Here is a 72,089-nt window from a genome sequence, read left to right on the forward strand (position 1 = left end):
AATGTGAGGCCATGCAACCTGACAGTGCAATTCATTGCAGTAAGTCTCAGGACTCACTGCAACAAAATATGCATATACACATCTTCCTCAAAAGGGACATACCACCACAGTTCAAGGCAGTGAAACTGCACTGAGCAGTATTGATCACTATGGTTTAGTCTTTCTTTAACATATCATTTAATTGAGTGTTAAGATATCACAGAACATTGTGTCGTGGCAATTATAGAAAGCCTTGGGTGGTGTTAAAAGACATGAAGCCGAAGGCCAGGTGACTACCAGCTCTTGAAAATTATAATCAAAAAAATAATCTACCTTCAGAAACACACTGTTCTAACCTTTTATTGCTTTTAGGAAATAGAATACATAAACAAAACCAAACATGTGCCGAATAAGTTATTTACTGAGAATTGGTCAAGAGTATAAATATCAGGTATTAATATCAAGTTCCCAAAGAACTCTTTAACTGTGTTTTCTGAGCTGTGGGGTAAGAGCCTTCACACAGGCAGTTCTCAGCTCACGGTGACAGTACCACCCACGTGTGTGGTCAATGGTAACTTGCTGCCTTGGGCTACAGGTATTCCTTTTTTCCCTCTTGGTTTTGCTCTCAACACCAGCTTCAGTAATCCAGGAGGGATGTTGACCTCAGGCTAAGACAGCAGAGCTGCACCAAGGAAGGCTGAGGTTGGTGGCACAGTTAATAACTTACAGTTATAAGGGGAATGAAACAAGGTAGAGTCTTTGAGGCAAGTGGAAAGAAATTTTGAGAGAAAATGAGGGCCAGTGGTTTGGTATACACATTGGGGTAGGGGTAGAACATTCAGCTCCTACACGTGTGTGGCTTTGGCAAACTGAATACTCTAGGGTGTTCACACTACTTTAAATGAAGATGAAATGACTCTGTGTTACCTCTCTGTGACAATGGAAAATCTAGAAGGACATGCAAGTTTGACTGCTGTTTTTTTTTTTTTTTTCCTTCTTTCCCAACTAATAAAGGAGAATTTTTTAGATGTATAGAAGAACAAAATGAACTGAGATCATCAGAAGCAAAGAAAGAATGGTGGATGATAATTCAGGTTAGAAGAGATCTAAGGAGATCTTTTGTCCAACCTCCTGCTCACAGCAGGGTAAGCTCCAAGAATGGACCATATTGCTGAGGGCTGTGTCTAGCCAGGTCTTGAAAACTTCCACAGATGAACACTGCACACCCTCTCCCGGCAACACAGAATCATAGAATGTCTTGGGTTGGAAGGGACCTCAAAGATCATTTAGTTCCAACCCCCCTGCCATGGGAAGGGATGCCACCTACTAGATCAGGTTGCCCAGGGCCTCATCTAACCTGGTCTTGAACACCTCCTGGGATGGGTCATCCGCAACCTCTCTGGGCAACCTGTTTCAGTGCCTCATCCCCCTCTGAGTGAAAAATTTGCTCCTAACCTCCAACCTAAATCTCCCATATTTTAGTTTAAAACCATTCCCCCTTGTTCTGTCAATATCTGACTGAGCAAAGAGTTGCTCTCCAGCATTTTAATGTCCCCTTCAAGTACGAAGTCTGTCATCGCAGTCTGTCTTTAAGTAGTTCAATTGTTTGATATTGTATCACCAAAATAAACTATGGTAGTGCCATACTTTGAAACCCACTGATTTCATACTCTATAAGCTTAAACTACATTCAGATATTCTAAAATACGTGGAAGGATGTATATGCATATGTGTGGACATGTGTGTGGTGGTTGGATTTTTTTACCAAAGGAGAATTCAAACAGATAATTTTCCGAACTACTCAAATGTAACATTGTGCTGGAAGACTATGTCTTTGAAATTTTGTATTAAATGACATAGTCTTCAAGTCACTGAATTAAGGTGGACACATAAACAGAGTCTAAAAGAATCACAGAATCGTTGAGGTTCTGTATCACTATATACTGTTAGTCAGCAAATGCTGCATAACTTATTCTGTGTCTTCCATTAGAAAAGTTAATCAGTAGTGCCTTAGCATGTAGAACGGTCAGGTCACCACTTGTAAATGCAGAAGACTGATGTGAATAAGGGGCTCCTTGGTGGCCTTCAAGTAAAAACAGTTATGGCACTAAATGACAACTATACAACAACTACATGTTCTTAAGGGTTGGTCAGGTTTATTTTACTAGCAGTGAGTGAACTTGTGTCATTTGCATATAGAGAACTGCAAGAGGAAAACTTAAAAGAGACTGAATTCAGCTGTGTGCATCTGCCGAAAAGGAAAGTAGACCTTAAAATGGTTAGGGACTAGATAAGTAATTTTTAATATTCACTGTAAAAAGCTAATGAAAGTTACTAACTCATTGCAAGAACTTATGATTCTTCCCTAAAACTCCACTTTGAAAAACCAGCAAATTTCTACTTCAAAGCAATTAAAAGACTGATTTTTTTTCTTTTCTTTTCCAGAGGCAATACAGAAGTCCACTAAGATACCAATTTTCATTAGGGGGCATAAATCCAACTTCCGCCCTTCTCTGCCTTGAACCTTTGTTCAGATGCTTGTCTGCTTGTCTGTTTTGTTTCCAACTCAAGTTCTAAACTGAGGTTTCTATCAGCTTTCTGAATGAAATCTGGGATTTTAATTTTTGTTCTGTGTCTGGGAAAGATCAGACTGTTTACCTTCTATTCTCTAAACACTTTGAACAACATAACATTTTTGTTTGTTTGTTTGTTTTAGGTCAAGTTTTACTGGTTTAAAAAGATTAGACAACTTTTCTTTCTGCAATCATCTATGAAAAGGTAATTTTAATATACCATATCGTAGCTAAGTGCGTGTGTTGATCTGCTCAAGGGCAGGAAGGCTCTGCAGGAGGATCTGGATAGGCTGGAGCGATGGGCTGAGGTCAACTGTATGAAGTTCAACAAGGCCAAGTGCCGGGTCCTGCACCTGGGGCACAACAACCCCAAGCAGAGCTACAGGCTGGGAGATGTGTGGCTGGAAAGCTGCCTGGCCAAGAAGGACCTGGGAGTATTGGTTGATAGTCGGCTGAATATGAGCCAGCAGTGTGCCCAGGTGGCCAAGAAGGCCAACAGCATCCTGGCCTGCATAAGAAGCAGTGTGGCCAGCAGGTCTAGGGAAGTGATTGTGCCCCTGTACTCGGCTCTGGTGAGGCCGCACCTCGAGTACTGTGTTCAGTTTTGGGCCCCTCGCTACAGGAAGGACATGGACGTGCTCGAGCGAGTCCAGAGAAGGGCGACCAAGCTGGTGAGGGGTCTGGAGAACAAGTCTTACAAGGAGCGGCTGAGGGAGCTGGGCTTGTTCAGCCTGGAGAAGAGGAGGCTCAGGGGCGACCTTATCGCTCTCTACAGTTACCTTAAAGGAGGCTGTAAAGAGGTGGGGGTTGGTCTGTTCTCCTACGTGCCTGGTGACAGGACGAGGGGGAATGGGCAAAAGTTGCGACAGGGGAGTTTTAGGTTGGATGTTAGGAAGTACTTCTTTACCGAAAGGGTTATTAAGCATTGGAATGGGCTGCCCAGGGAGGTGGTGGAGTCACCATCCCTGGAGGTCTTTAAAAGACGTTTAGATGTAGAGCTTAGCGATATGGTTTAGTGGAGTACTTAGTGTTAGGTCGGAGGTTGGACTCGATGATCTTGAGGTCTCTTCCAACCTAGAAATCTGTGATACTGTGATCTCAGGATACTTTAAAGGCTGAAAGGAATGACAAGTGAGACCCAAAGGAGTAATTATGGGCATGCTAAAAAGAAAATGTTGACATGAAAGTATGTATTAGGGGAGCGACAGGAGATTCTGGAGAGAGAGAAGTACCAGACTTCCTGAAAAGAATTAGGGAGAAAAGGTAATCTGCTCATCATTGATAAACTGGCAAAGTACACAACATACAGAATTTCTCTAAAGGTGACATGAGATGTACTATCAAATTAGGACTTCTGGAGGAGAAACAAAAGGCTTGGATTGGTTTGGATGATGGGGAAAGAGATGTGTGTGTTAGCTGCATTTTCAAACAGAACCTAATGTCAAAACACACAAAAGTCTTACCAACCTTTTGCAAAAATGTTGTGTAAAGTCAGCAGCCTCTTTACATCTGTCAGAGGATGGAAAAAATCATTTGGAAAAGCAGTAGATTTTCACCCAAAATAAGTTAGATAGAACAGACAAATTTTCTTTCTTTTTTCTTTTTTCTTTTTTTTTTCACTCTTGCCAAATATAGTGTTACTTTCCAACAAACACTTTGTATACAGTATGCTGAGGCATTTTGTTGCTTCTTTATAGATTTAGAAATATATTCTAATTCCTTATGTATTCTTTGAAATACAAGAATTTTTTTGTTGTGTTCAGTGTTAATGTTTAATTCAAGATTTGCATTCACATTCTCAAGTATTAAGCTTCTCTATAAAGTCATGCAGGTTTTGTCTGCATTAATGTTTTGGTTTGAACAGTGATCTAGTTTTGAAATAAAACTTCTGAATATCTCCACTTCTAAAGGTTGCTTTGCTTCACAAAGTCCATTTGATGAAAGAACTGGGTTCATTTTGGAGAATTCAGGTGTGTGCTGTTAGTGATCCAGTCACTAACAGAAACACCAGAGACCTCTCCTCTGAAGAGCACTAGCCCATACGCATGGTTGGGATGATCAGTCCAGGGTACAAGATTAAACCTTGTATGAAGTAGAACTGCTGAAATGTGTACAAAAAATATAAGGACCTCATCATCACCTGCTGTGGCCCACTGATCTGTTCCTGTTGAGCTAAATTACTTGCTAAGGCAGACATAGGCACTGACCACTGTATGAGGATAGCAGCTGTATTCAGATTAGAAATTTAGAGAGGTTGGCAAGGGGTGCAACCCATGAGCAGATACAAAGTTTATATATATATATATAATTATATTTTATAATATCAAATGCAACTGTAGACCTTTATATAAGCAAAACATTTTTTTTTGGCTTATACTTGTTTTAATAAAAATGCACAAGGTGTTTGAACAAGGGATCTTATTTGGAGCTGTGATGACTTACAATTCCAACCAAGAAGAATATACCTAATAACCTCATGGCTGGGGAATTAGAATTTTTGTGTGTGATTCTCATGAAACAGAGACTAGAATCTGATTTACCATTTCCAAGCGTTAAACCAGAGCCATGGTAACTACAAGACTGTCTCAGTTCTTGTCTATACTACAACATTCAGAAGCACTTCCATCTTCCTACACCTGTACGTCTTTGTTGAACCTGTTAGTTAACTCCATGTTACTGTGAAATCTAGAGGAACACTAGGTTCCCATTTGTGAAAGTTAATGTGAAGCAGCTTTTGGGATCTCATATTATCAAATTTGTTTATAGTGTCAATTCTTTTGATTTATTCTTGGGGTAACAAGTTAATAGGAAAACAACTCTGTACAGTTTCTCACCTATCATTTCAGGAGGAGCCTTCAAAGGTAAATTTCCACAATCTTTTCTGTAAGGTTGAATGCCAAATGTTCCTTCTCGGTATATCAGTGTCTCTTTTCTAAGCAACTACACAAAAGTGAACACACTTTAGTAAAGCCGAACCTCTTTCAATTCCTGCCACTCCGCAAAACTATAAAGGCAAATTGGTCTTCTTCCCTCACAGTTTTATACAAGATGAAGTAACATCTGTTCTTAGGGAGATGTATTAAAGAACCCCTGCAGATGAGAATGCTATTTGGCCAAGCCATTGGTTTGACTGTTTGGGGATTATACTCTGAATGCTCCTATTGCTAAATATCAAAATGACCAACATTCTTGAGAAGCCTCAAGATCTTTAAGAGAGTGGAGACAGGCTACATATATTTAGAATTGTTCCATAAGATTTGGAGAAAGTGATCCTCTCTGTTCATGGAATTTGAGTGGGAAAATCACCAAAAAGCTAAACATCCAGAAGAACAAAGGGTACCTCAATGATATCAATGAGGGGAAAATGAGGAGTATGAAACAACAATGTCTCAAGTAGTCACAGGGTTAGTTAGAAGAACTTGGGGCCAAAGGCTGCATTTAATATATATATATATATATATATATATTTGGATGAAATTTCCTGTTATTATCTCAGAGTCACTATAAATGCCTATGAAGCCAAGGGCTGGATATTAGTAGTTTTGGTACCAATTAGTAATTTAGTATTTGCTACCTGTTTTCCTAGGTGTTTTGATTTTTTTTTTCAGGTTCTTTTCTTCCCAGAGTGCAGAGGTATTGCCATTTTGGAGGGGATAATGTATCAGAGCTATGCCCCTTACTTCAGTGAAACTTCACAATGTTCCTTCTACTACTACATTTTCAATTCCAAATATACCAGATGAGTACAGTTGCTGCAGTTATACCATTCTTGCTACAAATCTACATAGATTTATCTATGTACATTTAAATCCAGGAGCACTTGAAACATAAGGTCTTCCATGTAAGCAATTTTTCCTTCTCTTTGCAAACTTCAGTCCATTTTCTGAGTATAGTTTGCCTAGTATTTCTCAGCTTCTTCGTATTCCCAGTTAACTTTGAAACAAAAACAACCTTGTCATCCATCCAGAAATTCAAACACATTCTTAACCCTAACATCTCGTCATACACTTCAGTAGAATATATTGCTTTACTTTCAAGAACTCTGATTGATATGGTTATTAGGTTCATGTAACTGTGCAAGAAAAACATTATATACTCGGGAAGAGAGATTCAATTGTCATCAGCAGTTCCATTTTTCTGGGCAGGCAGAAATTTTGAGATCAAATGTTGCATCTCTTTTCTTTGTCTCACAGCAGAAAGTATGACTTAGTAGCCCTTTCATTCTTCAGAAGTGAGTCAGTGCCTGAAACAAGAAGCATCCATTGAATCTGAACTCCTACAAGAGGCTGCTGTGCACTGGAGCACTTGGCGTTCCACAGATTTCAAAAGCCATGGGGGGTGACAGTGATTACCTGGTTTGACGGCCTCCACAAAACAAGTCATGGGACTTGTTTTAATTTCTTCCCTGGAGTTCAGTAAGAGCTGAAACACTCTCTGACTTGGATCATTTTCTCTTTGTAAACTAACAAATGAACAAAAGCCAAATACTAAAGTATTCTGTAGAAAACACGATTTTTTAATGAAGAATTTATTTTTTCAATTTTAACAGAGAAGATTCAATTCCATGTTCAACCCATAGTGCATATCTAAATTTGAGAAAGTGAAACATAAGATAATCATTTTGTATCAATTTAGAAGATAACAGGTAGCTGCACTGGGCTTCTGGACACTGAGACATCCTTTAAGCTTCAGAAGGATATTGCTAGAATTTCAGGAGGCTTGATCAATATTGGGACAGTTGACAATGTTGCCAGTAGGGAGAAAAATAAACTAAAATAAAGGTGTGAGATGATGAAAAACAAACATAAACCAAACCAAACCAAAACAAGAAGGGAAAAAGGGAAGAAATTTGGGGTTTGTAGTATTACAAGATAAAAGAAGATTTCTGTTTCCTTTATATATTCAGATATTTTTAAAGAATTAAGTATCTGTCAAGGGATGTTCATTCAACATTTATCAAGGCACCCTGTGTTGTCATGTCCTATAGACATACATGGACCAAATCTTGAAAGCTATAAATAAGTCATTACTTGGAGATTGAGCTAATGCTTTCTCACAATTTCAGAAAGGTGAGACTTGGAGCTTATTTCTAATATGCCAGACCATATATTTATGAAAGAGTGGGTGTGACAGATTTAACTCAGAATGAAATAAATCTAATGCTTTGTTGGAAAATGATGATTTTTCCTACTAAAAGTTAATAAATAAATAAATAATCAGTACCTAAATGGCAAAACAGTGATTTTTATTAGTTTTGATATGTTTTCACCAACAGACAATATTAATGAGAAACTATAATTTAATAATTAAAGGTTGTACCTTTAATCTAGTAGCCAAATGGAACATTTCCTTTTCTTTGCATACTATAAAGAGGCATTCATTCAATGGCTTGCAGAATTAGCTATGAACTCTAACTGGAAGGCAGGACATCAATCAATAAACAAAATTTATTTTTTTTGGTGAATCTATTCATTAAAGTTTTGTTGTTTAAAACTGGTCCTACCTTAGAAGTGTTAACCTAGGATGAAATTATTAGCCTAACATAGATACTGGTAACTCTAGGCTATGTATTTATTGGATGCAAATAAAGATGCACGTAAGTAGCCAATTATCTGAGGAAATGAACCATTAATGGATTAATGTAGTTGGAATACATTCTTTTATCAAGAGAGACATTCACTTAAAGTGGTACTGTATTTGCTTTACACATGACTTGTTGCATATCTAATGCAACATATTATCACATATTCTAAAACAGTGACATCCCAGAAGGAGTCAAACTTGAGAAAAAAGCCAGACAGAAATAGAAACAATCTCCTCTTTTCTCCTCAACCCACAAATATTTTGATGCATCATTTTCTTAAGCTCTATTCCAGAAAAAAGCCAGAGGTAAAAAAACATTGCACCTGCAGCCAAGATCAGTGTATTGTTTGCTAATCTTCCTTTACAGAAACAGTTAGTTTGTATCATGGGTTTTAGCAGTGTCATGATACATTTACTGCATACAATGATTTGATAATGAGAAGCATTTCTCAGAGATTTTTTCCAACTATATGTCATTTCCTATAACAAAAAGTACAAAGAAATGTATCGTCATTGAAAGGGCAAGTATTCCCCATGAAAAAATCCAAACCATTTCTCATTTTTTCTCCCTTTTTATGCCAGGGTTATTCTGAGGTGGAGAAGGAGAATAAAAGTATTTCTGTGAACATGATGGTAACCTTTGTCTGTTTTTTTGGTACTAGAAAAATGCTCAAAATAGATTTGATTTAACACTGTGAGTGAAACATACTAAAATTTTAATAGAGAAACTATGAGGAAAACAAAGTCTTTGACAAGTATAATAGGAAAAAAATACATAAAGCTATCTTTACATGTATAAAATAGAAAAGGGAAGGGAAATGCAGATGACCATTGTTATTAGCCTGAAAGCATGGAAAACGGATGCAGCTCTACATACGTAGCTTTTCTGTCTTCCAGAAACATCTCGAAAATATCAAAACCAACATAAATAATATAGTTTTATGCAGAACTCTTTTGAGCAGGTATTGGTAACTATATAATACACTGTTATATTTATAACACACTTTATTCCTACTCTGTACATTGCATAGAATCTACATGAATTCTATTGGATAGAATTCATGGCGTAATAAGAATTGAAGGATATATGTCAAGATTAGGTAAGTTACATTTTTTAAAAATTATTATTTATTTATTTATATTTCTATTTCTGTGTATGTGAGCAGCAAATTTGGTTCAAGACTAAATCCATATATCCTTTTAGTACCTTTTTACATACCCACAGAATCTAAGGCACATATATGGAGTTGTCAAATATAAAGGCTTCCTGGAGTAACATCTGATGGCCAGGTAAATGTGTCAAAAGACATCAAATGCTCACATTTTAGCAACTGAGTTAAAAGCTACTATATTAAATGTAGGTGGCTTTATGTATCTCTGTCTACATGTGTCCTAGGCATCTGAACTTCTCTTACACTCAGTGGTGAGCTAAGGCTTAACTGACCTGTGCACACACAAGTAGCTGGATACCATCTAAGTTGTCTTATGGTGTCTGAGACATCCATTCAGGCCCCACAGCTGACCTATACTGAAGTACTACAGCTCCCTTGCAGCTGGGGACTGTTGGAGATCTCAAGCAACTCAAGATGTTTATATGTGGGCAAATGAACTGACCCTTAACCAGTTCTGTCAGTGGGAATCAGAGAACGCCTCAGACACTCTTGAGTTAACCAGCCTCTAGGATATGGACTTGACTGCCTAAGCATAAACATGTCATGTCATGCATAGCTGAATCTCCTGCCTAGCTCCTATTTGTCTTCTGTCCTTCCAAGTGAACATTTGAAAAACAAGACTTAAACTTTTGTCAGTACGCTACATTTCTGAAGAACCTGTATAATGCTTCTTTGCAAATAGATGTTTGAAAATTTGTTGCAAAACCAGCAGAATTCATCCTTATATCACTTTCTGAAAAGACAATTTCGTATGAAGCTTGTTCAAGCATTTCTCAAAATCAAACCCAGACCTGCTTAAGCAAACTTTTTGTAGCATGTGTGCTGAAAAGAAAAACAACAAAACAGACACAGCAGCTAATAATTAGTGACAAAAAGTCCATAAAATTCTATTAAAAAACTACAACAATCTGGACAGGTTTGGCTTGTGCCTGTTTTCAGAGTGGTTTCTTTCATTGGTCAGGAATGGTAAACTCTTAGTTGTAAACTTAAAAGGTTATGTTCAGTCATCCACACTGTAGCACAAATTTACTTCCAAAGTGAATTATTTAGCTTGTGTATGGAGTTTCATTTAGGTCTTCCATACCTTTCCATGATCTGAGTTTTTTCAAATTTTTAGATTTTAAAGATAGCAAGAGCAGAATAGAAGAAGGAACAATTGTTTATTTTTTGTTTATTTTTGCTTTAACACTGTTAAACAAACCACCACTAAAACCAAGATTTTCAGAGAAAATGCTATCTATAGCTATCTACATCAGGAAACCTCATTCAAACTTTGTTGCCTGAAACACTGGTTCCAGCTGACCTCAGAGACTCTTGTGTGACCCTGAAATACATGTACAGCTTTCTATATGACAAGTACCAAATTTTTGGAAGGTTTTTGGTGGAGACACATGGAACAAGAAATGATGATCATAAAAAAATAAAAATAAAAAAATCCACAGTATCCCTATACTGCAAGTAAAACCAAATCTGGTCATATATACTCAAGAAGAACTTTGCTAATTAATTTGTTACATTCACGGTATCACAGTATGTAGAACTGACTGAAAACTGACTGAAAAGAGAAGTTCTGTCCAACACAGCTCCGAACACCTATGGTGAATGTTCATACCTAGGTTTCTTAAAGAAGTTGGTGTGGAGTGGGTAGGAGCCCAAGGTAAAGGAGAAATATTGGTATCCATGCTGACAGTCATTTTAATTCCCAGTAAACCCATGCTGTCCAGGAAACAGGGCATCTTCCCTGCCATCTTCCATGCATGAAAACTGATGCTGAACGTGCCAGTGCTTCTGCAATGGGCATTTTACTGACATATTGAAATACAGACATAGATATTCAAATTTAGAAAACATTATCCAAGCTCAGAATGAATGTCATTTATATATATCATTTTGGGACACATATTCTTTGATCTAAGTTTTCTATCAATCACATTAATCACTGGCTTTCTATATCAAAAAATCTAAATCTATATCATTTATTGTAGATATATGCAATATTCAGAATTTTTATTTAGAGGAGTAAGTTTTGAGGAGGTATCACATTTTTATGACTGAGATAAAAAAGAAGTTGATATATTTTATAAATGACATGTGATTGCTTTCCAGGGAAAATTACTTTACAGTTTAATTTTTTTCCTGACATTTTCCCCAATAAATAATCAGCCATTTTCCAACAAGACAACACATAGTCTGAACCCTGAGCCTGGAGGTTAAGGCACCATCCATTTATCTTTGTCCACATAATGTGAATTATTGGTTACTTACTTTTCATTATAAATATGTTATTGGAAAATTATATTCCAAGATATGTTTAATGTATTTTACTTAATCTCTGCTCACATTTGATTTGCTTAATTCCATGCATGGTGTTTCACCTTATTCTATTGATAAAGTATAGGCTTCAGATTTTATTGAAAACGTACTGTAGCTCAACATGGCTGTTGCTCTTGACATTTAAACACATCTTAGCTTTATATTGCAGCAAAGTACCTAACTTGTGAAAAGAAGAATGCACATTCAGCAAGTTACAGAGTTCCAGCTACAGGACTGTTTTACTGTCTGTTGAATAATTAGTAACATGAATGCAGACAGAATATACAGTAACTTGCCTGACTTTGGGGTAGAAAAAAAAAGATTAGAATGACAAATAGTCAGACTCCAGGGTCAAATGCTTTGCCAGTAGTTGCATATGTTTATGCCAAAATACATAAAGAAATGTCACTTCAGCACATGAATGATGACAAACACTCCAAGTGGGACTGCAGTTCATCAATCATTTCAAACACGCAGATTGGGTTTACCTATATAAACAAAAGCAATAAAACTACTCAAAGCTTCACCTTAAACTATTCAGGCATGACATAAACAGTGTTACTGCACAGTCAATCCCTGTTTTACTTGAGAGGCAGTCAGAAAGCAAGCGACAAACTGATTTATTAAGATTAATAAAGCATATCCTTAATAAAAGTAAAGCCGGCTAATATTTTGCATAACCGTAGAAATCTTGTTTGGAGCTAGAACAGACCAGGAAGCACAAAGAGCAGGAAAAGTGATTAAAAAATCTTTTTGCACAGCTTTTTTAGCATTCCCAAGGTAATTTGAAGAAGTTTTCATCATTTGAAGAGGTTCAGGGCACAGAGGCTTTATACAGATCCAAAGTTCAAGTTTTAGAAAAGAAAAAACTTATGTTATTTTGAAAAACAAACAAACAAATAAAAAGAAAAAAAAAACACAACCCAAACCAAAAGAACAACAACAACAGCAAAAAACATGACCAACCAAATAACAACAACAACAAACAACAGAAGGTGACTTAGAGGAAGGACTCTAAGTCAGCAAACAGCAAACACTGTCTAGGCCCTCTCTGGCCTGGTCCCCTGGGTCTCATCAAAACCCCACTGAAGTCAGTGGGAATCTTTATGTTGACTTCAATGAGATTTGGAGCAAAACCCCTGTGAGGGAAATTTAATTGAATTCCTTAGTATTGATCTCTTCACTTCAGTTGCTCATTTAGCCTTTTTCTTAAATCTGCACCTGTTTTTTTTTTGAGGGGAAGGGAAGGGAAGGGAAGGGAAGGGAAGGGAAGGGAAGGGAAGGGAAGGGAAGGGAAGGGAAGGGAAGGGAAGGGAAGGGAAGGGAAGGGAAGGGAAGGGAAGGGAAGGGAAGGGAAGGGAAGGGAAGGGAAGGGAAGGGAAGGGAAGGGAAGGGAAGGGAAGGGAAGGGAAGGGAAGGGAAGGGAAGTTTTAAACTTTAAGTTTAAAATTATTCCAGCAGTGTTTTACAGCTACAATCATGATAGATTCCTAAAGTGTTATAAATATCTAATTAATACCTCTAGGGCAGAATAGGTTAAACAATTTATTCAAGTGCTCTTTTGTAATCCCTTACAGACACAAGAAAGTGAGCTCTATGTCACATTTTCTCATGCATTCACCATCTTTTACCTATCTGCATTTCACTATCTCTTTTATTTAATTAACATGTGGCAGAATGCTAGATTTAAACTAAGCTTTTCTTTCTCTCTAGCCAGTAACTGAAGTGTTACATGATCTTGCACACAAACTATTTCCTTAGTCTAATCTAGGCAGAATTAGGAAATAATCAAAGCAGGCTACATTATATGTAGAGGGGTCTCCTTGGTTCAGGAGATATTGACACAGGAGCTTTCTAGCTACCCACCCTAACACAAGCCAAGTATTCATCACTTACTAGAGACTAACCAACTATATCATAAACAGAGGAAGAGAAGTCAATCTAACTCAGATTTGAAAAATTTTAATTGATGCTCCAGACCTTCAAAGCTAAAGAAAAGGAGAGTGATTTCAAATCTTGTTCAGTCACTTTCTTTTTTTCCTACCTGTATCCCTTCTTGAAACTTCCTCATCCAGGATAGCTTGTTGTCTCCATCTCACATACAATAACTCTCTCTTTATCCCCATCTTAGTCCTCACTTCTGAACACTCAGACCTCTGTTGCTTCTCCATCACAAATCCATCAGAGTTCATCACCCTGGGTGTTGTGCCATGCACTTTCCTGGACTGTTTTATGGCAGTATGCCAATGCCTGGAAAATAATACACAAGGCAAGAGCTGATATACTGAGAGGTTCCCACCCTCAATTTGCCAGTCAAAGAGATTTTGCTTAAAGATCTTGTTCACTGTAGTCTCTAAAAATTTCTCATTAGTTCTGATACACTCAAGATTTCACTTCTAAATGTTAAGATTTTTTTAAACCAATGAAAGGTGCCATTTTTCATTTTTTGATATCTACCCATTACTACTCCTTAAACTGCTGGCAAGCCACAGAGTACAGCACGTTCTTTTCCACTCATCTTTAAGATTCTTCCTTGCAAATGACAGACAGTGGAATTTATTTTTAAAGTTATAAACAGAATAATAATCCTTTCTGAATCCTGGAGAACCTTGTTAATCATTGGTCAATATTTATAAACATTCCACAGTGAAGGTATTGTGTAACCTCACAAGATACTTTTCTCCACTATAATGACATGAAAAGAGTAGTACAATGCCCTGGCATTCAAACAAAAAATCTTAGCATTTTTCATTGATCAGTAAGATACAACAATGTCAAACCTCTGAGGAATGCAAGGTGTACTAATTATTTCACAAAAAAGATTTGGAGGATCTAGTGTTTAAGATCACAAAGTAGGTGTAAACTGTTGGATTGTTTGGAAAGGAAGACACTTCATAGACATTTCCTTCAGCCGCTGTACTCACCTTCCTCTCCCATCAGTTAGAAGCAGAATTCTGTCACAAGTATCCAAGTATGACTGTGTTCAATTTAAGTGGCCTGTATTCACTAACAGTGGTGAGAGTAATGAATGCAGAGAAAAAAAGAGGTTTAAGTCATTGACTGCCACCAGTACCTCTAAGAGAATTTTACCTTTCTATTCAAACTTCATTTATTCACTGCTTTTAAATTTGCCATATCTAACTAGATAGAAAACTATAGTCCATACTCTAGGGAATGATAGCCTGTTTGATGTATCAGGATAACAGTGTCTTTAACCCAAAGACCTCTACCTCTTTTTTTTTTTTTTCCCTGCCTCAGACTTGAAACCGGAAGTTTGTGTTTCTTTCAAAAAATTCCAGTATATCAAACAAAATTGGTATTTTTTTCTGCACTGCTGAGATTTGAAATACACTATATATACCAAAGAGCAGAGAATTAATACCAATGGAGCTTCTGCATGGAGCTTCTGCATAAAATGTAGCTATACTCTAGAAAGAATTCTTTATGCAGCCTTCTCAAAGAGCATAGCTTAATTGACAGTATATATAGATTAATACTGTATAAGGAACACTGTTTACTATGTAGAATTTATTGTGTTTTAATGCATAGAATTAATTTTGACTTTACTTTGTTGTTTACTGGAGTTTTGGTACTGTGAATTAATCCATAGAATTGTATGATAAAATAGCTAAATCAACATTCTGGTGGAATTAGATCTGAAGTTTAGATTCATCAAGCTGACAAAGTGACCATTCCAGTATTACCAAGGAATTTCCTGGACTTTTATCAGTTTAAGACAGTCTGTTGACTACGTGATTGTATTTGTTGTTTACAGCAAGCTTTTTGCAATAATGGGTATAAAATGAAAAACAGTTGTACCTTTGAGAGAACTAGCTACATCTTTGTAAATTTCTGTGACAGATGCAAGAGTATTTGTGCCTTGAAGATAAGAATGGAACAAATATATAATATTTTGCTTTAATGTAAGAGAAATCACATGTTTCTTGTTAAAGTAGTAATGAGAACAACTAAGCTTGCATTTATATATTAATTGACCTAACAGAGATGTGTTTGTGCTCAGATACTTCTGAACATAAGCATCTTCTTCAAAATGATTTCTGAATTAATCTTGGAAAGCAACATGATTCAGGCAATAACATGTAAGTTTAATATTAACCCAGGGACAGACCATGAGGAAAAACTTAGAGCGGTTAGAGTATATAAAGTATACAGGTAAAATACTGCTTTAATGGTAAGACGCTGTGCATTTAGAATGGAAAGAATCTGTTTCCAGTTCTGGAAAGAGATTTCTAACACCACTCTCTTATAATGTTTTCACCTGTCCATAGCAAGGTTATAATAATTGCTAAGTATTTAGGGTTATTAGAAAGCATGCTAAATTAAAAATAATAATTAGAAAAGTGCTAAATATATCTTAATCTACCTGTGAAAAACATGCAGCATTTCTTATTGTAGTTTTAATTAGTATCATGGGAATGGTTAGAATGATGAATGCATATAAAAAACAGGTGTGTAACTTCCAGCATATAATTGATCGATCGATCGATCGATCTATCTACCTACCTACCTACCTATCTATCTAAAGACTAGTTTTATCCTAGATAAATGGCAGCAGTAGTTAAGGAGACTTTTACAATTGTAAATTGGCAAATTTTAGAGTTTTTGGTTATTCTTAAGGCAGATAAATGAATGGGAGAGTCATCATTCCAGATTCAGACCTGTGTTTCCTATCAAAGCAATATTTCAAAATTGTTTTCTCTCATTTCAAAAAGGTACACAATAAGGCAGAAAAAAAAACGCTTTATGAAACTGGCAAAAAGCAGAAGTAAAGAAAAACACCACAATTAGTTTGAACAAATCAAACCAGATTTTCTTTAGGGAAATAAAAGACTAATTTGGGATTTGCCCAAAATTGTCATCTGGTCTAAAATTAAATATTTTGATTTGTTGTTCAGTTTTGATTTTTTTTTTTTTTAAGGTCAACTTTGAAATGACAAATGCTATTCCAAAAGGAGTAGCTAAAATGTTTTGTTATGAAAAAACAAAATGTTTCAGCAGCTCAGAAAAAAAAAAAAAAGAAAAAGAGATAGAAAGAAAACTTTTTTTTTTCTTTTGGCAAAATCAATTGTTAAATTCAATGTAAATATTTGAACAGTTTTGGTCACATCAAATGTTATTCAGTAAGTTTTCTCTTCTCTGAAGAAAATCAGACAAGCTTATTTGTCATTACTTTTCCTTCTGGTACACAGATCACAAACCTGAAGTTATCTTAACATAGCTCTGACTGTCCTCTGGTACAATTTCATGTTCACTCAGCTGTGATGTTCTGGATTTTGCAGTTTTTTATAAAGCCTGGCATTTTTACTGGCAATGTCAAAATATGCGCTAGCAATCATTTTCCTAATGCACTCTCCTCTAGTTTCCCACAGCTAGCAAGAGCAGTCACACTGTGAGAGAAGGGAGCACCCACATATGCATTTCTGCCTATCATATGCAGGTCTTGTCCTGAATCTCTGTGCAGCTCAACTGCAGTGCTGGATGTGGATAGAGACCCTGCATGATGTAAGTAATTACTGTAAAAAAGCAAACAAACACAGAAACAAACAAACAAAAATGTCTCTGGACATTCATGTTCATTTTTATAAAAAGGGACTAACTCTCAAATTATTGTACTTAAGAAAAAGTAACCTAAACCAGACTGTACAATAAGTAGCACATGAATCTGCAGGCAGCCAGATGGCATTTCCATCTCCATGAAGGAATCTAATGTAGATATCTAACATTAGCAATTTCATGGGTACAACATTGCCATTTGGCCAAGGGGAGCCAAGAGCAAGTGTCTGGAGTCTATTGCTAGATCCAGTAAAGGATTTGGATGCCTGAAGTTTAACAGTTATGTCAAGCCATGATTATAATCCAAAACCCTTGTTTGGGGCTGGAGGGGATTAAGCTGACCTGCAGGTACCGTTTTGAGATTTTTTTTTTTTCCCTTCTGAAAAGCTAATGGTAGCTTCTCTATGAGAAAAAAAAAAAAGAAAAAAAAGAAAAGCTGGAGTTTGACCACTTCTTTGCTTATGTCACACTTTAACATTCAGGAGCAGAGGAACACCCAACTCCTCATTTAATCTATTACTAGCTTATTTATTCTTACTCCACATTAACTGGAATCACAGTGAGAGGAGAGTTCAGTGCTGGAGACAAAGACCACCTGTATTCATATTTGGAAGGTCTTTACAATGAATTACAGACAGGCAGCATATCATGTAAATGTAATTCAATGTGTAGATAGAGTTTGGAAAAAAAAAAAAAAGAAGTCTGTGTCTGTCTTGTCTGTCTATCTCTGTATTACCCCTAAAAACTCTAAAATATTTAAAATTCCTAGTCCTCAGAAGATCAGGAGCAGGGAAGCAAGAGGGACTCAGACAACTGGGCTCAGCTTTTTGTGTTCTGTGTGGTCTCCTACACCAGAAATCTGGGATCCAGGAGTGGTTTGTGCTGCCTCTTGCCTGGCAGTGGAAAAGAGAGGGAGATGAAGTACCAAAGGGGCATGCTGGGACCTAAGAGAAAGCTGTGAACATATATGGAAAGCAAGGGCTTCTCAGGGAGCAAGGCAAGACAGAAAGGTTGTTACAGTCAGTATTACTGGGCCATCACAAATTATTGTTGTGTGAAGCCATCAGCTCAACAACTATACATAGTACTTCTTTGTTATCTCAGGCACCACAAAGACCAAGCCCAACTCCCTCAGCACTCAGAGGTCCTAAGCAGTGTGGAGTAATATTTATGTTTATAAACAGGGCACTTCCTGCTCCCTTCCCAAAATTTCCTGAGCCACCATATAGGCAATATTGGTGCAGCAAGACAGCAACAAACACTCAGAAATCCAGCAGCTCAGTGCTGAATTTTCTCGTACTTTTCTGCTTCTAGAAAATAGCATTCATGTTCCCAGTATAGCACCTGTTTCGTCTCTGCTTGAAAATCTTCTGCATATAACTTCCCACAAGCCATATTGGAAATTTCTAGAATAGCCAGGAATGTAACTCAGATGGCTTACCTCTCTCTATTTAATCACAAGGTTTCTCCATTATATTTGTTGAGAAGCAGTGTTTTGTATTTATGCATTGAACATTTTAACCACAAGACCATCCTTCTTTTGTATTATCTTTGATAAGGGAAAACATTTTTGTGTTTATGCAGTGAACATTTTAATTGACTATTTCCAGCTAACAGAATATTGAATCTTCTCTCACATAGAAGAGATGAGTATGTGTACAATTCCATATGTAATTTTTAATGAAGTCAAAATTAAATAAGACTTCTGATAATTAAAAATAGATACTATATCAAATATATACAAATTAAGAAAAGAATTAATACAGTAATTTAATGCTCTAGATACTGAAATAATAATGTTTTTGAATAAAGGGAAAAATGTGAAGAACAGCTGATACAGTGAAAGTGGCTATTGCACATAAAGTTCTCTGTGATTTAATATTTACCAATGTGCAATGGCAGCTCCAGACTCTGGAAACAATTCTTTGTTAATCTCTTAGTAAAAATGGAAGCTCTTGCTGTCAAAATCTCACACACCCCACCATTGGGAACTGCTGCCTCCTCAATTGTTTGATAATAATTACAAGACACAAACTGGATTTTTTTATTTTGCGCTTTTTTAAATCCCCAATATTATGCTGCCTGAGAGAGCAGATTTACTGTCATTACAGTACTTTCTCCAAACATACATACAGATGCACTTGCATAAATGCACATGCATATATATATATATTCACTAATATTAGAAAGACTTAACCTAAGTTGGCCATATGAAACAGTTATGATGAGTGAAGCTTATTTTAGACTCATAAGCATACCAAGGTTCTTTGCAGTTTCATGTCCCTATTGTGGAGTACTATTCTGTGCCTCTCATGCTGGGTTTACCATGATAGCACTCCACGCTTATATGGTGAAAGTTGATCGTAATTGAAAGAACTATCTGCAGACATATCACATCTGCAAATGGGAGTGTAAGCTGAGAAAGAGGTAGCTTACCAGTCCTTCATCTGTCCCTTTTCTACAATAAGCATATGCTTATCCCTCTGTCATTTTGAGTACAAAGCTGTGCAGGGGGATTCAGAGCTGGAAAACATGGAGATCCATGGTAACATTTCTATTTTGATAACTAACCATGTTAGTTCTGAATAACTTGAACATTACTGCTTGGCTCTGTTGAGAAGACAAGGGGATGAAGTGTGCAAATTAGACTTGCTGTGTGGCCTCACTGACTGTATCAATCCTGCACTTTGCTCCCCAGACAAGAAAGCAGAAAAAGTCCAGCATGTTCTTTGCCTTGCTTAGTAAATAGACAATTAAAACTGATTTTCCTTGAGAAACAGAAATGTTTGGAGTGGAGAAATGGGTGGAGGAATGGAGGGGTGGGAATTAAAAACTCGACATACTATATCATTTTTATTTTATGTCATGGAAATACAGGAATCTTCCACCTCTGTCTGCTCACCATTCTTTTCTTTAGAGAAGAGATGAAAATAGTTTAATTGCAGCATTTTATCCTCACTGATTAGTGAATCAGAAAAATGGGGGCACAGCAGAGGAAATCTTAGTGGTTACATTACAATGCTAAACTAGTGTTACCAAGACAAACTAGTCATTCTTCTAGGAAAGAAAAAGAAGAGTCAGAACAACAAGCCAAGAACAAACAATTTAAATTTCCTCCAGATCTTTCCTTGTGTATAGTCCATCTTTTGCTTTACAAAATACCTGCACAAAATGTAGTTGCATTTATTTAGTTAGATTAGTACAAAATATAAAGACTCTCTGTTGACTTCAGTGGTTCCTCCACGCTGGCTGAAAAATAAATAAGTAAACAAAAATCAAATAGCAATTTCAATGGCAACCCCACCAATGAGCAAAATTGGAGCATACTGCAGAATGCAGAGGTCTTTTCCTGTTCAGACCAAAGGCTTTAGAGAAGTTTGCCTTGCAACTTTCTATCTTATCTGATAATATTTCTAGAAGAAATTTCACTCCACACAAGTGGGTAAGGTGCACGCATAATTTTATTAATGTGTATGACTAATGTCACCTCAGAGGGCTAGAAACCTCCATATTTAATGTGTAATGTATTACCAGTATCCCACCCTTCCATTCAGTATGAATCATATATTTACTCATTAAACTAGATGCAATAATAAAAGCCCCACTCTGGCTCTCCTCGGTGTCTTGCTTTCAGGATAAGGTTGGGACAATTTGACATTATGCAATGTAATGCAATTTACTAAAGGTAATCTTTTCCTTCTTTCTAATGCTGCTGATCTGCTAGCAAACACTGCTGGGAATCTTTCCATTTACTTGAACCCATTTTTTTCTAAAGCTTTGGTTGTCCATTTAAACAAAATAACATTTTAAACTGATGTTCTTAGTGCTGCTTAAGAGTCATTTCATTTCAGCAATAACCAGTAACTAACCCCACTGTACTTTTGGAGCTAATTTTCCCTGCTGTCTCCAAATAGATATAAACTGTCATGATCTATCCCTCTAAAATTTTGAGCTTAACTTTTTAAACTATGCTGTATTAGCTTTTCACCCCCCCATTGTGTTAAACATTGAGTTTTTACATTTACAAGTTTAAGATTCTTATTTTTTTTTTATTTTTTTTTATGAAATACATTTCTAGGAGATATCCACTTGCAGTGCTCCAGAGCTTTGCTCTTTCCTATTTCATATGCTAATACCTGCTTTGAAAATCCTCTCTACTTTGTTAAAGACTTTATTTTGCAGTACAAGTTATTTAATTGCTCAGTAGGAACTATAGCAATTTCTCCTCACTGTATTCTTACTTTGTCAAGCACAGTCTATATTCAAACCACTTAAACACTACAAACACTTAGATGCACATAAGTCACCCATAGATGTACAAAGGGTAGGTCCTACTAGAAGAAGCATCCGAGAAGGCAGACAAGGTTATACAAGAAGAACTTATACATCACAGCCAAAGACTCTTGGGAAACCTTGCCTGTGGAGATGGTCTTATTTTTACACTGACAGGAGCTGCTCAATATCTCCTATTACTTTTAGCACCGTACAGAGATGTTTTAGACTGCAACAGGGGACCAAGCAATGAAACAAACTCTGTAATAAATACAGCATTGTCAATATCACTTGACATCCATGTACGTCTTACTGGACCCATTTACTTATAAGCTTAAGGAATTCAAGTCAAAATTTTGCTAAAGACAAATGAGGTATCTGTGTAAGAATGACAATAAATTGGCTGAGATGGGAAGGGACCTCTGTAGATCTGTAGTCCAACTCCTCTGCTTGAAGCAGGTTCACCTAAAGCAGGTTGCCCAGAGCTGTGTCCAGTCAGATTTTGAATATCTTCAGGGATGGAGACTCCACAAACTCTCTGGGCAACCTGCGCTAGTGCTCCATCACGCACACAGTATTTTTTTTTTTAATGCTTAAATGAAATTTCCTGTATTTTAGTCCGTGCTCATCGACTCTTGTTCTGTCACTGTATATCATTGAGAATAATCTGGCTTTGCATTCTTACCTCGTCCTCTCAGGTATTTATACACATTGATCAGGTCTCCCTGAGCCTTGTTTTCACCAGGCTGAACAAACTCATCTCTCTCAGCCTGTTCTTGTATGTTAGATGTTCCACTCCCTTCATCATCTTTATGGCCCTTCTCTGGATATGCTCCAATAAGTCCATGTCTCTCTTGTACTGGGGAGCCCAGAACTGGACACAGTACTCCAGGTGTGGCCTCACCAGGGCTGAAAGGAAAAGATCATCTCCCTTAACCTGCAGGCAATGCTCTGACTAATGCAGCTGCAAAAGCACATTCCAGGATCATGTTCAATTTGTTGTTCACCAGAACCCCCAGGTCTTTCTCTGTGAATCTGCTTTCTGGACAGTATGTCTCTTCCCAAGGGGCAGGAGTTTGCATTTTCCTCTGTTGAACTTCGTGGGATCTTCATCAGCCCACTTGTTCAGCCTGTCCAGGTTGTTCTGAATGGCAACACAGCCATATCATGTAAGCCCACTCCTCCCAGTTTTGCATAATCTGCAAAGTTTCTGAGAGTGCACTCTGTCCCATTATCCAGGCCATTAATGAAGATAGTAATCAGTATTGGTCCAGTACGAACTCCTGGAATATATGTCTTCTGCTGACCTCCAGATGGACTTTGTGGTGCTGATCACCAGCCTTGGGACCCATCCTTTCAGTCAGGTTTCACTCCAGCTCACTGTCCACTTATCTAGATCATATTTTATCAGTTTTTCTATGGGAGACAGTGTCAAAAGCCTTGCTGAAATCAAAGTTGACAATGCCATTTGCTCTTTCCTCATCCACCAAGTTAACCACCTAATTGTAGAAGGCTACCAGATCTATTGGACATAATTTTCTCTTTGTAAATCTATGCTGTCTACTCCCAATCACTTTCTTGTCCTTCATGTGACTGGGAATTGTTTCCAGCATTAGTTGCCATATCACCTTCCCCAGGATTGAGGTGATCTACAGAGATCTAGCGAACCACTGGAAGTACAGTGACCCAGGCAACTACAGCCTGTAGTTTCTCCTCCTGCACTTCCTGAAGCCAAGAGTGACATAAGCTGTGCAATAAGCTGCACACTGCCCTTTGGCACAATGCACAATCTTTCTGCATTTGACCAAACAGAATATATATAATGCCCACCCACAGATTCTGATTAGCTTTGTCCTTAGACAGTGCTCAAAACCACCCTCGAGTTTATCTAGGTACTTCTGAAAATATTATTCTCAATATTTTATATCTCTGAAGGCCCCTGATATCAGATAAGACAGAGGCCATTCCATTAACACTGCTTAAGCCAAAGCTGCCCTTCCACATACAGGTGTTTGGGGCTACTCCGCTTTTAATAGGGACCAGCCAATCTCTCAGCAGTGCACAGCACCTCGCCACATTGCAGTCAGAGCCCTGGCCGCTTGTGCTGCTCCTCTCTAGGGGCCTCACAAGACAAAAACAATTCACTTTAATAGATAGTAGAACGCTGTTAAAAACAAAAAACAGCTTAAAGAAATGAAGGGTTCACCAGTAATAGTTCCTATTTGTGTGGCATCGGAAGATAAACCTGGGATAAAAAAAGTATTAGATAATATCAAATAAACTCAAAGAAAGAGCTTATGGCTAGCTCAATACCTGGACTCTGATTCTACTATCAAGAAAGCCCAAAGGCTGGGTGTTAAAAAACAAACATACAAACTGCCAAACAACTTCTCAAAAAGCTTCTATTATTTAGCCTGAATTTTGAAAAAAGAATGGTCTTATTGATAAACTGTAATCACTGCCTTTGTGCTTGTTTCTTGAAATAACCAGAACAGAGAGCTAATAAGCAGGAACATCTTAAATGGTAAGGGCTGGTTCTGTTTTGCTCTAAAGATTTCTAAATGTTGTTGTTGTTGTTGTTGTTGTTATCATCCAGAAGAGAGATCTTTCCTTTGACAACTACTTTTCAGAGAGAGGTTGACCTCTGCTTGTTATCATAACTGGAAGGTAGTGTGGTTGCTTTGCCTGGCACCAGACTCCCAGGACTCACATGTTTGCTCTCAACTTCCCAGACTGACACAAGGATTTCTTCCAGGTCTTAACTCCCCTTAGTTTCTCTCTCATCACATCTAAACTCTAGCTCACAGTGTATATGGGAAGGAACATTTCAGTGCACAGTGACCCTTCCCTCTTCCAGCACACGCATTTGCAGTCCAGCAAGTTCTCTCCCAGGTCCCTTTGAATCTCCAGATATTAGGCACACAAAGTCTCTACAGCAATTAGTCTTCTAAGTAGATATATTAGCTTTTGACTGTACTGTGATTGAATTCTCTTAAAGTTCAAGTGTTAAGACTTGATTAATTTATCTTGGCTCCCAGTGCTTCACCTTAACTTTACTGTAACCCTCTGCAGGCAGCAAGCAACAGCAGATGTCTAAAACCATTCAGCTATTTGGACCTACGGTAAGAGATTTTCAGACAACTGTCACTTCTGTTTTTGAAGTTGGTGTGGGTCAGATACCAAAACCAAGAATATTAACCTTTTTAACAAAACACATCAGGTTATCAGAGTACATAAATTATGTTGCAGACATCCCATTCTCTTACGTTTTATTTTCTCTGGGAATTGCAATTACAGAAAAGACTGGAATGTGTCATGACCATCACATTTTTCTCTTAATAACTTCTGCAAGATACAGTGATACTGTCAGAAAGGGAGAACTGAGCAGACTGACAAAATGCTAAGAAATTTCTCAAGAAAATCTGCCCTAAATTATTTCCTCATTTTACTTACATCTTATAGAGGCAGTTCACAGAAATGCAGAGTTTTTTTTTTTTTTTTCATAATAAAAGCAGGAACATTTTTCTGTCTTCAAAGGAGATGAGAACTATATAACTGTCTAAAATGTGTGAGACAGTACACTGACCAAACAGGTGGTAGGAACGTTGTAACTACAAGCCCTCTGTCTCCATTGAGGTTGAACCTGGAGTTGTATGGATATGACAGAGTAGCTCTAAAATTGAGATAAATAAATCCCATCCTACTGAACTGTTCAGCAGCAATCTCCCACCTGGGTCCACTAATTTCATTACAGATGAACAAGGTCAGGTTGCCTGGGATACTGAAGGCATCCTGGACAGACTAGTAAATGGTCCAGATGTATTTTTTAAAACTTAATACATTCCATTTTCTATTTTCTCCTCCTCTTTGTCATCATCCAAACCAAAATGTGTCAATGGAAATATGTCCATCAGACAAGAATCTCTGGACAAGACCTTAGAGGGAACTTCTATAATTTAATGTTTTCAAAACCAGCAGTAAGTAGAAGCCACAGGGAGTCTGAAATATTCTTATGACAACTGATAATCTAGAACAAGGAAAAACTGTAAGGACAAATTCACCATTCAGCATAACATACTTTGCTCTGTGAAAAAGGAGTTATTTTTTTTCCTCTGCAAATGAGACAATATGATAGGGAAATTAAATTAAATGGTGATGTTATTCCCCTGGGGCAAAACAATTCTATTCAATAAATTAATTTTACATCAGTAGCTCTTTCCTTTCTTGAAACTGACAGTAATAACCTGACAGCTTAAAGCTTTAATAAACTTCAAGAACTAGAAGACTGCCCGTCCTTAAAAAAAAAAGAAAAAAAAAGCCAAGTGTATCAGGTATAGAGTCTTTTCTTGTTCTTTGAAACATAAAAAGTCCTCCAAATTCAATTCTACTCACTGTATTACTTGATGAACCAGACCACTTAAGATAGTTTTTGACAGCATACAGTTTTAGTATCTTAATGTTCCCATTCTTCAGAACATACTCAAAACCTCAATGACATTTTCCATTAGGTGGCTCTAAGTAAATATTATATGAAAAGGGCAAACACATGGAGGGAAAGTATTCTGTCTCTGAGACAGTCCTATTTGTTAAAAAAGAATAAGTCACTCCATACAGGCTTCTGTGTGAGTTAAGCTAGGAGGCATGAGCTAGTATACCCAGTGTCTTCAGGGGTTGGGAGATCTCTCAACACCAGTGTCTGAATTTAAAACAAAATAAATCATATCTTCAAAGGTTACTATTATTATTATTATTTTCACAAAAAGGAAATCATCAGCAGGAGAGTTTACCCACCAACAAACCCACCATACTCTGAATCCCTTGACAGTAACTCAGTATCTTGTATTTTGTATAGGAGAGCTTGTGCAGCTGCTGCAGTGTCTTCTGAGTAACTGCAAGGGGAAATAAAGGACTTTCTCCCTCAATTTCTTTTTATTTTTAATTCTCAAAGTCAGCCCACAAGTGCAAATATTAACCCCCAGCCCTAGAATAAGTCATCTCTTTTATCATTCTTCTCATAAAAACTTTATGTTTCTCCGAAAGTATTTTACAACTGTGACAGAAAGCGCTGTGACAGATTCCGGTAGAAGAGGACCAAGAGAAAGCCTGGGAAGTCAGCCAGAAATTAAGAATGATTCCCCTTTTGCACCAGCTCCAGGGTATGACATCATCCTCTGTACTTCGATGCCTCCATACAAAGCCTTTGGATAACAAGCCAAACATATTGTGCCAAATATCTTTGCTATTATTATCATTTTTCATTTGGGGACGATTCTGATAAATGATTTGTAAATGCAGAAAGGCCATTAAATGGAATAATAAGGAGTTGCTCAATTCTTCAGCTGCACTGAGTAGTTCCAATTAGAGTCTGAAGGAGGAATATTGCCTTTCTATCAGTCAAGCCTGTGACACAGCACATCTCCCTGAGGTCACGGGTCCTAGATACTCAAAGAAAGATGTCACTTGTATTCTCAAATAGATTATAGAGGTTTGCTAATCAGTAAAAATAAGAGTCTCCCTAAAGCATTCATTGGGTAGTTGGGCAGAAAGGGCACTTTAATGGCCTAAACTTTAATGGCCCTAAAGCACTATCATTATTTAAAGGACATTTTGGAATACTGAGTAATTAAGTTCAGTATTTGTTAGTTGTTTCTCAGTACTGAATAAGACAATTACTTTTAAATGCTGAACATCATTTTAATTAGCTGAACACTTATTTTTTTCATTCACAACAACTTATTTTATGATGCAGCAGCAAACCATTAAAGGGAAATGAAGACATAGAAGAATCCAACTTTAAGGACAGGAAACATTGTTATTAAAGACTGAACTATCTCTTTGCCATCCCCTAATCCTTCTCCCAACTGTCTTCTGGTCTAAATACATTTAGCAGGTATGGTGTCTAACAGAACTAAGATTTTGGTCTAGATCCTGAAAGGTACAATGCAATGCTGTAAGCAGAGTTAATTACAAAAACAGAACACTATTTTTTAAAATGTATTATTATTATTATTATTATTATTATTATTTCTCAGGAGTTGCCCAGTGCTTTGGTAAACTTCTAGTAAGCAGTTTGTGCAATGTAGAACCATTGCAGTCATCATTGTCTATGGCAAACCTTTACTGTAGTTGATTATGTGTGTAGTTTAACTCTCTAACCCTAGCTTAGATTTAATTAGCACCCTTTGCTGAAGTTATGAGGAGGTGGGTTTGCATATATGCAAGTGCATTTGGGGCCCAAGATATAAAAATGCAAGAACAAGAAGGCATTCTGGTAAATTCTCTATTCAATTCTATGGAAAATATTGATTTAAATTGATTCCCTGCCTGTAATGTTTTTCACTGAAAACAAACAAGAGGTCATTTTTGAGCCCTAGGGCCTATGAGCTTTGGTAATTATGGAACTTTTTTTTCTTTTTTAAAGACTCAAAAGAGTAAATTGACCATGGTCAGAGAACTGTATTAAAACCTTATATTAATAATACCTAAATTCATCCCTGTTACTCAGCAAGTCACAGGGTCTGGAACATGGTCTTAGCCATTCTTACAAGGTCACCCAGGTGATTTCATTTGACATACAGCAGCAATTCTATCTCCATTTCTTTTCCCACTGGGCTTATTTAACATACATATCAGAGATGTGATTCTTTTATAGTACTATTGGCATAATGATAATGTCTTTATAATAATAGTGATTTTACATTTTATTAAAAACATTAATAGGGAATTACTGCTCCTATGAAAACAGCAAAGAAAAAGAATGAACCATACACTTTCATTCTGTAAATTCAAATTATTTTTTTTGGCATCAGACTGAATGCCATTGTGATTTATTTTTTAAAACACCAAATTTGAAGCAGACAGACCACTACAAATTTAGTGCCAAATAACTAAATATGTTCAATGAACATATGAGTTGTGTATCTGTGATAATGTTAAGCTTATAGTGTATTCGCATTTTCAAGTCTATTTGAGATTTAGTAAAGTATTTTAAAATGGATAAAATAATTAAAAAATTAATTATGCATTATTAGTGACATTATCTGTTGGAGTCTTTTAAAATCACTATTTTGGAAACATATGCACATCTGGAAGAGACTATATGGAGAAGAACCCTCCAGTTTCCCTTGGCTTATCTACAGCTATGTCAGAGAAACCTCAGATGGCTGCCTCACATAGCCATTAAGACACAGCTTGTTCCTGATCTGCAGACACTTTCATGCCTCAGGCTTATAAGCTCCATCAAACAGCAAGTGTTTCTTCAGATTTTAGGACCAAAGAAGCTGTTTTTCTCTTTCTTTTTTTTTTTTTTTTTTTTTAATTTGGTCCAGCCCCTTTATGTCCCACTTTCACATCCTTTTTCACTTGCTTACTGATTGCCCTGTCTGTTGAGGAATTAATGATTTATGGGAATTGTAGGCTCACTAAAAAAGTACTGGGGTGCAGGTTGTGAAGAGATGATGCCTTGACAGTGTGAGAAAGAGAGAGAATCTATCCAGAGAATCTATGTCAAGAGCGTTCTTATTTCAAACACACTCACATCTCTAATTACTAAATTTTGTTCAAGAGAGACTTTACTGTTAAGTTCTTGATAAAGAGATGAAACATGAAGAAAAGGATGTGTACACTTACTGGGTGGGATTCATCTCACTTAACTTTAGACATCTAAAAATTATTCATCTGAGTTAGTCATCCTTGTCTACCCTTAAAGTCAGCAGAGAGAAATAGGCACACCTAAAAGGCAATCATCCTTCCTATCTTAGAAGAAAATGAATTGCTTTACAGTTACCTGCTTCTCTTCATTGATTATAAAGGGGAGCATAAAGTAAATAACTCAGAAAACTGATTTTTGGACAACTAGAAATTAGGCAGTACGAATCTTTACATTTCTTTACCTCTGAAAAGAGCCAAATCTCATCCTCAGAACCTTAAACTAAAATGATATCAAAGGTCTGTTTTTTTTTTCTTTTTTTCTTTGTGTGTATTTTTTTTACTGTCAATCATTGTTGTTAAATTGAAATATTGCAGCCAAAGCTGCACTTAAGGAACTTTAAACATGAAGGCGTGATTCTATCCAGGAATATATAAAAAATCTGCAGTCTATTTGTGGCCCATTCACCTGGAGAAATAGATATACACAAAAGCTTGGATAACCAGAGGTCCTATAGATGTAGTCAGAAGTATGTTGACCAAAGATGAGATTTCTTATCTATAAAATGTTAACAATAATATTTTAATTAAATATTCATAAAATATTCAGTGGAAATATCTCTAAAAGACCCAGTGACATGAAAAATCTTTTGAAGATTTATTTTAATATTCTAGATTAGCTAATTCAATAATAAAAGGAGTAGCATTTCACTTTCCTAAAATGATTTAAAATCATTTATTCCATAAGTCTTTCTAGGGAATTTGAAAGACTATATGTATATATTTTTTTTTTGATTGTGATAAAAATATTGTTCTGCTTATGTTCTCAGAATGTGTACATAGAATTTGGTTTTCCAGATTGGTTAATGTAGAACTTTTTTTTTTCTTTTTTCTTTTTTTTTTTTTTTCTTCTTCTGAGTTAGAGTCATAAATTTATAGAGGGAAAAAAAAAAACTCCCATAATTTTGATTACTATCTTCATGGTAACAGTATTTCATGAGGGTATAAAAGATCATCTCTCAGTTTCTTTTTTGAACTGAACAGATTTAAATAACAGCTTTCATGAAAGGTTTCGAATCCTAATGCCGTTAAGGTAAATGGGAAGGAGTTAACTTTTTGAGGATGGTTACTGTAACTGAATTAATTTGTGGGCTGAAATGCCAAAAGGAAAGTCATAGAATTCTTCCACTTTATTAAAATATCTTAGTCTACAAATGCTAAATCACAGACATGGCAGTGTTAATTCTGATTTACAAATTGTGGTGTCACTCTCCTTTTTGAAAACTACCTTAACCAAAAAAAATTAAAAAAAAAGAGAGAGAAAGAGAGAAATAAAGCATATAAATGAAATATAAATATATTTGTATATGAAAAAGTAGCCATTTATTAATTATTAAAAGTTTTTGAATCTTACTTAATCAGTTACATCATATTTAAAAGAAAAAATTCACCTCGCTAGAATCTGGAGGGTGGAGCACTTATGGTAAGACTCACATGTACAGGGGGAAGAATGTGAGTGGTTTTGGTTGCTACAGGTTTTTGTTTATTTACTGCTTTTACTAGATAAAGAGATTCTGATATTGGTTATTATGGAAACATTTTGTCAAACAGGAACATTTGGCAGCAAAAATTCACTCTAAATTTGTCAATATATATACATGGACAAATGTTTCCAGATGGTTTTCTGGGTCTTGGACTTTCAAAAAGCAACACAAAACAAACACTTGTGTTTATGAAATATTCTAGCTACGGAAGGTTATTTTTTCCAGTCATTGAAGTGATTTTTTAGTCAATCTTGATCTGGGAAAACAGAATAAATCCCTCCAGCAAGCTGAACTTACTGACACTACTTAGTATTTACACACAGCAGGGAAGCTAGTCTGTCCCAGGTATTTACACATTTTAAGGGCTCTGCAGTGTATCAGAACACATGTACATGTATCTGTAGACATGGTGCTAGCTCCTGACTGGTTCCTATTTGGATACAGGATATGTGGACACACGAACAGGAACACAGGAAACATGTGAATAATAGCAGAATGCAGTTGTTGTGCTTTTAAAGTCTAGAAATATGTAAAAACTCATAAACAAAATAAGAGTCTTTTCAAAGCTGTGTAGTCTAATGCTTTCAAAAGATAAGGTTCCCTAGAGCATTTCCTTAGGCTTTTGTAAATTGGTGCATAGTAGCTATTAAAATTCTTCTTTCTTACCCCTTCATACAGGCTCAGATGCAGGTAAACTATCAGATTAAGTTCAGCTTTCACAGGGTAAAAAAACAACAACACTAAACTAAAGGTGTGGAAAGCTTTTAAGTCTGTTCCTGGTGCTGTATTGAGAAAGAACAGAATTAAGTCCTTGCCTGATGCTTTGGGCTAGTGAGGGTTTATTCTAGTTTTATGATTCTGCCAGTTCTCTATTTTCTGAAGTCTTTTAGTCAAACAGCCTTTTAGTGATGGATAACCTATAGGTATTTGGGGTCAGTTCATATAACTGTTCTAAACCTCTATCCTTAGTATCTGAATGATATGATAAATAGATATGGTATAAAAACAAACAAACAAACAACAATCAACAACAACAAAAAAGAAACACAACAGAAACCAACCCCCAAACCCCAAACCTACAGACTTTTATGAAGAGTTATTTATTTATTTATTATTATTTATTTTTTTCAAGTAGATTTCTGTAAGAGACATGTGACCTGTATATGCTGACATGTTGCTATCAAAAACATTCTATAAGAAGCTTCAATCTGAAAATCAAACACAAGGTTTCAAAAGTCAAATTTTCACTGAATTTGTCCATTGATTTGCTCTCTACACCCATGGGAATCCCAATTAACATTAAAAAAACAAACAAACAAACAAAACAAAACAAAAACCTCATTATTCACTCTTCTTTCCAAAGAAGTTTGGAAACTTCTTCTATCCAAAAGAAGTAGAAGGAAGTCAAAAAAGTTGGCATCAGTCCCTGCAGCTGTATAAGGCTGTTGATATGATTTTGAAGCCCTTGTGACATGATCTTGGATGCTCTGACTCACCACAGAGATCAAAACACTTCATCACTAATCTTTTGGGAGGTATTAAGAGATGGCATAGTTGGACAATCTGAACAAGAGACAGTGTGGGTGTCTCTACAGGAATGAAGTTTACTGAAGTAAAAAGAAAAACTCATGCTTTACGAGTAAGGGGACATAAGGGGAAAAGGACTTTACTTGATCAAGTTAAGTTCATGTATCTCTCATGATCAATGGAAATGATATGAAGAGCACAACATGTAAAGCTCTTTCAGATCTCTACAACAGCCTGTCTTTGCACACTTTGTCACACTACTCAAGTGCTGGACTTTTGCAGGTTTCTGTTTTGTACTGTAAAAAGTTATGAGTGTTCTAGCACCGGATCACACAACATCCACCCTCTCTTTATTCTCTCTGTCATCTATAATATTTCCCAACTTCTGGACAGTGAAATGTGTAGCTTTTATTTAAACAGTATTCTCTATTAATATACATTATGTTTTTAAAATTATAATTATTTTTCATTTATTATGCTGATGTTAAAAGTTGAGCAGTGAGGACTGACAAGCTAAGATTCCTACTTCGTTCTGCCAAAATACCTTCAGTCTTGTTCTTTGCCCTGAGCTTTTCTTAACACAAATTATTGATTATGCCCAGTCATGCTAATTTGTGTTTCTGACATTGAACAGAATACGTCCACCTTCTATGGTCAAGCCATGAGAGAGACATTAACCTTGGGCTCCCTGAAATGAACTGTGATCTAGCATCATCTAACAGAAAGATTCTTATTGTTTACATAGAGAAGAGGTAATAATAGAACTAAATTGTTCTACATATTATTTCTTGAGACCAAACTATTAATTAATACCACAGACCAGCAGCAGAAAAGCTTTGACAAAATGTTTCTATAGTATTTTTAAGAAATTGAAATGTTTTTAATTTCAGACTTTAACCAGTGTTTATCATTAGTGACTTCTCTTTAGACAAAAAGACTTTTTTTTTTTTTACAAAAAGCAATGTAGATTTAAAAATGTTTGAGCAAAAATATAAATTTTGAACATAATCTTTGAAAACAAAAATATACCATTGCCTTCATGTCCAGAATAAATAAATAAATACTTATATGTATATAGTTCAATCCAACTGCAGACTTGACTGTGCTTCCAAGATTCTGGTTTAGCTTTCAGTACTTCACTTACATCACCTCCATTTTCAGTCAAGAAACTCAGAAAAAGAAAGCTTAGGGTTTTTCCAAAATCGTTCATAAATTCTAGGTAATAAAGTAGTAGGATTCAGAATGAATTCTCAAATCATAATAACTATATGTTTCTTGACTACTTTATAATATAGGTCTTAGTGATTCACTCGAGAATGTATGAAAGAGAAAGCAGTGGAATTCTATCTGCATGATTTCCTGGTCTGTGCTGCAACGACAAAGCTGTCATTACTATGAAAACAAGGCCTGTGCTAAAGAAAAGTATAATAATGACTGAAACAGCTCTGGATGGCATTTATATGAACCTCAGGTTCAGGAGGCAGAGTATTTTCTTATTACATTACATGGGTTTCCTTTACTACAAATCCCAGATATTTCCTGTGGCCTTGACACACTTGATTTCAATCACTTTTGATTTATATTTAACAACTATATCTGGTAGATGACTTCTGTATCAAAAGAAAGTAAAACCCAAGAAAATAAAAACAATAAAAATAAATGAGAATTAAATGAGAGAAGAAAGGTTGAAATAAAACAATAAAGATGTGAAAAGACTATCAGGGACAACTGAGGAGGAACAAAAATTAAAATGAAATTGAAAAAGTAAAAATGACATTAGATTTCATCTTCTGATTTAGGACTGAATCAAGGAACTTATTGGGACATATTAATAGTTTTCAATGAGCTTTTACCTCCAAGAATCATCTCACTCATTTGTTCCCCTGGGACTATCCATGCAAGTGGCTTCTCACAAGGGTGAGAAATGGGTTCAAACTTACTGGCCCATATGATTGGGTAAGGAGAAAAATAAACTAGACTATTATTTGAAAGCTAATCCATGGATCTTTTTGCCTTGATGTGAGCTGTCTGAGGACATGAGCTTAAGTAGCAGAATTATAAAATGTAACACCAATTACACTAATCCTCCTGAAATCCATACAGACTTGTCTAGCATCCCATATATAATGTTCCAAATAAAACACTTATCTGTGAAAACTTCCCTGATCAGTCTTTGCAAGCCTATAACATATTTAGGTGCATATCTCAATACCATTAATCTTTCAGAAGAAAAAAAAATCACCTTCTTGGCATATTATATTGGGGTCCCAATAACTTAGTCAGGGAAACAAGTGCCCAACTCAGTCCCTACCAGGGAACCCCAGAAGGATATCAGTCCTAGGATCTGCATGAGACTCATCACTGTGAGTCAGCAGGAGCAGGTCTGCAGGTCATCTTACAGACTGAGGGGGTCACTGCCTAGGGGTGTGGTATCTGTTGTGAAAGAGTATTTGGGGATTGTACAAGACAATATGGGGTATTTAGTGGACACCAAAGAGTGGGAAAGCTGGCTTGGGGAGAAAAAAAAATGGGGGAAAACAGAGGAATAAGTGAATTAACCGGTTTCATGTAAACAGTTGCTGGTCAGTACGGTTGTCTGGCCATGTCTTGTGCCTGCTCACTGCAATCTGTGTCCTCTTCTAATTAAACTCCAGTTCTAACCCTTATAGGTTAAGGACTCTCTATTCAGCATGTATGGGTTTGTGGGAGGACCTAAATGCCAACAACTGGAGTCAGACCATAGGTCCCACACAGGTATGTGGTGCCAGGAAATGGAGAAACCAGGGTGCATGCACATTGTGTTGGTGCATACCTAGAAGTGTGATAGCTAGCAAACTTTGAGTAGAACTTGCTGTCAGGTATCACAGAGCCTTGGGGACAGGTATTGGAACAACTGCGAGTCTGAGCCACACACTGGAGAGATCAGAGTGGTCTGACAGTTGACTACTAGAAGGAGCAGTCCAAGAAAGGTCTAGAAAAGCTTGGAAAGACTGGGAGCTGAGGTTTGGTTATTGATAAGGCCATAGCTCTGGACCAGCTATACTCTGGACTATGCTATACTATACTATACAGTATACTACTACACTGTTTGCACCTGTGTGTCTCTGTGGGGCAACTGGAGCACTTGGGAGTCTGCGGGTCAACTACAAGTTAAACTGGCTGTCTAAGACCAGTTGCTGGAAGGACCCATATCATGTATCTGCATCTGTCAGTGAGGGGTTTATACCAGAAAATGTAGTGGGGCTGTAGACCCAGGGGGTTTGTATCCCCCAGGTGCCAGCAGCTGGGGAGACTGGGATTCAGGGGCAGCTACCAGAAGGTCTATCTGATGGAGGGTACGGTATATAGTCCTCTATATTTTCCCCAAATGTGCTTTCATTCTGCTCAGCCAGAGAGGAGAACAGGATGAAGCCATTGGTGCTGTCTGCATTTGAATGAGAGCTGTATTGTCTCTGGGTTGATCTAAGAGGATGGCATTGGTAGTATGTGTGTTTGGTTACTGGGAACACGTGCTCAGAACCGCTTATGGCTGGACCTGGGGGCATGGAGCTCACCTCTCCTCAATCGGATTGCCTGATGCATCAACCTCATCTGCTGCAGTGGCTCTGCTACTCATACAGCCCTGCAGTGAGAGTGCCTGAGGTTAAGTGGAATAAATTATGAGCCTGAAGTTATAAAATACAGTGACTGACTGCAAAAACAGTCCTGAAATGCATACTTATTTTTCTGCTTATAACACTGCTTCAAATACAAGTTTTAAACTGTGAAAACTGGCCCATTTCTATTCAAGAGGTACGTTAAAAGCAGGTACAGTTTAGGTGCATTTCCTTATAACAACATTCATTTTTCATCAAAATTCATTGTTGACACCTGTAAAATAGGGATAACAGTACAGATTTCTTTAAGACATCTGCTCCTCAATATTTTTAATCCTGTGCTGGCCTAAACTTTCCACAGAAAAGGGGAAAAAAAATAAATCTAATGCCCATCATGTCTAATGTTGCTGCAATGATTTTCATTTACAATCAAATAAAAATAAGATTAAACTTGACATTTCCCTTTGTCACTTGTATTTTCCCCTCTGTTATGTTTTCTTGCTTGGGTATGCAAGAATGAGTGTATATAGCATTTGGCGTGTAATTCATTTATTTTCTGTGATCATACAGTAATGCAGAAGAGAAGGATTACAGTTTTTTTTTTTTTTGACTACTTTACAATGTTTCTTGGATCACAAATACTTTACAGATTACAGGTGGAGAAACACTGCTTGAAAACATTTTGAGATCTTGTGATGAAAGTAATACATAGGAGCAAAAAGTAGTACTACCACCAAAGAAGACTGCTGCAAACATCCTGTGTGCTTTGGCTATGAAATCACACCCTGTAGGCAACAACTACCTTTCTTCTTTGGCATAAAAACAATGCACTAGTCTTGAAAAAATAATTTTTGTTGTTGTTGCAGGACAAAGCACATTTTAAAAAATTATTTTTGAAAATTATATTGAATTAAATATTAACATATATGAACTTAAAAACAAGCAAACAAACAAACAAACAACAAAATACTCTGTAACAATGAGAAAATATTCATCATTCCCATTGAGGATAACAGGAGTTTAGCCTTGTATTTCAGTGGAAACAGAAATAGGCCAGAGTTGAAAACTTTCCAAAATTCCCTCTCAACTCTTTCTTCTTTACATGTGAAATCCCAAAAGAGAACAAACAAAACAAAAAGAAAGGATGAAACCCAACAGGCTCGGAACTGTTTGCCTGCTCCCTGCCGTTCATGAAGGACTTTCTGCATGGCCTCATAAACTCTGTGGTCAGAGACAAATTCCTTGAATTTCTTCCATGGTGGAATCACTAGGGAGCCACAGTGTGCCAGCAGTCTGCTGAGGGATGTTCCACATGCAATCAATGGGGATTTTTGTGCTTGGGACCTGATGGAAGAACATACCCCACAGATTTGCCATAAACTCATCGCTCTGTTGCATCAAAACAGTTTTTTATATTTAGGTACCAGCTGGAACTAATGACTAGCTTTTTGAGATCTTGGTTATCATGAGTCATGGACTAGTGAGCTAAGTAGAGGACTTGGACAGGAATACTGGAGATTTAGGCTTGGCTCTGCACTTAGGCTTTCTCTTAGGGTCAAAGAAGCAAACAAGTTTTTCAGTTGCATTAGGGAAAAGATAGTGATTGGTATTGAAAGGGTTGGATTATGTACTGTCATTATGATGTTATGCTCATAAGGTTAAGCATATTGCCATCATTTATTTATTTATTTATTTATTTAATGTAGCAAAGTGGTGGAAGGGCTTGGAAAAGAACTCCTTTTAGGAGAAATTGAGAGTTTGGACAAACTGTTTAAGACAGAAGTGGACCAGCATATGAAAAGACTGAAAAGGACATTTAAAAAGAATTAAAACCATACAAAATACAAACAAACAAACAAGTACACTCTTTTACTTCTCTCTGGCATCACAAATAAAAAGTGAAACAATGAAAATGTTCAAGTCAATAAAAAGAAAATACGTTTTTCTTTAACAAAAAATTCAGTTGTGGAACTCTCATGGGCCATTATTGAAACAAGGTGTTAGCCAATTTGGAAAGTCATGAATGTGATTTCAGATTCGTAACAAGGCTTAACATCTGTTCTTTAAGTGGACAGAAATAAAATGCATCACAATGAATAGCTAAAACCCCTTGATTGATGCAAAACATTTTTTTTTCTCCAGACATGATTGTTGATTTTAGAAATTGTAGGCCATTTTCCTGGGAGTGGAGTTCATGCTTTGTGTCAAAAAGAAGAAACAATACTACATTCATTCTCTAATAGCATAATATAATATAACACAACACTGTTGTTGTTCTCACTCCTGTGAGAAACAGGAGTAGAGTATAGTCTTTGAAGGAAGGTTCATCTTCTATATAGATATCTCAGAGTTATATTTTTTTTAATTTTCAGTAATGTCAGTCCAAATTGTTAGAGAGAAACAGAAAACAACATACACAATTAATTTAAAGTATACTGAAAAGAAATGGTTCTCCAGAATTCAACAATGAGTGGTGGAGAACAGAGCTGAGGATCAATACACATTGAAGATATGAAGAGGCAGAAAATACAAGTAAATATGTGAGACATTTTAAAATTGGGAACTGGGTATTGATACGGAATAGAAGTCAGATAAAAAGAAAGAAGCAACAAAACAGAATGATTAAGAGAATTGACATGCTTAGAGAAAACAAGGAATTTAATAATTAAAATATCTACTGTCAAACAAAAACAAAGGACAAGTGAAAGAAAATAAATGAGTAAAGTGAAAGTCAAATCAAACAAAGAAGTTATGATCAAATAAAAATGGCAACTGAGTTTGGATATCTGAAAGTTCAACATAGAGCCTCACACTCCCTCTGTCTTCCTGTTTCTTTGTGTTTAATAACACAATCAGACAAGTCACTTATTTAATTACAGTCTCTCTTGTCTTCACTACACACATAATTTCTATGTTTGGTGAAAATTGCCTATGGGATCTCAAGCAAATCACTTAACTCTTCTCTCACCTCGGTTCCCTCATCTGAAAACAGTGAATATAAAGTATCCCTTGTTCCCCCAAGACGGTGTATTTTTAATTTTAATTTTATTTTCTTTGATCACAAACCTTGTTTGAACACCTGATAATTTTTCCCACTGCAGAGTGCAAGTCTATGAGCTAGGAGGGCTTTTTTGTTTTGTTTTGTTTTGTTTTGTTTTGTTCTCTGCATTACCACACATTTCTTGCATGATTCTGGATGGGTCACTTAACCTCTGTGGGCTTCTGCTTCCCCATTCATATGGTGGGCTAACATTGACCTACCTCAGAGATGGATGGGAGGCTAAATCAGTGTTTTTGAAAGGATTGCAGAAGTACAAGGTGTAAAGTATTATTATGCTGAGTGCTTCACCAGTGAGAAACTAACCTCGTGACTGAAAATCAGTTTAATATATGAAGCTCTAGCAGCTAGCATGGATTTGTTGATGAGAAGGGTGGCTGCCCTTGAGAGTGGAAAAGCACAGTCCCACACCACTCTGACCACATTCACTTTGCTTACCCAAGAGCAGACAATGACAGGCAGAGGCTGGAGGAAGAAGGAGGAGGGGAGGATTGAAAGTTAATCTTGCCATGCAACTGTGTACAAGAATTGCTGTCAGCACAGAAAACTGACACAAGGTAGGGAATGAATCCAAAAGACATAAGCTAAAAATGTGAACGAGGAAGATGCTTTGCATTCTATTTTTTTTTCTTTTATTTTCAGCAATCTAATCTCCTCTGTGCTCCCTCCCACCCCCTTCCCCTGGGAAAAAAAAAAAAAAAAGAGGGAAAAAAAGAGGGGAGCTGTTATTAACCAGTGACTCTTGCTGCTGTGAGTAGGCAAATGCTTCAACGCTAAGTCATTTAACTGTAGATTACTGTGCAGCCATACTGCTCACAGTGAATTATGTATGGCTATTCAAAGCAGATATTAGACTGCATGTACAGATACCACTGTACATATTAGATCACTGCAAAGAAGGATACCTTTGGTAAGGGTGGAAAAGAGTCACAGCTTGGACGTATTTATGGAAAAGAAGATGTATTGAAGTAGCTGAACTAATAGATCAATGCAGCAAAGTCTATGGGTACAAGTCAGCTGTCATGGGCATGGTTAAGGGACTTACAATATTCCAGTGAAGTCCCAAGCTTAAAATAAGATAATAAAGATAAAGTTTAAAACTACTCTGTCACTTAATTGATAGACTAAACCTAAATCAATCACTCTTGATTGCTGACCAGCTCTCTCATTCACCATATGTCTCTGGATTTCTAAATACAAGTATAAATCTTTCCATCACAGGCAGGTTTGAACACAGCAAAACCTTAGCAGTGGGGTTTCTGTTACTGAACTGAAAAGAAAGGCAGATGAAGAAGCAGAGATTCTTACTGTGCCTCTGTCATTCATACGAATTGCTTTCCTGAATATCTGTAGAAAGACAGGAACTAGAAAAGCAGAATCTGGCCTGGTCTATTGATATGTGTTGCGACATGAGGACTCATTATGCAACTTGAAATGTGTCTGCTGAGCATGTGTGATTGTTGCATATACTCCATGCTATATAACCCCTTAAAAGAGACTGTGTTGTGAGTCATCCAGCAGCAAAATTCATTGAACAGATCCCTTGTCCTTCCCTCTCCCAGCTCCCGTAGTTTAATCTTATTTCCCTGTGTCTCCTCCAGGGATGCTGCTATCCTTCCTCTTCCATCCATTAGAAACTGACAAACAGCAAGACAGATCATTTCACAGTTCAGATTTATCACAGACATAGCCACACATGCCCATATATACGTATACATACAAATACTTATTTATGTCCATACACTGAGATGCACACATTTTCATCTATGTATATGTATATGTGACGGATGCAGTCAAGATGACAGCAACTTCAACTGGGAGTAAGTTGCGAGGAGTCAGCAGCAACAGTTCAATGGTCCAGGGAGTGGAAGAACCTCTAAAACAAGCTCTGTTACCACAAAATTCATAAAGTGAAAACAGAGACGTAGATGAAGCAAATGAGCAGATGCTTCCTTATAACTTTTCCTTAACCTCATGAAATAATTTGAGAATAACTAAAATATAACCTTTAGCACAATAGTTGCCATTAAAAATGTGATTTTGGCTGTGCAGTTACTTGTGCAACAGCACAGTGATCTTCTATGCCGAGCCACCCTCTACATACAGGAATGCATTCAACACCCTAGCAAAGTAAATTCGATCTGCCAATAGTGACCTCTTCTTTCTTGTCCTAACATGAATCATGCTTCACACTTCAGGTTTGATCAGATTAAACTATTACCCTAGTATGGCAAGTACATATACTAAATATATATTCATCTGTTTCCCTAAAACTTTCTTATAAGAAGTGATAATTACCATAGCCTTTATTCTGCTACTGAGCATATAAATAAATAATAACCGTATCTATGGACTGCTCTGTGTGTAAAATTCAATATGCAGGAAGCAAACTTCAGGCAGAGGTGAAACAGACAGCTGTCCATGACAGCAGGCAAGTGGGGGCAGAAGAGCCACCACCCTTCCATTACTCTTTCATTCAGTTTCCCCATCTTGGGACCTGGCAGATCCATGCCAGTCCATCCTCCCATGGGGCCCTGACACTCATGCACCAAGGGCTGCTACTGGGATGCATGGTGGATCCCAACAGATCATCACCACCTTACCTGTGCGACCTTGGAGAACCTGGCCTGGTCCTGCAGGGCTTTGCCTGGGCTCTTCACACCTGATTTGCCCATGCCCTTTTCCTCACTCAGGAAAGAATAGATTCAGATTTTGGAGCAGCAAAATTCAGCTGGTAAATCTGAGACACACCTGTACATTCATTTCCAGGGCTGTAAAATGTACTGGCGCAAATTTTACCCAAATAGAAGAATAAATAAATGGCATTTAAGCTGTTTTGGGAAGTGTGTATCTCCAGACCTGAGAAATCTGCTCTTTTTGTACATGATGTTCTCCTTAATATACTTGACAAACTCTAATATACAAAAACTTCAGCTACTAATTCAAGATAATCTAGGTTTTCTTCTGGCAAAATTGAAGTAAATATGAATCACTTCCCCTGATGATGTTTACAATATTTATTCATGGACCCTTCAGTATGAAGCACTTTGATTAAACAATTTAGCAAAACACAGCAAACCCACCTGCTGTATGCAGAACGAGAACTGAGCATCTCCAAGGTTGTTACAAGCCATTATATGTGCATGAAAAAGATGCTTTACACTTGTAGTCAGAAATCCAGAAAAATGACAGCTATAAAAATACACATGAGCAAAGCACAATGACATGGGAAGCAGTCTATTCCCAGCCTTTTCTGTATGCTTTATGAAAGTGGAAAGTTTTTGAGATTATCTACAGTAATTAGGAGTCCCCAGTTGTGTTTACATGGTTAGCAAGTGTAAAATATGATGACCTGCTGAGGATTTGCAAACAGCTAAGTTATAATGATGGATCGTGGTGAGAGGACATGTAAGATTTCCCAGACTTCTGCTGGGAATACTTCAAAAATAAAGCACGTTGTTTTCCCTTGGGGTTTATAACACCTCTTTGACTTAATCAGCTTGCCTTTTTGCTCTCAAGGAGAAATTTCTACAATTTTAGTCATCGGGAGAAACTTGTGATATTCAGAGTGTTACGAAGGTGATTTTTTTAAACTGTCTTACTCATGGGAGACACTGGGTTAGGGTTGTAAATAACTCCTATGTAAAATTTCATTCATTATCTTGTATCTATCTGAAGAGAGGATTTTACAAAGCTGTGTACTTATAATTTTACATATAAGAATCTGAGTTCTATGTAAGTATATATTTTAAAATAGAAATAAAATTCTGACAATTTAAAGAAAGAATTTAGGTTTTACATTTTAAAAAAGTGTGAGAATATCATAACCAACCAAATAGCAATTTATTTCAAATTGTATTAAATAAGGCAAATTCTGTATTTAATTTGTATTCTCATATTGCCCAAGCATATTATTCTCTTTTTCCACGATGGATTAATATATGCAAGCCTTGCTCTCCTATTTTATACAATAACATTTGGGCAGAGCTATCACTGACTATATGTTTGCTCTTGCGTCTTAGAGAAAGAAAGCAGGGAAATGAGTAATGTTTTATTACTGCCAAACCCTGCTCAAAAGTGAATACCTCTAGGCATACTTTGAAATGTTACTATAGGGTAGGGGGAGCTTTGCATGTCTTCCTGACAAAGCCACAGAAAGCAGAGTTGAGAGGTGAAAACTATTCAGGAGAGGTGCTTTGTAGCTTCGGGAAAAGCCATTCCCACCTCTACTTATATTGCTGGCTAGTGCTGGGTGAATAACGGGAAAAAATAAGATTCAAATATTTAAGAAAGGGAAACCAAATGCAACACTTGACAATATTATTCAATCCACTGTAGCCAGTACACCAGCCTTTTTATGCTTTTCATCTCTAGTGCCAGGTAGACCAGCCAGGATCTGGATTCTGCTATAACATCTATAGTCAGATACTTCTCTTCCTTCCAAGCAGCTGGAGATGATGAGCTGAAAACAAAGAGTAGATTTTGTCTCAGCATGCTTTAACTGTCTAAAAGTTAGACATCAAGCTTAAACTAATCATTCAAGCTCCCTCTATAGTCCACAGAGAGTAACAGATACCCAAGAGAGGGATTTATTTTATGAGATGGGCATCTGAGAAAAATTTCCCCCATTCTTTCTGTCAGGATGGGAGAAGTATCTGTCCTTCAAGTAGATGGCTAATTTTCTTGTTTAAAGCTAAGCAGGACACAAAATTTAATGTTCAGGGTCACATTTTTGAATTGCCATGATTAAGTCTCTTGGAACTACACAGAACTTTACATTTTCCTTTATGTTTACATTTATTTACTTATTATCCCTTAGCCAACTTGGAGTTGAAACCTTGCAGGAATTGTTCTTAGTCTTCTGCCCCTTCATAGTCACAGTTTTGTCTTATCATCTTCCAGTCTGCTGAGGTGAAACGTTGTTCCCACTTTTCTTTTACTGTGCTGTGGGTTACTCTCTGCTGAGAAAGTAGTACATCATTTGCTATTGAATATTTCTGGTCTTGAGTTGTTTCTCACTCTAGTGACTGTGTTTCAGCTGACTATAATGTGTGATTGTATATAATGATTAAAGTTCTTCCATTTCACAAGTGGTTAAACTTTCTGCTTGTATTGATGACAAATGTGAATTAACACACTATCAGTTTTTTTAAAACTTATTCTAAGTTGGTGACATGCAAGCAAAAGAGAAAAGATAATAGTACATCCAAAAGGCTATATATATAAATATAGGCCTTTGGCTTTTTCACTGCTTTCATATAATATTTTCTTATTTCTGTGTGTGAAGGAAAATATTATAATCTTGATTTTCTTTTTAAGTGGTGCTTAATGCTTCTGCTACTTCAGGTGTGCTGAAATACCACATACCACTTTTCATCAGGAACTTGCAAATTAACAAATATTGATGAGCTTCTGAAATTCCTGTGAGACTATTACATGCACATTATATAATGAAGGTGAGGCACAAGGAGATTTTGCATGGTTCTTCATTTTAAAGATATCTGAAGTAGATTACTTAATTTTTATGACTTGTATATGTCAAAAGATTTCAGAATATTTTCTTATTCACTACCACTACAAACATATACTGTATACTCAAGATTTGATTGCATCTTAGCAGGAGGATTGCTAATGTTTCATAAACTGCATTCTTGCTTTTAACAAGCTCTTTCATCATGAAGTGACTCATTGCCTTTAACTTTGTGAGAGGTTCTCTCTTTGATGTTCTTTTCCAAATTTTGCGTATATATTTTTTTTTTTCAGTACTTATCAGCCATTTAGTGCTCTGTCATTGTCTGTAAGTTGTACTGTTTTTATTATTATTACAGTGATGTCTTTTTCATTTAACCAGTCTCTCAATCTCCTCAACTGTTTGCAGGTCATGAAAAGCTAGGAGTAAAGTGCAGGTTACAAATTCTTTTCAGATTTATTAACTAAATATGCAACTTGGAATTTTGCATATATATTATAAGGAGTGGGTCCCATTAATTAATTTAATAAGCTTGGCTTTCATTTCAAATAGAATCACTCTTGAAAAAAACACACCTCCAACAGCAGAGAAATCAGTAGCTACAGAAAATACAGTAGTCACCATTAAGATGTCAGCATCTATCATATGATCGTTATTCATTGCCTAACGTAAGCAAAAGAAACACTTATTTTTAGAAAGAAATCCTTAATCTTTTCCAATGGGCATTTAGACCTCCATGAAAAGTTAAAAAATACTTAGCACTTATATCAAACTAGATGAAGAGTATTTGTTTTACCATATTTTCAGTCAATCACTCCAATGTGTGCAAACAAAGCATGACACTTAATCTCATGGACTGAGCCAATTTGGAAGTTTTAAACAGAAGCAGAATCAGTTCATGGAAAGCCATATGGTCTCCTTATGATCTTCTATTAAGCTAAGTAACAGATTTACAGCCACAACAACAACAAAAAGAAAAACAAAGAAACCCCCATTTATTTTATTTTATTTATTTATTTTTTTAAAGTTATACCTGCTTCAAGGGTCTTATTTTTCAGCAGAAACAAAAGCACTGTGGAGTGGAAGAATACAATTTTGTGTGCATTTTTCAAGTATCATCATACAGTTATTTCTGAATGGCCATAGATACAAAATAACAATTAAAAAAAAAATCTATCAGAAACCAGATTATCAGTTAGCAGCACACAGCATTAACAAGTCAAATATTTACGAATTTCTCACCAGTGCCCTTAAATTGCCTACATTTCTTCTCAATTCTTCAAGATGTCTAGAGGATGGAAAAGAAGAATGTTCCTGAAAGTCACAGATACATGGAGTGTGAATCCAAAAAAGGAGAGCTGATTCATGTAGTCCAATTTTTTTTTGCAATTTTTCTTTTTTTAATTCAGGACAGAGGCCAGTGATGTGTTTGGCTAAAGGCTGTCTCCCTGACACACGATCAGTTTTCATATGAAGAAAATACCAGATCTGACAAAGCTTTGATTTTCACTTGTATTTTGTTGTGCTGGTTAACTACTCATGCAATTAAAAAAAAAAAAAAAAAGTGGCCATCTTTTGAATGAATGAATTTGCATTCACACAGTTACAAGTTCATATGTTGTTTTTTAGTGCATTTCAGAAACCTGCAATACACATTATTTTCTCCGTGTGGAGATACCAATGCTCCATAAAAATGTTACCTCAGGAGCTGCATTCCTCATGTTTCCCACTGTAAACCTATATAGATATATTTTTTTGTTTGTTTCAAAAATTCAAATGTTTTCTGGAGCTTTACTGCAATTTCAGTTTTCTAATAACCTTTTCAAAAATGTGGATGCTAGTAACCTCCATTGTAGTCTAATATCAATCTTACCGTTGCCTTATAGAAAAGTAGAGACATCATGTCTCTAGTTAGCACTTCTCTGTTTATGAATCCACTGATTGCATTAGTACTTTTTACCATAACAATGCACTGGGAGCTTGATAGGAGTTGTTATCTATAATTACCCATAAATCATTTTTGGAGTCACCACTTTAATGACATCGTCCTTCACCCTGTATATACATCCTTGTTCATACAACTGCAACTTTGTACTTCTTGATATTAAGATGTAGTTTGTTTGAATAAGGCACAGTTTACTATGCAATTCAGTTCAGTTGGTATGACTGACATCTTCATCATTATGAACCACTTTGCCAATCTTTGTGTCACCTGCCAATTTTATCAGCAGCAATTTTATACTTACTTCCTAACCCCTGATGAAAATATTGAATAGTGCTGGGGGAAGTACTGATCTCTGAAGCACCCTATTAAAACCACTCCCTTCAAAATGACAATCTCATTGACAGCTGCCTTTAGAGTTCCACTAGTTTCCCAGTTTTTAATCTTTATAACCTACATTACTAATATTTAGTACTAAAATTTGTCCACAAGACCATGTGTATTTAAGCTAAAAGCCTTATAAAAGCTTATATTTATTTTTACAAGGGAACAAGTACTTTTTAAAAGATAAATTAGGTTTGTCTGATAGACTTCATTTCCTATAAAGCCATTCATATTTATTAATTCCTTATTAAATCCCACATAAGTTTTAACAGTATTTTGTCTGAGCTGATGTTAAGCTAATATATTACTGTGTTATGTATAGTTCATACCAAACTATGTGTATGTCAAATAAGGCTGAACTAGAGGAGCTGGTAAGAAAATAATCTTTATTTGATGGCTAGTTATGAACATATCTCTGGAACTAGCAGGGACATTTGTAGTTTTAGGTAGGAAATGTACTCAGTGCTTATGTATAACTTATGTCTTCAGAGAGAATTTGGTGAAGCCAAAAGTGACTTAGAAAGTTCATCATTCCTTCAGTCCATAAACTCAGGAAGAACAAACGATGATTAGCTCTTTCCAGTGCCCTAATCTAACCCCTTCACTGTTTTCAAAAACTTTATGAAGGTGAAATACAAAATTAAACAAAACAAAACAAAACAAAAACAAAAACAACAAAAAAAAGAACAGCTTCATAATGCAAGGCAAATTTTGAGGACTGCAAAATCTGCATCTGCAGGTTTTTATCTTCCTCCAAAAAACTACACATCAGAGGATTCACAGGGTAATTCCTTCCAAGATTTGCAGTTCTTGTGTAGCCTTCAAATATGTTCTGTTCAAACTTTCTTCCTTAACATTTTTTCCTACATTGTGGATGACTGATTTTCAAGATTGCATCATTCTTGGTAATTCCTTCTTTCCATTATTTTATACTCGACAATAGTCAACAAAACTCCGTAGAGCTTTTTAATTGTGTGCTCTGAAAATTTCACAGGCAAAGCGCCAGCCACTTAATTGTGCTAATTATTATTCACGCAATAACGCCTATTAGTCTGCACTTTTTTAAAGGGGTTCAATCAGCATTCAGATCTTGCTTGCTTGGCAGAATGTCATTATAAAGGCTTTCAAAATCTGGCAATAAGCCTAAGAAGAGTCCATTTTTGCCACTGGGACTGCCTAATCCAGACATCATTATCGATCAAACTGACACATGCCTGCCAAAATGGTTACAAGAAAAACAGGAATCTACACACCTTCAATATCTCCAGCCTAAGCCTGCAAAATGATAGGGATCAAAAGATGAAATATTTACATGAGCAATTGGAACATATGTCTATAAGCATGAGGTCGGAGTTCCAAAATGATATTTAGTCAGTGAAGCAATCTTTAAAAGGGAAGTAAGACTACTAGAAGAATCTTACTAAGTCAAGTTACCAGGTCTGATACTGACAGCAACATATCAAGTTATCAGGCCTAAACATCTCCTACCCTTTGATCAGAGATTTACAGATCCACTTCAGATTCATTTGCCTGCAGAGTGAATGTACAGTTGCAAAAGTAACCAGAAGTATCAAAATTTTCAAAGAAATGTGATTCAACACTGAGAGTTTCAGAGAGAACACAGGATCATAAAAATTTTTCTACATCATGGTTTTAGTGACTAAAATAAAGTTTACTTTGTGTAACAGAATGACTTTAGTGCATAGAATACAGGATACTTGGAAACTCCATAGGCTATGTTTTGCATTGCTGAATAAGAGATTCCATATGACCAGTTATTAATATAAAGGATGTGAAATGAGACCTGCTAGTTAGTAGTTATCATATGGTGTATGGCAGGATGTGGCTTAAATCAAGGCAGAACTGTGAGATAGGCATATATCAACATCTCCACTATTCTGGATTGTATTTTTTGTGATGATTTACACTCTATTGCCACACAGATCTACTGAACTTATTTCCTACTTTTCCTCTGCCTGGCTGTTACAGTTTCTCTAATTCCAGGCTAACGATAATGGTGCAGAGCCAAATGTTTAAATGACTTTTAGTTTTAGTGTTTTTTTGTATTAGGAACAAAAAAAATATTAATTTGATCTTACAAACAAGCAGCATAGACTTCTGTATTCAGAATACAGACCTTCAGAGAGTGCATACACAGTAAGCTTTCATCCTTAAGCTCACTGCTTAAAATAGGGAATGTATATATATATATATATTTTACTCACATTCCTTCATGCTCTCTATCTCCATTCTCCAGATATATCCATTAACCACCTATTAAGGAACTTTTACTGACTGATACACTGAACTGACCATCCATCTGTTGCACAACAGAAGGAATGAAGTTAATAGAAAATTGAATTTAGCACTGCTTGATTTCTCTCCCTATATGAATTTAAAAGTTAGATATTAGTGCAATATTCACTGATCTTAATAAATGTTCATAGAAAAGCAGCACTGAAAGGAGAGAAGAGAAAAATGACCAAAATTTGAGGTCAACTGAGAGAAAAAAAATAAAAAAGTCTTTTTTTTTAGAAGACTGTAGGAAAAGAAAACAGAGAAAAAAAGCATAGAAAAAAAGATTGAAAAGAAATTTTTTGAATATCAGTATACACTGGATACAAGGTAGAAAAGTTTGGCAAGGAGAGACTCTAGGGATTTCTTCCAAATCTAAAATGTTTTACAAGATTCCTTTACCAAGAGAAAGAAGTACAAGAATAATTCACTCATTATAAATACAGTCTTTTCAAATTATAGGCCATAACTTGTTAGTATCAAAATTAATTTTGCAAATCTTAAAGTCAGTTTAATGATTTTACCCTTGTGATATTGAATCATCTCAGCAAAAACAAAACATAGACTAGGAGTTTGAAGCCAACTGGAGCTTAGTGATGAGGACTTTTTTTCACTGAAAAATGCTGATGCATTGAACTGAATGATTATTGGAGCTTATCTAGTTCAGCAGAACTTTGACTGGGAACAGAACTTTGACAGAATGAAACTTCTGATTAAAACCAGAGAAAGTCAAGGATAGAAAGGTCTTCTTACTGCAGAGTAATTAAAATATAGCCTACTGTCTAAAGAATTAGTTTATGTAGAAAATATCTCTTGCTGCATATGTTTCTTTTGCATAGATGTGAGAAAACAGAGACTAATGGTGGAAGGACACATACATGAATTAGATAGTCTGAAGATTTGGCAATGTTGAAGCCTGAGGTCATATCCCAGTTCTTGCTCAGTTTTATCAGTGAATGGAAATAATAGTTTTCCAAATCATGCTTATTCCCACATGATGAGACTTTTTCTTGAGAGTAATACTGACAAATATCCCTTCTCTTCTGTACCAAAACAAACACAAAATGTTGAAGCTGTGATATTTTTCCAAATCTAAAATATTAATTTTCCAGTTGGACTTGAAATAACTTTGTTTGTATGCTTTAACTCCTAGAATTTATCTTTGCCATCTTTACAAGAACTAGTCTATTGCAATCTTTACTCTCTTCACATTGCTGATGCATGTTAAACATTAGTATGTTTTGCCCCACTTCTGAGAGGGCCATCATGCCTCATATGCCCTCACATGGTGTCAGAGAAGACACAGGAGAAAGATTTGTGATCTAGGAAAGTGATGCATCAAGAGGAACTCCAGAGAAAGCTGCAGTCTATCTTCTCAACACTCTGAATTTTCTCTCTACAGCAAAGCTGCAAAAAATAAAAAAATAAGAAATGACGAATTCAGCAAACTTTCATGAAAGACATCATCCAAAAAAAGTATGACATTTCAAACCGTAAACCTGTTCGCATTGAACCATGTCACATCCAGATGACACAGTGACACAACTAATCATTGCCAACAAGGGAAGCGCCCTGCTTTCAGCACTTTTCCAGTGCTAATATCAAGGCATCTTGTGATATTCAACAACTGTTCTAAACAGTCCAACATATTGTTATATAAATCTTGTTAGTTTCAAGATGATAAAACATAATTCACCTCTGTTACTAGTTGCATGAAAATTTGGTTTCTATAGAAGGATCAAAAATTCTGCTTTTTTACTCTTGCACAGAACATGTTACCACATTTGTGTTAGGAGTCAAGGGTAAGCTTTTTATTATATATGAGACAGAAGGGTATGCAATCCACTCAGTAGAGTTGAGAAGATACAAAATTAATGGAGGAAATAGCTATTTATGTGCTATTCTCATGCATCCCATCGAAGTGTCACAAAGGTACTTTACACCATTTTGAAGGCAAAGGGAAGGACAGTACCACTAAGACTATTGCATGGAGGAAATTAAATTGGTGACATTGGAGAAATATGACTGTTGAAATGAAGAGAGATTCTTGTCTGAAGAGGTACCTTTTTTTTTTTTTTCTACCAGATTGTCCCAGTAATCATTGTCTTCTTAGCTGTAGAACTATATATAGCTCTTCACTGTTTTTGATTTGTAGATACCAGGTTAGCATATTTATAGACTTTTGAAAAAAAGTGTACCCAATAAGAGCTTAAGTTCTCCTGATTTTCAGTAAGACGAATCACAGATGATTTCTAAAAATAAGATCTGTTCTATTGCATGTACAACTTTTGGAAAAAGTACTTGAGTCTCAGTGAATGTAAATTACTTTTATGCTCCTAAGTACCTAAGTCACTTTGGAAAATGGAAATTCAGTGCTTCTGCAAATACTACTTACAGTGCATTCATGGCTTTTTATTTTGTGTTTAATCATTCTCTGTGTTTAAAGGAGAACCTGTTTTAAATTTTACCTAAGTCATGTTATCTTAAAAACTATGCAAAACCTCTATGAGTGTGCCTCTCACCGGGTGTCCTTGCCTTCTTGCTGTCCTCTGTATTATTGCAGCACACCCATTGCGCCTTCTCATAAATTAGATCATCCATATCCCAGAGATCACATCGTGTATTCCTAGGAATTTGCACAGTGATTAGAACAATGGGGTCCTGATTCTGAACAGTGCCTTTGGGATTTCCTGTGATATCAATTATATACAATAACAATCCTGCACATGAACAGCACCATCATTATCCTCCAAGACACTCAGCTCCAATTGCACGGTACTTTAAATTTCTTAACTCTTTTTCATTGGCCATGATAGGAGAAGTAAGGAGTAAACAAACAGAAGATGACCTCTATGTGTAAAACATCTAAGCATAAAAAGATTAATCGAACCCCATCAACCAGTCATTAAATCAAATAAGAGCTTTTCTTGTACTTTTAAAGCTCAGATTTACAATCAGGCAAATTGTGTAAAAAGGCTGGTAATACAGTGACGCCCAGTGCCACTGGGCTTTAGAAAGCTGACAGTTGCTGTAAAATAGTCATTAAACAACCTCTAGAAGAGACTCATCAGCAGATGCCCCCAGGTGAAGGAGAGAGAAAGCTGAGAGAATGAAGGAGAATCTAACATCTTAGCATGACTGAATTAAACAGAGCATATTATGCTGATTTTCGGAGTCAGCCCAGTAATTTAATTTTCATAGCAGTTCCTTTGATTGTAGCAACCATTTTATGAAACATTAATAAAACTTCTTTTTTATGTAGCACACATCCTTTTTCCATTTCATTAGGAAAAAAAAAAAAAAAAGCAGGATGTACAAATTTGCTGACCATTAGCTCTGTAAATGACAAAAACAAATGAAAGATTATTTTAATGCAGTAACACTGTAGTGGGTAGACTATATTTGGTTTCACAATAATTTCAGAACAAATTGGAAGAGACAAACAAACTGTACATGTATTTGCCATATTGCACTGCTATGTCATCTTATAAATCAGAATAGACTACTATAAGTCTGCATGTGTGCACAAATACTGCTTTTATATGTAATTATAGTTAGTAGTGATATATGCTTCATTGGAATTGATTCTTCTCTTGCTTTTACTAGTATAAATTACAGAATTAATTGGAATTAATATCAACATAAAACTGAAGTAAATGAATAGAAGAGAGAATAAATGTAGTTACTGACTTGGGATAGTGGAATGTGTACGTACAATTATACGCTTGTAGTTATCTATTGCCAGTTTTGGCCCAGTTATGTGTAAATAATATGTAAAAAATGCGAAAGTTGTGAAAATTTCCAGCAGAGATCTACTCTGCAAGTATCGAAGAATTTACAAAAATGTGGTAAACAAATTTCATTTCTCTTTTGATTTTTTTCTTCCTTCCAGCCTGTCTTTCTGCAGTTCTTGGTCATTCTCTCTTTTCTATGACTTTTTTTTTTTTTTTTTCTAGTTTACAACTGTGTTTACAACAATGTTGATTATAAAGAAGAAATAGGGAAAGAGAAAATATAGAGAAAAGGAAAAAAAAAGTTATGCTGATATTACATTTTCAAGGACTGTTGGGCTAATGGTCCATTTTTCCTTAAACAAAATTTCCCACTAAATTTTTGGTTTGAAAAAGCAGCCAATATTTTTTGGAAAAAAAAAAAAAAAGGATCTTCCTCGAAAAAATACTGACACCTCTTTAACCAAAATATATTTTGCAGACTGGAAAGACATGTCACAAAAATATGTTCTCATTTGGTTACAAAACTTATTTCTTCATTAACTGCCTCAAAGTCAGTCTCCTATCATAAATAGGCACAGAAACTCATATGTGTTAATACACACACATTTATATTTACTTGCATGTATATTTGTATGTATATATACAAACATGCAGTTATAGATAATCCATCTGTAAGAATAAAGACCACAAAGTAAAGCATTTGAATAATGAGAATTTGCCAATACTAAGACTGATCAACCTTAACCCTGCCCACATACAGACAGGCATCAAAGCCACATGATTGCTTGTCAGGTTTTTCCTCATGCTAACTTTCTTCATACAAGGAAAAAAAAAAGTTGGTTAGCATACAGTTAGCGTTTCAGCTTTTTGATATTTAGTTTAATGTTCTCTCATGAAAGAAGAAAATGACTCATTCAACTCACAGTGAGAGACCAGTCACTGAGAGAGACTGTAGAGTTTTTTCGTAGAAATGAAAACAAAAATTGGAAGTACCCAGGTCTGATGCAAACTTTTTCTGTGATTTCTGCCAGACCACAAAATTCTTCTATGCGTCAGATTTTAGTTAGCAAAACAGAGATATATTGGCTGGACTCTAAAGGTGGGGTTATTTGATTTCACTTCAGTTATCCAAAAAATCAGATTTCTCTAAATTTAAAGTTCTTGTCGACAACCAGTAGAGAGCAATAGATCTTGCCAGATGACCACTTCTTTTATGCCCCTATCAGAGTGTGGTGTTCTGGGCTTTGACTTTGGTCTCTTTTATTTGGTCTCTTCAAAGAGACTCCAGGCAACTTAGGTAGGTTGTGCAGCTATTCGGGGGAAGTCAGACAATCACTTAGAGAAAACCTAACCTTATTGGTCTTGTGGTGGCTCTTTAGCAACTTGCATGATCAATCTCTTACCTTATTTAGACTTTTGCAAGAGCAAGTCTTATATCATGCACATTTTATTTAATATTTATTTGGAGCAGGAAATTTCTCTATCATCAGTGTCTTCATCTGTAAAATGAGGATAATGTTTATCCCTTTGCTAGGCAGTTTTAGATCATCCTATGACATATATGGTTTCAAAGCATCATAAACTTACCATAGATTCATTTTTGCCAACTCGATATTACAATGATAGCAACTGAATAGAGACATACATTACATTACAAACTGTCATAACTTTTCTAGTATTTTAAAATTATTATTATTTATTATGTAGTAATAATCTGGAAAAACATGTCAGTTCCATGTTGAAAATTCTCCCTGTATGAATAATTACTATATATTCACTTTGATTTTTTCTATGGTGTTGTATTCCTGCACAACTCCCTTGTAGTGTTATTGTGTATTCTACAAGACACATTATATTGCAGTTATGCCTTTTCTTTTTGTGTGTTTGTGTGCATGCATGAGTTTTATGTTATTTAATGCATATTTTAAGTGTCAACTTTGACTTAATATTTAGTAAAGTGTCTGGTAAGTACACACACAAAATGTTTAAACATACATTTCAAAGAAAATGCCAGGATGATTTACATAGAGTTTCTTCAACTAACATACTCAAATTCTTCCTCTAATTACATAAAACACATTAACCCTCTACCTGCCATTCTAAATAAAGGATTTAATGAGGAAACATAATTGATTTCCTTATAAATAAGTTAGAAAATTCATATTACAGTTCATAAAGGTAAAAGTCTAAAGAAAGAATTTTGCAAATCACAGAAAAGAATATGTTGCAAACTGTAGCACATAAATTTTAATGTAGACAGGAAAGGTAGAACATGGTACCATCTTTACTGAGAGAGTTTTATACACATGAATTTGCATCGTATCTCCTATTTCACAGAAAGAAATGCAGGCTTCACAGGAGGGTATTTTTTTCCCCTATTGAAATTATTCTGCATGCCACTGAAGTAGAGGTTTTTATTTATTTAATTATTTTTTATTTTTTTTTCCAGAGGAAGTACACAAGCAGGCTAATAGATGACAGTATAACGAGGTAACTGAAATATATTAAGCAAAACTTCTGCAACACCATTTAAACAATGTTTGCAAGTTCCCAGTGCACTGTATTCACACCACTCAAACAAGGAAGAACAGGTCTAGTTACAGCAGACAGACATGTACCTAAAGGACCAGAAAAGCTGAAAGAACACACTGGGTTATTTTACCATGTGCTAATCATTGCTTTCAAAAGTCACTAAAAGAGAAAGATTCTTTTTTTTTTTTTTTTTTAAAGAGGGAAAATGACAAAAAGTTAAGTTATGTGGTAGACTGGGCTGCAGTTTCTCAGAAGTTTTATCTGTACTGCTGGTCATATAAAAAACAGATGCTGGCCTCAGTATTTTCTTGCGGTGTTGTTTTTGATTGAAAACTTTGTGAATGTTTGTGATATTGCTGAGAGCCTATTGGCAGATGAGCATCTCTTGCTATAGTCTCCATCATTATTTGCCTGTCTTGTCTATTAACGAGCACTATCATCCCATCGTAAGATGACAGCTGCAACACGTACTCAGGCGCAATAAACAGCTAAATGAGGCGCACAGCAATTTCACTTGTCACCAGAGCCCTCGGCACGACTGGCTGCACAGCTTGATGCATAAATTCATGAGGCTGTTGCATATGATGGAGTATGCCTGGCTGAAAGAGGTGATGGATAGCAGGGCAGCTAAAAATGGCCATCACCTTGACTCTGTCAGGACATTTTTTAAAAGTACCCCATCAGCTCTCTTACATTCTTTCATGTACACTATCCCCAAGCTATAGGCTTTCTAAAGTACTGATATTAGACTTTTCTTTACTGAAGGTTTTTGGATCTAAAGGCAAGTTTCTTCTAAGGTTCAGTGAATACATATATGCTACTAATGTGCAGGGTGAAATGGTCCTATAATAATTGTTCATTGAACATACATAAGGTTAAACACTAACTACAGAAATTTTCAATTTTCCAGAGCATGTCTAAAGTACTGGTAAAATACATACACAAACACATGCATGTAAATGTAAAATATATAAAGTCTCATGCAAAAGTATATTCAATTGCATATATGCTTACTAACCTATGTTTTCCAAAAAGCTGTAGAAGGTGTTCGTGAGTATATTATGGTAATTATACACTAAGCAAAACTGGGTCAAAATAACTTGCCATTACATATAGTTAGATCTGGATTAAAAATGAATTTTCTAATAAGTCAATAAAAATGAAGGAAAAATTACAAGAGAGAAAAATGGACCTACTGCTTATGGGGTTTCTAAATGAAGCCCAAACCTCGAATTGCCATAAGCACAGTATTTGATGTCCCAGTGAAATTTGTTGTGTCCCCTCGATCTATGTTACTGGAAGTCACCTAAGGAAGACAAATACAAAGGCAACAAAATCAATGAGGCAGTTTCCTGCAAAGCTTTATGCATTAATCTCTATCACACAGAGAAATATACACCAGTACAAGGGAAGGAAGTCACTTGTTCTCTAATAAAAGAGAAAACCCTTGGTAATAAGCAATTAATTAAGTTGTCATGATTAGTTATGCAACTATGAATCAATGTTCATGATAAAAATGACCACTTTCATGGCTTTACATGTCTGTGATCTGGTGGTGTTGCAAACATCACTGCCACATTAAAGTCTATACAACTCTTCTGCTTATTTTCTTAACTTTGCTAATGTCAGATTTGAATGGGAGGTGATCTTCCCCATCTTATACAAACATATACACAGGTCAATGCAGAGTGTCTCCTTGTCTTAGTCTCTTATTTGCTCTGAAACTTTCTTCTAATTTGACCAACTCTGCCTCACCTGTAGATGATGTGTATTGTACCTTTCCTTGGCATGGACCTCTGGCCACAGCACCCTATCATCCAGCTGTGGCTCCTCCAGGCTGGCAGCAGTCATGGTGAGGTGCCATTGTACCCACTTACCACCACAGTCACCACCCCTGCAAGGGAGGTCTCAGCCATGCTCCTGCTCTGGCCAGATCTTACTGTCTGTAGCCACTTATTTGGTCCTCATAGCTGTGCTGTCCAAGCACATGTAAAGCGATAAATTCTGTGGGAGCACAGACATCCCTTGAAGGCCTCGAGGAGAAGCATCTGCCCCATTGTTTCTTTCCTTTTCTCTGGCATTCCAAAAGTGGACTGGAAAATGCTGGCATCAGGTTAAGATGCCTTCCTCCCAAGCACTGGCTTCTCTAGGGACTGGCAGCAGATGACATGCATGCAGTGGGTTGCTGGACTTTCTGAGGTGATAAGTTTTTATTAGATTTAATGCTGTGGCTAAACAAATACAAAAACGGAAACAAAAACAAAATTTAGATGCCTAAATATTGATTTAAGTGACTGATTTTTGATATGGCATGCTGCCATCTGGTGGCATTGCTCTGATCTAGTCGTTTGACCGGAGCTGTGAAGACGTGGGGCAAGGATTAACCAGGTCAAAATAACTTGCCATTACATACTGTTAGATCTGGGATGCGTAGAGTTTAGGGGTCCTTTGTGGAAGAGCCTGGACCCAATGCCAGTCTTCACATGTTAGGGAAACCATCTGGGCACAACGTGAGAGCCCCCACCTCCTCATGACCATAGTATTAGACAGAGAATCCAGAAAGCGTTGTCTTATTTTCACGAGACCCTTGGGGAAAGATAAATAAATAAATAAATAAATAAATAACTGAAGAAAAGCCTGACAGGAAAAGAAAAGAAAAGAAAAGAAAAGAAAAGAAAAGAAAAGAAAAGAAAAGAAAAGAAAAGAAAAGAAAAGAAAAGAAAAGAAAAGAAAAGAAAAGAAAAGAAAAGAAAAGAAAAGAAAAGAAAAGAAAAGAAAAGAAAAGAAAAGAAAAGAAAAGAAAAGAAAAGAAAAGAAAAGAAAAGAAAAGAAAAGAAAAGAAAAGAAAAGAAAAGAAAAGAAAGGAAAGGAAAGGAAAGGAAAGGAAAGGAAAGGAAAGGAAAGGAAAGGAAAGGAAAGGAAAGGAAAGGAAAGGAAAGGAAAGGAAAGGAAAGGAAAGGAAAGGAAAGGAAAGGAAAGGAAAGGAAAGGAAAGGAAAGGAAAGGAAAGGAAAGGAAAGGAAAGGAAAGGAAAGGAAAGGAAAGGAAAGGAAAGGAAAGGAAAGGAAAGGAAAGGAAAGGAAAGGAAAGGAAAGGAAAGGAAAGGAAAGGAAAGGAAAGGAAAGGAAAGGAAAGAAAAGAAAAGAAAAGAAAAGAAAAGAAAAGAAAAGAAAAGAAAAGAAAAGAAAAGAAAAGAAAAGAAAAGAAAAGAAAAGAAAAGAAAAGAAAAGAAAAGAAAAGAAAAGAAAAGAAAAGAAAAGAAAAGAAAAAAGAAAAAAGAATAAGGAAAGAATACAGAAAAAAAACCAGCACTGAAAAATGTAGCATTCTCTGAGCACATTCTCCTTGTGGGTTATCTTCTGGCTCACTTGGTCAATCAGAGAGCTGCTTCTATGGAAGAAGTAATATCCTGGGAGGAAGCACCTAATGAACACTCAAGCACTAAGGCTAAGCTCAACCCCAGAGAATAATGTATTTTATATAACATGAAACAAAGTACCCAGATTTATGGAATTCTCCAGCTTCCGTCAAAAGCTCCTACAGCAGTGTGACATGAAAACACTCTGAAATTGGGACTAATCTAGACTAATAAATACAGATTGTCCCAAGTGCTGAAGGGACCTTGGACACAATTAAGTAGTTTGGAAGGTCTGGTGAAAGGAGAAGGAAAGGGGGAAAAAAATTGCTATTAAAAAAAAAAAAAAGCTTTTTATCTACAGCTTCAATTTTCCTAGATAATGTTTTCATGAAAAATGGCAATGAAGCTTATTTTCAATGCTACTCTTTCTTTTCTGCATATCAGGACCTGAAGAAAATGCTTCCTCTATAAATGAATACAATGGTACAACATACAGGCTAAGAATTGTTGTAATTCAAGAACATCCCAAACACTATCAAAACACAACCAGAAAAAAAAAAAAAAAAAAAGAGTTGTGGCTCATGGTATTTGTGAACCAAGCTCTATACAAAGCATTCTTACACTTTGTCCTAAGCACAGTAATCAAGTTTCCCACTGAGAGACTTGAAGATCAAGACTAGGGGCCAAATTCTGCTCTTACAGTTACATGTTCACCTGTGTAACTGACAGCAGAATTTGCCCTTAGGACTTTAAACTTGATCTGCTATTCGATGGGCAGGTCGTGCACTGATCTGAGCACCAGAGTGATGTGCTCCTGTCAACCTGTGAATCAGAGGAATTGCTGCTCTCCTACAGAGGAGGAAAAAAAGCTCCTTGTAAATTGCTCTTGAAATCGCCTCATGCATCTTTCTAGCAAGGATGGGCAAATTTGAACACAAAATTCAACACAAACTTAAATAATGCTTAGATATCAAGAAGACAGATGCCACAGAAATACAAGTTGGTTGATGATTAATTGAGTTTGTCTTTCACTTAGGACACACTATGATAAAAGGAGTTAGTGAGGGGAAAAGAGAGAAATTTAAATGAAAAAATACACGAAGCACACATAAATATATACAAGCTGCATATAAACAAAGCAAATTTAGTCCAGCTTCTGCATACTTCTTCACTGGTTAATACAGAAAGGATACAGACAAGAATACTCTTCTTTTGAAATCTGCCTTGATTCTCTGAAACAAGAATGATCTAATAGATGCAGGACAAAAAGTTTCATTGGCTCAGATTACCATTGCAACAATTACAGAATTGAATGCTTAATTCTGCATACATTAGCAACTTTATGTAATGGAATATATTTCTCCAAATTTACTGTTTTGCATAAAATTAGTTAATATTGAGTATGGACTGTCAAAATGTGTCTAGTAGAATGAGAATGTGGGACACTTTGGAAAGACTACTGAGTTAATTTTAGATGTGGTTATACTACCCTTTGCAAACTTTGACCCTATTCAAACAGCGTTTGCAATCAAGGTTCACTACACTGTGTTATCATGCAGGGAGACTGTTCTGTATGCAAATATGTAGACTTCCTTCACGCAACCAGGCAGCCTTCATTGCCAAAAGCATCTTCCCCTGGTCCCAGGCTCTCCTCCTTACTGTTGCCTAGCTACTAGATTAGCCCACTGAGCCAGCCGTCACAGGAGAGGGAAGTGCTTTTCACTGATGTTGCCCTCATGCTGCTGTGGGGAGTGAGTAAGATGCAGTCATGCCAAAAGACACTATGGATTTGGGGATGGGCTAGTCCAAGTGGTGTGAACTTCCAAATAAAACTAGAAGGTATGAAAATACCACTTGAAAAATGGGGGTGCTTGTTTAGGTTGCATATCATATGTGATTGTTATTACATTTTCTTTAAGAGGGGAAGATGGCAAGAAGACATTCCTACATAAGGTGACTGAAATATATTTTTGGTAGTACTTCATGAATGTGTGATCCTTAAACTGCAGAGACAAGATATGAAGGGTTATTATTTGTACATATTAAAGTAATGCCAAAGCCTTAGCTAAGAACTGTTACTGTCCCAGTGATGCAGAACTCTACAGAAACACAGAATAAACATCTCTTGATCAAAGTAGCTTCCTATCTCCATTTAACAAACCAAATGAAGAAAGACTAGAGGGTAAACACTTATTTTTCATTAGAAAAAAAAAAAACTTACAAAACTCACTGTATTGATCAACTTCATTCTTGCAAATGCAGAAATGGACCCTTTCTAATTCACAGCCACAGTACAGACATCATTGCAAAGTCACTGGTGAGTTAGAAGAGAGGAAAAACTATTTTTTAAATAGTTTTAGTCTCTTAGATTTTTTTTTTCTTTTACTAGTTATCAATTTTCAAGGTCAATTGTTTTATAGAACACTCAGAAGAATATTCCCAGGATATATTTTCAAAAAAAAAAAGTCTGTTTTGAAAAAAAGTGAAATATAAAGTGACAGAAGATGATATCAGACATGCAACATTTGTGACAGATGAAGCTCACAAAGATTGCCCACAGACTTCAGAATGTCTCCTCAGTTACCCCCTTTTCCTCAGGAAAGGCAGCTCCTGGGTTTCCCTGGCCACTTCAGAAGTCCATTCTAGTACTTTGAATTTCTAAGACTAAACACAGTAAAATTAATATATAGTAAACTGCCCAGGAGGTTACATTAAGCATCTCATATGCTTGAAAGCATGTAGCTTCTCCTCAACAGAAATCTTCCAAACTAAATAACTTAACCTCAGAATTTTCCTTTCCTCTACTTTTCCTCTCTGCAAAGACCTTTACTCCTCTGCCAGTCTTAAAAACAACAAACAAAAAGAAAACAAACAAAAAAATCTGAGAAACTGCTGTAGTTATTCTGTAAATTGCAGGGTGGTAGTTGAGGCTCATCTCCTAATAGAGATGAGCAACTAAAAAACAATGGAAGAATTTGCTTTTGACATTTTAATACTAAGCAATATACAATGGAAAAGGGACAAGATGGAGTCCATTAAAGTAAGGAGATGTAAATGGACTTTTCCTCTTTTCCAACATCTATCAGCTGCTTCAACATGTCCTGGTAAAGTCTTGTGCAACTGTTCGATCCTGAAAGTTAAAATTCTTCCACCCTCACACCTAGATCTCCTGAGTCTGTTTATATTTCTTGTCTACTTGCAAGTGCTATGATAAGATCCAGAAAGCTGTGAACATTTTTTCCCACTGTGATAGACAGGAACAAAGCCTTCTGCAACAAGAACTGGATGGAAAGTAAATAGGTTCATGAGCTCTGGGAACACTAGCAGTGCTGCAGGCAGGGTAGCAGACAACGCAAAATAAATACAGTTAAAGAGTAAGAAAAATATATTTACTATTGCTTTTTCAAGCTTTGAGCTATTTGAGAAGGTTGTGAAGGAGATCTTAGTTCAGAAGATCACAAAACAACATACTAGCAGGCAACATGGTTGCCTCAAAGATGAGAAAAAAAAATTGGATTTCAGATGATCCACATATCAGGGAAGGCATAATCATGAAGAATATGATTCCCAAAACATCAGAATGAACAGGAAAACAGACCACATGATGATAAGTAGCCAGACAAGCATAATTTCCACAAATAGAAGTAATTTCTCTTACCAGGTTTTTCAGTGTAAAACACCTGCGTGTACATCCCAAAGAGCTAACAGAATAACATAAAAACTGAACAGACTTGAAAGGGGTATTCTTCAGATTTTGCAATGTTATTTGTCTCAACTTGCACCTCATTTGTATTAGTGGTGTAAAAGCCATCACCTCAAACTCTACAACCAGCTCTATGGCAATGGTTGTACAGTATATAGTGGTTTTTGCTAAGTGTGAAGATTGCTTTCTTTTTTCTTTTTACATTATTATTATTTTTTTTTTTTAAATGAATAGTGCCTGGAAGGCACTACAAAAGAACCAACTGCTGCATTAAATCAATATTGTGTCTTGTAAAACATACAACAGCACTAGAAAATAACATATAATCTGAGAAAAAGCTGGCCATGATGCATTTCTATCTCTATGGAATATTACAGAATGTAAAATATTTACTTCTTTCTCCTTTCAATTTAAACTCTGTCGTCTAAAATTATTCTCAAAAATATTTCAGCTAGAAAAATTAAAAGTCAGAATACCTATATGTTGCTAGAAATATGGAGTATTAAATAAGCAAAATAAAAAGAATTAAGAAAAATAATTCTGAAGCTTTTTTCCGTCCTTCAGACCTATTCTTTTTAGCATTGCTCCCTACACCTCTGTCCAAGCAGCATAGTTTTCGTCAGTTTTATTGCAAAGAAATTTCATTGCTTCAGTAACCCAAGTGGAAAATGCTTTTCTTGACACATATTTTAATTATACCAAATCCATTTTATTGCTATTCCTTTTATTTATACAAGTATTTGCTGATACTGAATACTTTTATCTGCCAGACTAATAGCGGGTTCCCATAGTCCCTTTCCCATATGCAATAATAATGACATTTTGTAAGGCTTCCTTTCTGTTTAGGATAAAATTTAAGACCGTTGAAGTCATAATAAGAAGGAAGATGAATATGAGAAACACCTTTCAATAGTTAGCTTTCATATGTGTTGTAGGGAAACTAGATTTCACTTCACTTCACTTCACTTCACTTCACTTTTCACTTCACTTCACTTCACTTCACTTCACTTCACTTCACTCTGTTTCTCTCTTGCTCTTTTGCTCTATCTCTGAAAAGTTTGCCTCAGCCATTACTCTTTGCCATTTTGGGATAGCTCTTTCAAGAGCAACTACAAACTCCTGCATAAATCAACTCTTATTCTCCCAAGAATTCAAACTTGGGTCTTTCACATCACAGTAAATAATCAAAAACTCTTGGGCTACAGAGCCCATCTTCTATTTATTCTTGCTGAGAAGGACTCCAACAGGAAATAAATGGGTGGTCAGAGCTCCCACCTGTAATGCAGAAGATTGAATAAAATCTGCTAGGATAAACCATGAGATAGGGCATTTGAGCTGGCCTTTCGTACATCCCAGGTGAGCAGGATCATCAGACTTTGACCTACTCGGAGACCTCCCTAGGCTAGACTTTCTAACCTAGACCCAAGAAATGCTTCATGGATAAATTTGTACCAAACTGGTATACATCAGCAACACATGTCACTCTTAACTGACTGCTTCTTCCTTTGGCAATATGTCTTTGGCCAAAATACTCCTAACACAGCTCTGTACTTACACAGGTTTATGCCCCACATATAAATTTGGTCTAACCAACCAATATCTACTGAACCGAAGTCTGACTGATATAAAAAAAAGTTATATCCTCTCCTATTTTACATAGATTTTATGCTGCACTCATCGCTGTGCTGTTGCCAGCACAGTGTCAGTGATGCATATATGAATCAGTACAAACCATTCACAAGTTCTATATTTAAAAGGCTCCGGATGTAGCAGCTCTTCCAGCCTCGTCAGATGTTCGGAGGCGGGTAGGCGTGAAGGGAGGAGAGGGAAAAGGAGTGTTCCACTTCGAATTCCCACCAGTTTGTTTTGACATCTCCCTTGTATCGAAGTGGCTGGAGCTCACTCCGTGGTTTGCAGAGATTTGTATGTTGCCAACCTGATATGATGACTCTGCACACACCGCCAAAAATTATAGTGGATTTTTCAGCTTGGATCACAAAGTAAGCTCATGTTTAATTTGGTAGCTACTATCATCCCAGCTCTTTTGTGAGGCATTACTGCTTTACACGTGGATCCCTGTGTTTTACAAGTAAATTACAGTCTTTTTTTTAGATACTTTGTCCAATTATATAAGACTGTCATGCATATATAGGGAAGTAAGAGAGCTGTTCTGGTGAGACAGATGACAAAGGGAACAACTCCAGCTTCCCGTTCACTCTGAACTGGGCAGAAAGCTGTTTGGTTTTACTGATTTACGTTATCTCAAGGAAATAAGAGTGGCAATGGGGAAGGAGAGGAAGTGGTGAAGGTGGAGGTAAGGAAACAAGGCAAAAGAAAGGGAAAATTGTGGGGATGTTGTGTTCCATTGCAGGGAATTATGGTGAGAGTGTTGTTCAGATTTCCCTCTATGCCTCCATTTTCTATTTCTACGTTGTGCAGTAGAACGCTTTCATGTCCTGAAGGCATCCGCCCTCTGAGAATCAGTTCTGTTTTGCTTGTGCCATTATTATAGGCCTAGTGTCTCTGATACATGATTGAGGCCTGACTCATAAATAAGAGCTACTATAAATTTAAGCTACTGCCTTGTTTAATCCCCTTTTGCCCACACAGCGAGGAAACTGACTGGAATTTATTGCCTTGTGTATTCTCCCTGATTTATTCAGTCAGGAGCCTGCTTGCATTTTGCTCTATTTGACATTATTTTATATCTCATAACATAATATATTTTCATTATATTTTAATATACCATGTGGTAAGTGCAACCTCACAACAAAATTTTGGATCTTTCTGCTTGTGCCATTATTTCTCATGTACAATAATATCTACTACATGATGAAGACCTGACTCATAAACAATAGCTTAGGTCACAGCCTTATTTATTTCCCCTAACAGTGTGGCCAAGGAAGTAACGGTTTAGTAATTTATTTGACATTTGTATCAGGATAGTACGATCTATGCCCCTGCATAGGAATGCAGGCCTCATCTGTTGACCCAAGCTATTAGCAAGTGTGAGAATGTGCATTAAAATACTGAGAAAGTTGTGCTGACTCAATTCTGTAGGTGCAGCCTGTTAATTCTGGCCGAATAAGAGAAGTCTATGTGATCGTCTGCTCAGGGAGAAAGACAGAGTTAGAGACCTTCTGAGGAAATCTATGAGAAGAGATAGCTTGGAAGAAATGATGTTGAGGTGTACAGGTATGCAGCGTCACCAGTTCAGGAAGTCCTTGAGAAAGAAAGAAAGAGAATGAGCTCATACAATGCAAGAAGTCTGTTCTTATACAGTATTTGGTCTGCTTCCAAAATTAAAGTTAGATCTATTTATATTTTTTAAATTGTTTCCTTCTCAAATTAACTTTTTTAGATGAAGAAAATGCCACAGATTGATTTCTGATGAGTGCACTTACATATATATACATTTTACACCTCCATTGCACAAATTATTTATTGTAGCAAAACAAAAAGATAAAATGCTATCGGGTGGAATAAGAAAAGTTGAAAGCAAAATAATTATCAGGCTTTTGACATATGTTTCTAACCGTTTAAAATAAAAGTTATTTTCACAATTTCTGCATGAAGTAGGGTAGGTCTTCACCAAGAACTGCAGAGCCTTAGGCATGGAAGAGAGGATGTTTTTTTCAAAAGAGGCACCTTTGCTGCTCATAGATACCAGGGCATTAATCCCAGGGGCTACAGTGCAAGGTGGGAACATCACCTGTTTTAGCAGCAGAGTGCCAAGAGTTGACAACACTGGGAAATATTTTGGGACAGGAGACTACAGACACCCAAAAGCCTGATGCAGAAAGAAAAGTTCTGATAACCAAAAGGCCAGTATCAAAGCCATTCTGATATCTGAAACTCACACTGTTTCCCATGTTAGTGCCCTCTTCTCCATGGGCTCCCAACAGGCTTTGACTATAAGGCAGATAGGGCAACTACCCAAAACTAATCTTCAGGTCTTATTTCAATCTCCCAAATTCTTGTACATGACAGGTGGATGCCACAATACTGAACATAGTTCCTGCATATATCAGGAAAGAATATTCAACTATTGGAACAATTAAAGAAGCTAAAGCCAGTACTTGCTTCAGAAGAGCCTACTGTGTAGGACATTCACCTAGGACAATGGGAATGCACATCCTGTGCTGAATCTGAGACTTTATTTCAAGACAACCCTGACCACTAAGCTCTTAGGAAACACTGGAAACTGAGTTTTTACTTCTTTTCAGTGCTCCTGCCTGCCTCAACTTCTATCCCGGACTCCCCAAAAATAAGTTAAAATAATGTCATATAACCTTTCACACTGATGTGAAATGGCCTGGCTTCAAGAAAGCAGCATTTCCAATACACACAGATATATCTTGGAAAAACTTGATTGAACTGAGTGAAAAATACCTGTTTAATTACAATGCATATCTGTTTTGATGGCAATACATAGAATGCAAGTTGCAAGTATTTGCACATGATTAGTTCAATAACCAGCACTATAGCTGAAAAGGAATAATTTAATTACCTATAAAATATGAACAGTCTGCTAGTTTTCAACAAAACAAAGTTTTATTTGAGAATGGTGAATTCTAATTCTTGCTTGTGATTTTCCAACAACAAATGCAAACTTTGTGCTGCAAATACAGTTTATTGTAAGGGATAACACACTGATGAGTTGCCCTCACAACAAGGGCATATAATAAGATCATAACAAAGAAAAATTTAAGTCTTATCAGGCCTAATAAATACTTTTCAGATGCTTGTTAATGCCATTTTTTTTCCCCACAAGGTATTAATGTTAGGAAATGTATGCCAACTCTTCCAGTTTTTACTCTACAGAGTAGAGTTCTTTGAACTTCTTTCTTAGGCTGTTGAATCAACATATCAAGCATTTTATTTCTCTCTGTATTAATTCATTCACTTAAATAGATGAAGCAGATCATATTATCTTTCTTGCTCTGTGACCTATAAGTACCTTCTTTATTTTCCAGTCTAAATATGTCAGTACTCATAGATAACATTTGAAAGATTATGTGAATTTTAATTTCTTTTTAACCATATTTGTTACCAAAATTTTCCATCTATTTTCTACACATTTGTTCTGAATTGATGAACTGAGTTTGGCTAGAATAGAGTTAATTTTCTTCATAGCAGCCTGCATGGTGTTGTGTTTTGGATTTGTGATTAAAATAGTGTTGATAACACACCAGTATTTTGGCTATTTCTGAGCAGTACTTGCACAATATTGAGGGTTTCTGTTTTTCCCACTCTGCCGACCCCAGCAAGTAGTCTGAGAGTGGGCAAGAACCTGGACAGCAGACTCAGATTGATAAAAGGAGCACTCCATGCCATATTACATCATGCTCAGAAATAAAATATTGAGTAAAGGGTAATTCTGGGAAGGTAGACCTTGCTCAGAGACTGCCTGGGCATTGGTCTACTTATGGGTGGTGGTGAATGATGCCTTTGCATAACTTTTTTTTTAATTGTTACTGTTATTATTTCAATCCTTCCTTTGGTCATTAGGCTATCTTTATCTCGATCTGTGAATTTTCTTGCTTTTGCTCTTCCTATTCTCATTCTTGTCCTGCTGGGTGGCAGGTGAGCAAGTGGCTGTGTGGGGCTTAGCTGCTGGCCCGGGTCAGCCTACCACCACAGCAAAGCTGTTCCATTCCTCTCCTTTCTTATCTAGTTCTGAGGATTCCCTTAACTCTAAGTCCAACTAGATGGACAAAGAGCGACCAGCAACTTTGCTAACTTCTTGGTGACATTTTTAATTTTTAAGCCCCAGTCATATTTCTGTCAAATGAAAGGTCATGGAAACTATTGTAATTGTTGATGATTTTATTCCTTTAGCTCTGGCATGACAAAAGACTCTAAGATCTGCAGGAGGCAGCATGAAAGACATGAAAGAGTTGGTTCAAGTTATGCTGTCAGCTTCTGCTCTTTTCCTGTAGACTGAAGTCAGTGAAAGGGTGGAAATTAAACATGTTTCTAATTTACTACACTACATGAAAACCTTACTTTGCAGCAAGTGTAAAAAGTAAGATTAAATAGCCCAGGACCCTCTTCTTCAGTAAAAGAAAGTGTTTGGGTAGTGACTGTTTAGATCACCTTACATTCCTGCATAAGTCAGGTCTGCTGCAGGTTGTATCACTGAGAAACTAGAATGATCCAGACCCGCTCTGCTAGTTTGGGAGAAGGAAGGGAGAAAGGCAGAAACTTAGAGCTGGTAGTTAATAATTTATGGCTTTCATATCTCATGACTTCTGAAAAAAGTGTAGATTAAGGAGCGGAATTTTTGATTATTATCTATTTAAAATTGCAGCTTCTCTCTAATACTCACTTTAGCCATACTACAACAAGAACTAAAAATGAGTACCTACAGGGCTTGAAGGTGGCCCAAGTGCACAATAACCAACAGCAGTGGAACAGACATTCACTTTGGCACAAAGATCATTTACCTTAACTTAATTTCCAGAGTCTGAAGTCCAGAAACACTCTCTTTTGCTGTTTGCAGTCTTTTTTTTTTTTTTTTCTTTCTAATTTTACAGTTATTTGTGACTGCTTGCAATGTGCTTGCACGTTTATTTATTTTTTTCCCTATGGTGATGATCCTATTAGCTAAGAAATGCTGTGCTACCATTTCCAATGCAGCGATAGCTCCTAGCTCCTAGAGAGACCAGTGACCATCAGTCACAAAATCCCTTGCTGCTCAAAACAACACAGAGATATGACTCATGTTGCAGTCCATGTTTGGTCTTACAGAACTAGAAATGGTTTAGACTTTACTATAATTTTATCAATAAACTATGTTTATATGATTGGGAATGAAATCAATGTGTGGTGAACCTAACATTTAAGTGTTATTATAACTGAATACTGAATCAAAAATCAAAACCATATTTTATTTTATTTTTGTTTTTCAAATACGAATAATTAGAGCGAAAGACAAAAAGATAGAAAAAAAAGAAAATAAAAAAAAGCTATTTTTCTGCTTTGGTGAATATCTTTCTAAAGAATGAACAATATTTGAGTGACAGGTACTGTTGTTAACAGAAGGTAGCTGTACACACTGACCTTTCAAAGCTAATGCAAAGCTGTTCGTAATCTTTAGAATCTGAGACCTTCCTAATGATATGATTTGTAAATTTGATATCTACAGACATCAAAAGCAGTAGAAAAATGTTAGTAATTTTTAAAACTCAGATTTTAAAAATAAAGTTTTGGTATTGTTTTTAAATGATAAAAATTTTGTATGTTTGTATTTGCTGTGTTAAAAATGGCTTATTTGACATATGGATAAAATGGCCAAAAGTCACAACATTGTGTCTTGTGATATTTCAAGGTTTATATATTAAAAGGGTGATTTTTTTTCCATGTACTGGTAATATAGTTTTGTCTTGTTACCCATTTCCTGGTAATAAAGTCAAAAGACAACAAAGACATAATGTATGTAGTTTTTACTAAGTAAAGTTAACAATGGGTTAGATTCTGCTGCCTTTACTAATGTCAGGTAAAGCCTCTTCCCTGGATTTTGCAAATATTTGTGGATGTAATTAACTTAAACATACAATAAGTTACTCCAAAGTCAATGCTCAGTAGAGACACTTAGAAAGGAAATTAGCATTTATGAAATACATTATAAATAACTTTATTTGTATGTAAGGATCTATAGTAAAATATTTTGTCTATACATTCTCTATACATGAAGAGCTCAAGAAATATTTTGGCTGCCTGTTCTTTTCATTAAAATTATTTTTAAGGCAAAACAAACAAACAAACCAAAAAAAAAACCACTAAACTGTCTGGCCATTTAATATTCCACTTATCATACATTTTGTTAAACAAAAATGAAGTGAAGCATGTGTAATATATTTTCAAATATATTTACTAAAAATCAACCATTATAAATACTATTCTTTCTAAATAAAATATTCTCTACTTTCATTTTTAAACAGTATTTAGATCATCCAATTTTTGTTGCAAATTATTTAGCATAATGAGACAAATTTTTACAGATGTGCTTTTTAAAAACTTATACAAAATTAAGTGACAGCATACCCCTCACAATGCCATTCAGTTTAAAAATTCCATTATTTTAAATATTTAATTAAATAAAATACTGACACATTTGAGAGCTGACAGGTCTACAAATTTATGTGTAATTCTGCAAGACCATCATTAATTGGCAGAAAGTTTGTGAACATCATAGTCCTGAAAACTGAACTCCATGATATATCCCATCAAGAAAAGATATATCTTGATGCTCTAGGGAGATTTTGAAATTTGCAACCATATTTTCATTGTCACTATCCAGAAAAGTAATTATTAAGTCAGGAGACCAAACTAGATGAATGGAATGGTCCCTTTCAGCTTCTAACTTGGCAGTCCTTTTAATGAATCACACATATAATGTTAAGCACATGCTTAAGCACTTGCTTGACATAAGCACTTTTTTTCCTTGCTGGCTGAGTTGAGGAGAAACATTAAAACTGTAATCATAGTTTCATGTCACTTTGACTCTATTCTGAACCATTCTTACTTATGCTGAATGGATGTGGACTGATGGCACAAATGAAACATATTAAAGAAGTGCTAAACAGTTCTCCAAAAAATAGCTTCTGACTTCATGTTTTAGATTATAGTTTCCAAAGAGAATAAAATAATTTTTCCTCCACTCTCCTTCAAAATATCTTTTTGATGAATGAAAAATCAAAAATCATCTAACTTTTCACACATCTACTTTCCTCCAATGTTAACTAAATATTCCCAACATACTAACACTAGAAACCATAATGTGGCCACTTACAGTTTTAGATATGATTGTTTTAGGAGACATTAGAGATTACATTCACTTTTTTCATGCCTGTATGCTTAAGAGTTTCCACTGCCGTTATTTGTTGCTCCATGTTTCCAATACTACTAGTTTTTGGCTTTAGCTTTGAGGTTGGTACCTGTTTGTATTGATTTATCAGAACTAAAAATCTAACGAAAAGATAGTTTGGAAATCCAAGGGGAAAATGGACTACTCAACAGCAAGATAAGTTTAAGATAATGGCAAGAGTAGTGCAACATGTAGTTGCAATGCAGAAAACACTAATGTAAATGTCTACTTATACCAGTCTTAATAGAACAGCTTCTGAAATCTGAGGCATATACTGACTTTTGAAGAACAAAAATCGCCTGAGCTTTACCTGAGAACCTTATACTCCAAGTACCACTTTTGTTATTTAGTTTTCCCTCAAAGTTGAGACACTGTTGAGTTGGTGAATTGAATGAAGGATTTTGAAATACTCTGTGCTCTGATGTTGATCACATTTATAAGAAAATTAAAGGCCATTTTATTTCAGAGCAGTTTATTATTGATGGAGTGTGTATTATATGACAGTGCTGGAATTATGTGCATTCTTTATTACCTTCTAAAACTGAAGTATATGGGGAAGGTTTTGAGGAAGACAGAAAATGCTTCTGAAAAATGAAACAAGATAGAAACTATATCACAATTTAGTAAAGAACATAGGATATTTCAATAGGCACAACAAAAATGAAGGAGGTCTTTGGGTCAATTTCCAGCATGATGTATTTGACAAAACAAACTTCACGTAAGGACAATAGCAACCTTCCAAAGCGTCCAATAGCCTTGAACCTGGACCATGGCATGGTAGAAACATCTCTTCTGATGCACTGCCCTTGAACTTGTGTGTGCTTTCTTAGATGCAGAATCCAAAACCTTGTAATATTCATGACATGAAATTCACTTTAACTTTTCAGCTACTTGTCTATACATAAAGTACAAGCTTTTCTTCCAGAAATTGCGTGTTTGATCAACTGACTGACATGAGACTA

The sequence above is a fragment of the Anser cygnoides genome, chromosome 3 (assembly GCF_040182565.1).
Source record: "Anser cygnoides isolate HZ-2024a breed goose chromosome 3, Taihu_goose_T2T_genome, whole genome shotgun sequence".
Lineage (NCBI taxonomy): Eukaryota > Metazoa > Chordata > Aves > Anseriformes > Anatidae > Anser > Anser cygnoides.